The 72,089-nt window shown below is 41.7% G+C and overlaps 1 protein-coding gene across 1 annotated transcript; it reads right to left on the bottom strand.

The window, feature by feature from the left end:
- Window positions 1-24,122: 24,122 nt before the first annotated feature.
- UGT8 (UDP glycosyltransferase 8) lies at window positions 24,123-48,294 on the bottom strand (the record flags this gene model as incomplete). Its single annotated transcript, XM_082482377.1, has 5 exons — window positions 24,123-24,883; window positions 26,524-26,743; window positions 28,191-28,267; window positions 30,782-30,924; window positions 47,473-48,294. 5 exons carry the CDS (start codon window positions 48,292-48,294, stop codon window positions 24,520-24,522), a joined length of 1,626 nt encoding a protein of 541 aa, XP_082338503.1. The 3' UTR covers window positions 24,123-24,519.
- Between the last annotated feature and the right edge of the window lie 23,795 nt (window positions 48,295-72,089).

The raw sequence follows: 72,089 nt of genomic DNA, 5'->3' as shown, positions 1-72,089 counted from the left end.
GCTTTAAAGCCACTTGAAAATCACCAATCGGTAAGTGTCACTGGGGGAGAGGCTGAGCAGTGCCCATTCCCACGTGTTGCAGTTGATGACCAGGCTCTACTGCAGCAATTAATGGTCGTTAGCAGACACACCAGCAACAGGCTTACAAGGGGCTCGGGAGGGGAAGTCCCTGCAAGCCCGACAGCCACTGGCAGAGATGAAGGGCCCTTTCAGATGGCAGCTGATGTCAAATCAGCGTTACCCCCCCCCCCCAGCCTCTTGGCATCCTCGCCTGCAGCTCTGCTGACTTTGGCGTATGCTAATTGCATCCTATCAGGCCCCCGGATGATCATCATTCAACGTAATTTGCAGCTAGGCCAATTTTTAAATTATTTTGGGAACTATACTACTTTGTTCTGTAAATGTTTACCCGCTAAATATCAGATGCGTTAGTTTCCCAGCCTATCTGCATATGAATGAAGGGGAAATAGATACGGTCTCTGGTATACAGATGCACACAAAATTGCAGAAGCTTTGGATCCAGACACTTGGAAGACATTATGTCGTTTCTCTGATTTATCTTGTGTTGTTCTAGCTGCAGAAAATAAAACCTTTAAATAATTTCATCATTTTTGATGTCCAGCTTTTATGAATTCCAAGAAACATTTGTGTGAACATTTCCCACTCAGCTTCTAATTTGATGGAGGTTATTTGAAACATATTGAATATTTTTCCCTTTACAGATAAAACAGCCCCTCCAGGAGGACATGGAAATAAATAGCAAGTGAGGAAGCCAAACTTGAAAACTTCAGTTACCAGGTAAAGATGAAGATGGGATTTTTCCACGCTACATTTTTTTCTGTAGAACGAAGACTTCTGCAACAGATATAAGCATAAGAGAAATATGAAAACAGTTGTTATTTTATGTAAGGGGTTTTAGTGACCGCACTGATTAAATTACTCTCCCAATAGAACGCGGTCTTACACTGAGGCACATAATCTGTATCAGTGCAGGCTGGGTGATCAGATGAGACGCCCAATCTTTGTTTGAACTCCTCTGTTAATTTAAGATATATCTTGAACTTCTTTTTGAGGAGAAGTGCGCTGTCCTTTGCCTCCTTTGCTCCCATAGCTTTTGTTTTCCATCTTCGTTAGGATGATTCATAGCAAGGGATGAACTGGAACTAAACCGAAGCTATTTGCAGGATAACTGAGGGCTTTACAGAGCCATGAAACCCCAAGGGGAGCAGCACCAGGCGCTCAGAGTTACAGGCCGGCAGATTTAAAATGCTTTGCTCCATTGCTACGCTTATAGAGAAAATCCCAGCAGGTACAAAACCAGTGGCCTTGCCAGGTCTTAGTCATCCTGAGGATTGGATAAGCTTCAGCCGGAACAAAGCAGGAGAGTCACCCGAGCAGACAAAGCACTGCTCAGTTTTAGTCATTAGTACAGAGGTAATTTCAATCCTATTATCTCAAAAAGATAGGACTGCTCCTGTGTCTGTGGGAAAAGAAGTCCCGCTCTAAAGGAGAAAGACAGAGTTGGGATGGTCATGGGAGGGGAAGACAAGTCCGTGTTCCGAAGGGCCACACCAGCTGCACTGTTGTGAAACACGGGAAATAGCAGCTAGAAATATTATTGCTGCCAGGCTGAGGCACCAGGGCTGTCCCTCGTGAGAGCCCACATGCAGGGTCCCAGGGCTGGTGGGTTAGGCAGGGCAAGGAGCTCCAGCGGCGGGGTGACAACAGTCTCACGCAGGAGAGTAATTCTGAGGCACACCAGACAGGACTTGGCTGCTTTGATCTCAAAGGCCTGCTGAGGTCAAGAAATACCTATTCTTTTCATGAAAGAGCATCCTTGCAAACTGATGACTAGCCTGGACCTACCTGCTCCCCCAGGGCCACAGAGCAGTGCCCAAGTAACAGCCACACAGGGGACCTAAGTTGTCTCCTGCAAGAGGAGACAGTATTTACTGCTGCCCACAATCCTCTTTTCCCCAGCACTTTTGGACAAGGCAGTGGGGCTATGGCTCTGCCACCAAAGGCCTCTGTCATAAGAATGTGCTTCGGACAACAACTAAACAAGGTTATTTGTTCTTTCCACCACCAAAGTTAGACAACTTGTTCAAAACGTGTGGTTTCAAGCATATTTTCTCGGGTGCAGACCTAAGCCTACTCAGTATTACGCTCCTTTGGGATTGCATTCAAATGTAAAGATTGATTCTGATTTAGTCTTCGTGGCACACAGGCAAAGGGGAAAAAGAGTAACCTGGGTTAAGCTGTTACTATCACTAGATTTGAATATGTTCTTTATATATTTAGTCAGCAACGAAGGAACATTTTAACAGAAATTTTTGCATCTGCTACACTGGGAACCAACAGCAATTAATTTTGCAAATATTTATACATTTTATTTTGCAATGACTCTGTGTTTTGTAATTATTTGTAAACTAATAATTTCTGTAAATATTTATTTATAGAGATACTGATTTGACTATCCAATAGGGAAAAAAAAAAAAAGTTACTTTTCTCCATTTGTGCATCCACTCTTAAGAAAGATAATGGTATATCTCGTCAGAGCTGGAATAACAAAAGCAGCTGCTTCCCCTTTTTTGTCAGAAGTCTCAGCCCTGGGGCTGGTAAGGCCACGTCCCATGTGCTCAGTGTAAGTGAGCCAGCACCTCCTCCAGTTGGTAAATTCAGAGGCTCCCCACCCTGTTCCCTTCTCTCAGAAAGATGGAAGAGTTGAAAAGCCTAACATTTGCTTTTCGGAGTCATTTGTTCTCTTCTGGTAACTCCGAAGAAAGATGTCAAGAATTGAGATGGTGAGCTGGGGGCGAGTGTCCTCAGCTAGTTCAGATGGAAGAGTCCTGGTCAACGAGCATAACACATTTTGTAAGGAAAGGAATATTTGTTTCTTCTAAGCTATCGTCAAGGATTCACTCCAGGAGACAGGGTAGCTCTGTGGGTGCTTGGTGTTCACCGAGCTGCTCCGAGCACTTCCGCAGGTAGTAGGCAGGCTTTTGCCATGTGAAGGGATTTTGACAATTAGGGCAGTTTTGCTTCCACGTCCCCATTTTATTGCAGCAGAATAATTTGAAAGGGTTTCATTATACCACCTGTGGGGCTCGTGACAAGTAAACATACCATCAAGTGAAAACAGTAGGAAGTGTCCCGCAGACTCTATCTCTTGTTTGTTTTGCATTTTTCATTTTCCTGGCATGCTGCGTAGTGGTAGCCCTTTGCAATAACGAAGACTGTCGTCTTTCTGTCACTATTCTGTCAGCCGCCTCTGGGGAATCAGGAATCAGATGAGAAGTACAGCTTTCACTCACCAGTACTGGCATTGCCCTCCTTCTGTCTGACAGCAAATCCCCAGATCTTCCATACGGGTTTATTATCCATATCAAAAGTGTCTCCATTTTGCAGGCAATGATTCAGGGGAGCAGGACATATGCAGTGACACTCCAGAAGACGGTGGCAGGCTGGGGAATGAACCATGAAGCGCAGGCCAATGCACTTAGCGTGTTTGTCCTTGTTTATATAAAAGTTTTGACTCATGTTTTTGTACACCTGATTTATCAGCGAATAAAGCCATTGACTGAGCTCACTCACCAGATGTCCATCCCTACTGTCAATCAGCTACTCCACAGTACAAATCCCAGCAGTGACCAATGCTACAGGCTTCAGAGAAAAAGAAATTAAGAACGCACAGAAATCTTAGTCTGAAGCAAGCTTTCCCCTGCCCTGCCACGCTTAAGTTTACTCTTCACCACTACATTCAACTCCCTGCCTACTTCCATCCTACCTTCCCTCACCATTGGATCCCTAACAGGCTCACTGGCAGACATACCTTTTGAGCTTTCCTCACTTTTTCCTCCAAAACTAACTGATGATGGAATTATTAAGGAAGTACCACTGGAAGAGAGCAAAAAAAAAAGTGTTTCCATTAACTTTATGACAGACTGAAAGCAACAAACACGCAGTACATGCCATCCAACTGATCCCTTTCCAGAGTCTATCACCAAGAACTGGATTGACACCAACACAACTCTGGTGACTCTCACAAAGGAAAACATGCTGGGCATTTCCTCATTGCTGAACAGTTTAAATACACTAGGCTAGCTGCAGTGGCAGAGCTTCCTTAAACTGGGGCTTGATCCTATGAGAATGAGCATTTAGACCCTATTCTAGGAAGGAGAAATGCAAATGTGAGCTCCAGCATGTAAATATGCCCCATAAAGGCTGTGGGGCTGCAAGTGTGCTGGATCAATACTCCCTGCTTGGGGAGGTTGAACAACTTCTACTAAGGTTTTAAATGCCCAGAAACCTGCAGTAGAGTCAAGAACACATTTTCTAGACTCTTTTCTAAGTGGTCTTGACCCCTGTTGTCCTTCACGGGTGATGTCAAGATTTGAAGAAGGGGATAGCAGGGGAGAGGAATATGCACCTCCCTGTGTTTTTAATCTATCCCCACTAAAAACATCAGGCAAACTGCCCCAAAAACAGACTGTGAGGCCACCAGACCCCTGAAGCACACTCATGTTGCACAGATACTCAGGCAGCAGCTGTGGGATGTGCTAAAGCACGAAGAAAATAGCTGCAATATGTGAAATTCTGGTCATCTTGGGAGACCTGCCAAATTGCTTGGGCTCGGAGCTCCAGATTCATCCATCGTGAAGACCTTGTCTACAAGGTAGCTTCTGTGTCAGATAAAAATCTATTTGATGACATTTTATTTTAGAAAGCACCATCCATCCAGAGTAAATGAACCTTTTCTTTATAATCTATTTGGTCGATCTCCGGGATGTGGCAGAACACTTTGTAAATGGGGATGTTACCGAAAACATCTCCCATGTTGAAACTTTTGTATTGCCTTGTGTGCCCCGGCCGCGAATGCCGCAGGCTCCCATTTCACAAGCAACACAAAATCTCTGGTTTACGTTTGGATTTAGTTATATGTCAACTGTCTTTCTAAGTACTCCTTTTGTAGGAGAAGAGTGATTGAAATGATTTCTGTAATTGAGGAGTGCAGCCTATTCCACTTCTTTGTTATAATCAGGAATTTGACAAAATATTTTTCTCAAAGCCTTTGGCCAGTAAAATTATTTAAGCCGTCAAGATTTCAGTCAAGCAGTATAAGAAAGGCTATTTTCCTAGCTTAGAGTAATGACCAGAAAAGCCTCTATGCATCACTGTTTATTATACACCTCATTTACTTTGATATAGTGCTAATACGAAACCAAAGTTCAAAGCCCGTGAAAGTCACGTTTTCCTACACAAAGACAACAAATTTTGCTCGTCTGAGGCATCTGAGAAGGTGCAATATAACTCTGGCAGGAATAGACAGCGACCAGGACAGTTTCTGTCTTCCCACATCTGCTCAGGTGCCCCCCCGGCCCCACTTGTGTCTCCTTCTGAGCACCACCCAAACAGGCGGGGAGCAGAAAGTCCCCCAAAAAAAGGGCACAGAGAAGAAGAAAACAGAGACAAAAGGATAAAGAGTACCAGAAGCAGAGTTGAACGGTTTCCATTCAAAGAGAAACAAAGCAAAGCAGGACTCTTCGGCTTAGAACAAATCCCCAGGGTAATCTTTCAGTGGCCAAACAAGACTTCCACAGCCTGGAGAAGGGAGCAGATACCTGTTGATAACACAGGGACTGAGGGGAACTTGTTGAAAGAGCCGTTTGCCGGGTAGAAAGCACAGGGGGCATTTCTTCACAAACAATCCAATGGGATCAGTGGAAGCTATATTAGTCCAGAAAAACATATCAATAGCCACAAGCAGGAACCACCCAACTGTCGGGGGAGCCATCAGCTGGGGGTAGACAAGCTGAGGCACATGTGGCTTGACACTTAGGAAGATGGACGCCCGGATTGATGGACACGGCCTGAGCAGGATTGCCTGTAATAGCTTTGTTCCCTATTCTATTTCCCAAAACTTCAGCTACAGACTACTACTGTTCATCAGAAGTTTTGCCAGGCCTAGGTTTAGGTTTCTGCATACACCAAGAGCACAGAAAACACCACAATTACTTTAACATACGTGACTGACTTCTCCGAACTGCGATCTATCTTCTTTATCTCTAGCCAGCATCATTCTGCCCCAGCTACCCCCTTGTCTTCCTTCACTTAAAACTTTGGCTCCTGATTTATCTATTATGCAACCTATAGATCGAGAGCTCTGTGGAGCAAGATTGTTTTTCTTTGTTTGTGAAATAATCAGCAAAATGCACTAGATTGTTTTAACATCAACATAAGAAGATAATAATGAAAAGACTCGAAACTCAGGTGCGTGGAAGAAAGCTACAGACATGCAGCCCCTTGCAGACAAGAGACTCGGTGACATTACTTGATATTGGGATCAGCCTCTAGGAGAAAGCCTGGGAAAAGTCCCTCTCATTAAGGAAACGGAGAAAGAAATGGTCCATGAAAGGTCACTTAATCCAGCCAAACCAAGCTCAGATGCACCCATGGCATTGCAGAAAGGTGCCTGAACCATCTACCTCGAATAACCAAAGATGATTCCCAACACCAGGGCCCTCCCTGCAAGCTCTTGCAATGCCTCACTGGCCTTGACACGACACGGCTTCCCTCACGCCTCGCCAGAACCTTTCTCACTGCAAATTAAGCCCATTATTTCTGGTCTGATCCCCCACATTCTGTCCTTGAGGGTACACCCCTGAGCCCATCTCCGTGGAGGGGGGGTGCCTCCAGTGTCCCTGGGCAAAGCGGGGGGAGGGGGGGGGGGGCATGTGATGGGGAATGTTTTCTGCCTTGTATTGGAGAGCAGGATATTTCGTATATTTATCCTTGCTGAAGATGAAAAAGAGGCAATATCCTATATGTCATTTGGATAACATCTAAATTTCTCGAGGGCTCTTCTAAAGCCCTACCAGACTCCTGCACTCTTTAACCGCTTTCCTATAGCTTTTCCCTTTATTTGTTTGCTTTTGTCTTTGTCACGGGGGATTTCTTATCTCTTTTAGGTGTCTTCATAAATTGAATATGTCCACAGCAATGGAACTCCAAGAAATGAAAGGCAAAATAACAAGGTTGCAAAACCATGTGCTTAATTTCACAGTCCAGTTCCTCAATATGGAAGACCGACGTCTCTCTCCTGCATCCTCCAGCCTCACAGGCCTATATTGTTCAGCAATTTATACTCATCAACCACTTGACACATATTTTTACAGATTAAACTTTCAGCCCAGAGCCTAATAAAATGCCAACTGACAATGCAAAATTTATTAAAAGGTTTTTTTTTAAAAAACAACTGTATTACCAGTTACCTGGCCCTGTGCAGTTTCAATCCAGGTAACAAACATTTAGTAACCCGGGTTTAACACACACAGATAGTACCGGCACCTAAAAACTTTTGAAGTTTGAACTCACTTGGGAAAAGCAAGGATTTCACTTGTGTCATTCAGGAATACCTCCACCGAGGTCAGCCAAACAACGCTGTAGGAGGAGAATTAGGCCCTGGGTTGGTTTTTTTTTGTTGTTGTTGTTTGGTTTTGTTTTGTTTTCTAAACCTTTCTCTCCTCTCTCAAATGCAAAATATCAAAATTTCAAACCTTTCCATCCTCCCCCAAATCCCACATTTGCAGCTTTGGTCTTTGCCCTGCAGCTTTTCTAATAGCCTAAATGTTTTTGTGAATAGAAGCTAGCCCCTGGAACTGCAGGCTATACCTAGGAAGTGTTCTAATCTTCGCAATTATTTTTCCCTATATAAGCAGACAAATAGCACGGTCGGGTATGGGTAAATATGCCACTGCATTAATGAAACTTGAAGCAAAAAGCATTGCTAGAACAAAATGCCATATTTACAAACAAAATCAGGAAGAAATGTGTCCTGGGGGAATCCTATCTGCCACATGAATCGTCTCACAATAAACTGCACTGATATGGAAGAATGGTTTGTATATGGGTTAAATTGCAATAAGAAGTTGGAATTCAAACCCTTCACTTCTGTGATGGTCTGATTCGCCTCTGCTGATAAAAGACCCGAGGTGCCACTTAAGCTGTAAAACTCAGAGTACCTTCCTCCTGCTCGGTGGATTTAAATGCATCCATGGTTAATCATGGAAGATTTTCCCCATTCTGTCTTAAAAAGAGGATCTCACAAAAAAAATCCTGGCTGCTGAGATCCAGATCTGTAGCACAGGCTGCCATCCTGACCCGGCCTTTAGAGAAGGAGCAAACTCAGACCGTATATTACCAGCTTAATTTGGTTTAACAATAGATTGCCTAAACTATTGCAGCTTTTTTGTCTTGGTATAAAATAACAGTTCTTTAAGAGGGTAGCACTAAGAAACAAACCATTCCCAGGTACTTCATGATGAGGAAGGTCCAGCCAAGCACATTTCCTCTTGAGCCTTTAAAGTATTGACTCAATTTTTTCCCCCCCTTTTCTTTTTTAAACTATTGTAGAATCCATTTGGGTTGAAGATAAATGTCATAGAAAAGCAATTCAACAATGCCACCGACACTGTGAACAACCTTCAAAGTCACCTTGAGGAGGTTAGTGTGTTAATTTATCAGGAACAAAATATTATCTGCAATATTCAGTGACTTCCACTCTGTGACTCATTTGCATCTTTCCTGAGTAAGGGCAGAGGAAAAGAATACACTAAAGTCTTGAAATTGCAACTGTCCCTCTGTACGTAGTACCTGGTTATACAAATGACTCGATACAATCTATGCTATTTTTTGCATCCAACAGCAAAGGAAAATACATTGAGAAAAGGCACTCAGTTCTCACCCCAGAAGGTGAGAAATTCTTAAAAAAAAAAAAAGAAAAAAAGAAAAAAGGAGGTTGGCAATACTAATTAAAAACACGCGCACCTTTTTTAGAGGGAGGATGCAGCATAATTATGGGGTAGGAGACACAACCTCGCATACCTTAAAATCGACCCTACCAAAGGAGACAGCACCACATCTCACCTTTTTTTTCTTAAGGCTGACTTCCCTGGTAGATTAGAGAAACTGGTCACCTGGGTTCCTGCTTGCATGCATGGATGTGATTCCCCTGTCCAAAATAAATCTCTGTCTGCACATCCTGGCTATATTTTTATATCGTAGTTCTTTGCCATCAGTAACTGCTTTCACAGCTGCATTTACATCCAGATTTTCTTTTCTTCAGATTTAAAATTGAAAACACTGCAGAGCTGCAGTAGATTAGCAAAACAAGGCCCCATCCTCGGCACAATCCAGGGGCTGCAATTTCATCCCCGAGAGTCGGCTGCTCCCCTTGAATCATGCTTTTGTGTTTTACGGCATCAACAGAAACACCTCGCTGAATTGCCACCTTGTATTCAGTTACAGACAGCACTCAGTATTATCCAGCTTTTCGCAAAACGGCTTCTCTGGACACATCCCCAGCGCACAGGGAAGAAAAGCCTGGACAGGGCTGGAAGAGGGAGGAACGCCTTTCTTCTTTATTTCTGCAGAGCCAAAGGCAGTGTTATTTAGTCCCCCAAATTCCATTTCAGTAGCAGTAGCACTTGTTCCACACTCCAGTCGAGTACATTGCAGGACAACAGTGGCTGTCACAAGATGCCATAGGCTGATTATTTAGGCTGGAGCAGACTGGAAACAGGAGCAATCCTCTTAGTTTATGCTTCAGAAAGATGGTTGTGATTCACTCCTCTGTCCCAGAAGTTTACCCTGAGCAGTGATCACTCAGGAGCAAGGCTCTGCCAGGATTTCACACGAGGGGAAAGGCTCACTTACTCTTTGAAGATGTGGCACCACCCCAGAAACCAGCAAGACCCAGAAACTGCAGCTAGAATTTTTCAGGCAGATTTCTTGAGGGGAAAAAAGTCATTTCATAGCCTGCTAAGGAAGAAGAAATATTATCCTCATCTTTCACCAGCCTTCAATAATCTGAAAGGTCCCTTCCAACCTAGATGACTCTACAATTCTATTCAACTCCAAAGGCAGGGATATTAACGGCTAGGATTTTTGCCTCTGACAGAAAAGACCTAATACTGCTCTGAGAGACTTGCACAACCCAGTTGATGTAAATATGTGAAGTTAGCGAGGAAGCAAATCTCCTGAACCACGGTGATCCTTTAGCAGAAAGGTAACCCACAGACACAGAAGGCTCCACTTTATTGATTATAGGTATCATTCTTATCATCATCTAATTTTACATACATTTCACAAGCATATCAACTCTCTAGAACACACTACCAGCCCAAAGTAGGAGGACGAAGCACTGCCCCTTACACTGACCGCAGTTCGGAAGGGGCAGCGGAGCCGAAGGAACCACCACAAGGACCACAAGCCCGGACTCCCCTCTCCCCAAAGCCCTGCAGTGCCCGGCTCGGCGACGGCAGGTGGCAGCGCAGCCCCGGCCAAGGCAGCGGCACGGGGCGGGGGAAAGAAGGGGGGGGGAGAGGTGGAAATAAAATAAAAAAAAAAAAAATAAAAAAAAAAAAAAAGAAAAGCAACGGAGGGAAAGCAGCCCCGCTGCGGAGAAAGCCCCCGTGGGATGTGGGTGTTTCCAACCTCTCGGGAAAAAAAAAAAAAAAAAAAAAAAAAAAAAAAAAAAGGCGCTCCGCAAAGGGGACAGCCGCGGACACATTAGACGGGTGCACTGATTTGTTGTTCCTCTTCACTCTCCCCCTTCCAAAAAAGAAAGTGTTAGTTCTAATGAGGAACACAATTTTTTAAAAAAAAAAATGCTGTAAGCTGGGAGTTCAAAGAAAAACATCAGCTTTTGTTTAGGTTTAGACCTTTTAAGAAACTCTTTTTAAAGCAAAATAGCATGCCTTTCTGAGGAAAGCTACCCTTTTGAGACAGACGAGAGAGGAGCAAAGGTTCTGCTAGGTAATACAGGAAAAGACTGTTTCAGCACTGAAAACTTTTTGCCAACTTATTTTCAAACCCAGAAATGCCCAGAAATCAAGAGGCGGAAAGGGATTTTCAATCTGTGTGTGTGGCAGGAGGTGCAGATTGCAAGTTTATCAAGCTCCAGGTTGAAAGCAAGAAACGTTTTCCTCCCATAACTCCATTTAAAAGACTGTTCTGGTTCCATACGATAAAAATCACAAAATTAACCAACCTAAATATTCTCCTGGCCAACTTCTACCCATCCATTTTTGTCTCAACATCATTCTTTAGCTAAACACCTTCCCAAGTCCTTTTTGCCTGTTACGCTGCTGTCTAATCTTAGCTCCTCCTGACCTTTGTCTTTTGGCTATACTGAACAAGCCGGGAATTGGCCTCTCCTGACACTGAGAACTTCAATGTTAACAAATTCACTTTTTCCCCTTTCACAAAAGGCTCGGTTGCAAGTTCCCAACCAGCTCCTGCCTCAGGTGCTTCCGCGGCCAGGGATGGCCTAACTTCTCCTGCAGCTTGTCCTGACCCTGCCTGAGCTGCCCACACAGGCAGGAAGGACCCATGGTCGTCACCATCCCCAAATCAAGGGTCTTGGCAATGCTGAGTGCAAAGAGCAGCACTCAAACACCGTGTGGGCAACACGCAGCAGTTGCGTGAAACAAGGCAACCTTGACCCTGAATGGGCGGTCATAAAATGGTTAGAGTTGGAAGGGACTGTTAAAGGCCATCCAGTTCCAACCCCTCTGGACCAGGCGGCCCCCTCCATCTCTGTTCGCTGAGGATTTCGGGGCTCATTTCCCGACAGCTCCTTCCTCCTGTAATTCCAGCAAATCCAAAGATTTTTACCTTGTGCGTCTCTGTTAATAGCCCTTCTAGGGGAGCTGGGTATTCACCAAGCACCTTCTCAGCTACTGATCTGGTCCTACGTTTGTTAAGCAGAGCGCCAGGCGTACACAGTAGCAATCTAACCACAAAACCCACGCAGCAGAAAAGGCACGCTCAGTATTCCAACACCTCATTTCACAACCTAACAGGTAGATGGCAGCACCCCTTTTCCCACATGTGTAACCTCCCTGCGTGCTTTTTTCCGCATCGGCATTTCACGGCATTGGTGCTGGGGAGGTAAACTCCGGTTGAGCCCGGACTTTTCTGGGAGGTCCTTGTGCCTCCAGATTTCTTATGGAGTGAGGCCAAGCATGAAGAGGAAAACAAAGGCAGCGAGGAGAGGGCAGCAGTGCTTCAGTATTTGTAGGAATACTGGTATTCAGCTCAACTGAATTGAATAGGGCTGACGCACACACAAAAAATTGTAAATAAGAAGTGTACTGGTTCACTTTGCATGACTGGTATCTGGAAACAGATAATAATCTCTAACACAACACACAACATACCTGTTCATGGTCCTGTATTTGGCAGGGACTGGACACAGTGTTCTTGCAGATGTCCCACCCCGAGAACTAATTGTTCCGTATTGAGAAATTCCTGAACAACGGAGATAGGAGGCTTAAAGAACTCTTTCTTCACACCCACATCTCCAACGAACACTGAAGGTGGACCTACAATTTCACCTTCATTTTATGAAGATCACAGTGATTCAAGGTAACTTGGCCTAGAATATAGTTGAAATTGATAGTTTACAGTCAGAGGGCTAAAGGCTTAGGAAAAGAATCTTAAAAGAGTGGCAGAAATTATATATTGCTTAAATAAATAAGTACTCTCCCGAAGCCCTTCAGCCTCAATAATGATATTTTCCGTTTAACTTCACCTGAACATCTGGGCAGCCTCCAGCTGTGCTCACACGCCACCCACACTCTCAGCTCCTTTATTTCCCACTCCCATACTGGGATTTAGCCAGCAATCACAATCATCAATACAAAAGAAAAGGGGTGTCTCCTCCCAGCAGGCCTCTGCAGCATGGCTGTCCCAGCACCCCGTCCTCGAGGGCCGCTGCATCGCACAGGGCACCTGCCTTGTCCTGCGTCCCCCTCAACATGGGACCTGGATGCTGACAACAATGGAGGACAGACAGAGCAATGTGGCGGTTATCGTTAGCATATTTCTTTGTAACATAGGAAAGGAGTAAGCTGATAATTCCCAGAAACGACGCATCTGGCAAGGCACTGCACAGAAAGATCACATTTTAACAGAGGTGGGACAGCAAACTGGTAAGTTGTTGATACACATTAAAAAAAAAAAAAAAATGTTGCACAGAATGGCACGGCTCTAAAACTCATCAAGTAGCCCAAAAATGGCTGGCAGGAACATCTGTGGCAATATTTGATCACAGCCAAGAGCACAAGGGAGTGATGTGGGTAAGAGAGGGGAGGACATGAGGTGGATCCATGAGGACACCCTACACAGAACGTAACATCACCCAAGACCAATCACCGTAGGACGGAAACAGTCCCTTCTGTCCTGGAGCAGAATGGGAAAAATTCTGTGCACTGCTGAAGACTGCATCCTGAAATAGCTTGGGTAGAGGACGGCCACTGGGTGTACTTCTCTGGGAGGACAAGGATCTGAAAAATGGTTCAGGGACACAGGGGGACCATGAGGCAGAAGGAGTAGAAAGACACCCGGTTCCATGGTGGGACAGCCCTAGACTTGAAGTCCCATGAGCTTTCACAAACACGCTCCTCACACTGTATGGTGGAAAAACAGAGAAAGAAGGCGGCCAGGTGCTTGCTCTCTTTCCCTCACCCCTCAAAAATTATCTGTTTTTCTCTTACAGCAACAGCAGCATTGCACATAGATCCAAGTGTGCCCTCAACACAGGAAGCCACGCAGCTGGACATGTGTTGGCTTATATTACACAACTAGAAGCGTCGAACTTAACAGCGTAGTCCTTTCCTCCCACACCCAAAAAAGTACAACTGCCCAGAAGCTGTCCATACCAACAGGTCTGATGAAATTGTTTGGGTCTATACCCAAAGAAGAGAGACAGATTTCCCTCCAGAAGATCCAGCAGTACATCTCTGCTTTTCCTCTTACTCCTAAGAGGACATGTTTGCTAGGGAGCCTCAGCCGCCTCATGCCACCACCAGCCCCTGCGCCCCAGATCTCCCAGCTCTGACACCCCTTCAAAATAGCTTCCAGAACAGCAAGCTATACAGTCTACATCCACCCAAATAAGTTTCTGGATGGGCAAAAGTGAAGAGGGGGAACTATGATTGGGATCCAGGTAGATCATTCTCTCCCCTGGATTATAACCCTTAGGTCCATTTCCCACATGAGGGGCTTTTGGTCTCCAGGCTGAAAGAGCAGTATTTCTGAGGAGGGGCTGCTGGCCCCATGTGGTGAGCCTAGACAGTGTCCCTGGAACTACCTTCCAGCAGATGTTGCTGATGTTACCAACACAGGAACGGCCCTGGGTTGTCCATTCTTCCTCTTTCCCCCATAAAACAACAGGCAGAAGAAGCCAGGGAGAAGGCTGATCAACAGTTGAGAAAAACAAGTGCTCACTTGACCTACTTACTCGCAAAACATTGACATACGGCCATCCTGGCCTGACTGGACACTATGATGAAAGACAACCAGGAAAACAGCAGCCATGGCTAAATAGCCACTTCTCACCCCGGAGTCACCCAGAGGTCACCAACAGGCTGTCACATCTGCCAAAATACACCCACAAAAGCAGAAGGTATCACCCCAACTACTTTGGTGTGATCTGAGAAGACACTCACAGGAGGCCAGGGGATCCCAAGGGCTGCCGGCAGGAGATGCCTGTGGCCCTTCCCCATCCAAAGTACCACAGCATGTGGTGGAGTAAGAAGAGTCTTGGTCTCTCATCTGCACAGAGACTCTCCAAATTTTCTCAGGACCCTGTAAGCAAAGAATGGATACTTCCTGTGGATTAAGTAATGATCAAAGAAGCTCGTGGCAAGGAAGTTGGTCACAGGTCTGGGAACAAGCTGTCCTAAAGGAAATTGCATAATATCTCATCAGCGATGACAACTGGTTTATGACTTAAAAGTTGTCTTACCCATAATGTTGCTTTAACCTTCTTAACTGAAAGCTTTTTTCTTCTTCACACACTTAAAAACTTTCTCCAGCAATCCCATCAGTGGTCCCATGGATAGGCTAGAATGTTTCCTGCTGTTGGCTTGAGGTGAGCTTCCCTTTATGTCCGCTAAATACATACTTACAAAAATCAAAGAAAAAATTTAAGGAAGCTGATGAGTTTTTCAGGCGTCCCAAGTGTTACACAGAGGTGTGGATTTATTTGCCTTTTCAGCAAAAGCAGAGTGTCATACGGTCCCTACCCCTAATTACATGCCATTCCTTACCCATTGCTTTCTTCACTGCTCCATCTGCTTTTATAAGGCTGCTCTGAAATAAACAGAAAAAACCCAAGCAACGACCTAGGTTTTATTTCCACAGGGTTATTTTTAACCTGGATCTTCTCACTGTTTTTTGTTTGGGTGGGTTTTTTGGTTTTTTTTTTTGTTTGTTTTGTTTTTTTTTTTTTTTTTTAACCGTGCAGCTCCACACATTAAAAAAAAAAAAAAAAAAAAACAAAAAAAGGTGTGTCTGCACAAATGGGGAGGCAGCAAGCCGCAGTTCATGGCAGAATGACTGGCCAGCAGCAAGGAGTCCTTAAAAAAAGGAACATAAAAAGCTCCTGCACCTAAGCAACAAGAGATGGGATCCCGGAAAAAAAAAAAAAAAAAAAAAAAGGCAGTTGTCTGTGTTGTACCCTGCAATCACACTACAAATTCCATATGATTTTATCTAAAAAAACCCAACCCATAACATTTCTTTCTTTTTCCAGTAGAGTAATACAGATTTTTAATTCATGTGTCTTCTCCTTGTCATGCTTTATTTAGTGTCACCAAAAGACTCAACATTGCACCTTCTTCTGAACCATCAGAAGCTGCAGAGCCAAAAATAGAAAAAAGAAAAGCCAAATAAATGTTTCTCTCATCAGGAGGCTTACAGGTGAGGCTCATGGCATTGAAAGGTGCAATCTGCAATAAAACCAACTAACCAAACTTATGGTCTTAGTTCTGAGCTTGGAAACATTCCCTGGGGCAACAGTCCCTCTCCACCAGAAAGCCAAAAGAGCTCAGCCAGGACACAAGGGGTATGTAGGAGCTACCTAAGATTTCCATACAGGGATGGAGGAGCTATTAGAATGGAGCTATTGGGACAGCTTCTGGTGTAGTTATGGTACCACTAGGAGCGTTCTCCAGGAAAGCAGTACCAGGACGACGGGTAAGTGCCAAGGGGCTTCGGCAAAGTGGCAAATTAACACTTGATATACACAAAAACCGTACACAGTAAACCTCTAGTGAGAAAGGGTGCTGCACTAAAAAGGGACGATACAGAAACATATAGACAAAGAGGCATAAAGGTTAAGACTAGAAAATCAGGGTACAACAGAGCAGAACCTCTATAAATATAAGCAAGCACTTTAATTCCTTATAGAGCTCTATTTTTTCTACATATATTTGCTGTCTTTTTATAAAGAGTTTTCTCAGTGAGCATCTCCTGGAGCTGAAAAATCTTTTCCTTGCTCTGAAGCTCAGAGAAGTCAAAGAAGGGAATTTATTCAAAGCCTGTATCTGAGATTATCACGTATCTGCTGCTAAATTTCCAAAAGTAAACAAGCTGTTTGTGTTTTGAATGAGAACATTTCATTCCTATGAAGCTGCCAGAGGAATTTGGTGCATCTTTCCACAATGAACTTTGAAAATACCTGTATAATATTTAGCCACCCTACGAGAAGTACAAATAATAGAAAAAATTACAGAAGCTTCCAAAGTGGAGATCTAGCACCTCTTCCCTCACTTTATGAGGGTTTAATATTTAGTCCAAACTTGCCATGAGAAATCTGACTAAAGATCTTTACAGCCCAACACAATACTACTGCAGATTCAATCCATAACTGAAACTTAAAAACCACGGCTAGCAACTTGTCTCCAGGCAAGCAGTACTGGAGATACCAGGGAAAAGGACAAAGCTTTGCAGTAACTAAGGGGAAAACTTGCTTCCCGGTTAGCTATTTCTTTTCCTCACATCTTGAGCAGATAATGAAGCTCTGCAACCTTTTAACCTTGGCCAGAATATAATCTTGCATGTTCATCACGTATCTGCAATGTTCAGGCATCTACAACAAAGGGTTGTCCCTTCCAACCCACGGCATTCTGTAAGCGCTCAAGGCCAGGCTGGGGCGCTGAAGCCCCAGGATGCTCTGAGCAACCTGATCTAGTGGAAGACCATCACCTTTGCCCCTTCTGGTTTTGAACTGATGTAATTCCACATTTTCTTGTAACACCAGCACAGATATACGTAAAATGCTGGTTGGGTCTCTCCCAAGTTAATTATTATACTGCACGCCCGGTCATTGCAAAGCTGCATCAGGCAAAGTGGGGCAAGGAATTCTTCCCAATTTCAAAGAAACATTTCATTCTCACCCCCGCCCCTCTACGGTTTCCTAATTTCAGCTTCACTGATTTGTTTTCCATAGTAAAAGATTTTTCTATAAAGAAAGAAACTATCTGTACTTATGTATTTAGCTACATTACCTCACAGTCATAGAATCCTAGACTGGTTTGGGTTGGAAGGGGCCTTAAAGATCACCCAGTTCCACCCTCCCTGCCATGGGCAGGGACACCTCCCACCAGCCCAGGTTGCTCCAAGCCCCATCCAACCTGGCCTTGAACACCTCCAGGGATGGGGCAGCCACAGCTTCTCTGGGCAACCTGGGCCAGTGCCTCACCACCCTCACAGTTAAGAATTTCTTCCTAATACCTAGTCTAAATTTCCTCTCTTTCAGTTTAAAACCATTCCTCCTCATCCTATGGCTCCACTCCCTGATCCAGAGTCCCTCCCCAGCTCTCCTCTAGCCCCTTCAGGTACTGGAAGGGGCTCTAAGGTCTCCCTGGAGTCTTCTCTTCTCCAGTCTGAACACCCCCAACTTTTTCAGCCTGTCCTCCCAGCAGAGGGGCTCCAGCCCTCTGATCATCTTCATGTCCTTCTTATGTTGGGTGGTCCAGACAGTCCCTATAAGTAACCTCACAGCTTTATGAGATCTGGCAAGATTTTATTTTTTCAGAACAAAGACTAGAAACATAGATAATAAATTAAAATTCTGACCTTTAGCTTGTCCTAGGTGATTCTTAAATATGCAGGAATGTAGCAAAATGTTTATTTCCCTGGAACTCAGATAATGAATTACATAAAACTCTGGTAAAATTCAGTTGTCACGCAGTAATCAATCACAAGCAAAACAAGATGACGCACACCAGAGTAACTCCCTCTCCAGTGTCATCACTACTGGTACAGAGATGTACCAATTTGAGATGTATTTCAGCCTTTTAGTTTGGAATAAAAATATCTATTATGCAGATTTAATTTGCGATCATCTTAATGTATAATGAATTTTGACAAAGTTCTCTCTCCCCATCCAGAAAAGTAAAAGGAAGAAGGCCACAGGAATCCCACACCTGCAACTACAACTGCAGTGTGGCTGGGACATTCACTCCCGAGGGTTTGCCTGGATAGGTATCTTGGCTTTTAAAACTGTTTTAATAACATTCATGGAAAACTACAAGCAGCAACATCATAAAGCCAGTTTAAACTGTGTATCTGCAAGAGAATCTAAGCTTGCCAAAGCAAACGATCACACATCTGCAGATGTTAATTGATGTCAGTACCCTCATGCAAAAACCATCTGGTAGACCAGCATCCAAAATTAGTTCTTCTCTATCAACCACTGTATCAGTGAAAGGTCTCCAAATCTGCAGTAGAAAAATGCCCTGAAGAAGGCAGAACTTTGATAAAAGGTGGTTTTTTTTAGTTGTTTCTGCGACATGGTGAGACAGCATAGTACTGGGAAGAAGGACTGAGGGATTACTTAATGCTTGGGACTGCTGAATGTTGACCATATCCTGTATAAATAAGATATTCAATGCAGAGTTTGAGGCGAATCATAAAATTTAAGGTGACATTTATGCAGCAGACTCAATATACAGCAGGACACCTTCAATGAAAGAATCAGACAAATCTTAAGAGTGGGGTGAAGACGCTACATGAACGCTCATTTTACAAGTTGACTATGGCATCATAAACCCAGTATTATGAAGAGGGCCCCAAGCACCTGGGCAGATGCGTGAAAAACATCTGGTTTAGAAATACCACTGGGTGTGCATTAGACTACTTGACTGCCAAAAATCTTCATGCCTGTCTGCAAAAAGTTACTGTCGATATTGTTTCTTGCTTTAGCAATCACTCCTCACCAGCCTCAGATCTTACATCTAGACATACAATTATTTCATTAACATATAATCATACTAACATTAAGCCAATTAATGCTCCACGCAGTGCAATTACAGTTTGTAAGCTGATTCTTTTGTCTGTATTTTTCAGACCAGCACTCCTAGTCTCACTGAAGGCTGCTGTTTGTAGTTCAAACACCGATTTGACACACTTTCATCAAGACATCCTTCAATCCATGTTTCCCCAATTCATGCTGAAATGCAAAGCAGTTCATACAGAAGAATTCCTGAATTGGCTCACAATGACATCCCAAGGAAGTTTCGGTATTCCTCATCTCTCTATTTTTCTAACTCCTATATAATACCTAAATAATATAAACCTAATGTATCCTCTTACCCACAATGAACATATGAAGACCTCCAGCAAATACTTTGACATTCCCCTAACTATTGGTCAAGCTTCCATCCCCTCAACATCTGTGAAATATAATCTTTTCTAACCAATTTTTTGTTACATTACAGAGTCACTGAGAAGACCAAGACAATAGGAGCATTACCTGCTCCTATTTTTGCTATTTTATAATGAAGTAAAATTTAGCATTGGTTGGTTTTTGTTTAAAAGAGCAAACACACCCCCAGCTCAAGATAAATCGGTTTTATACCACTGAAAGGCATCATTTTCATTAGGATAAATAAGTTTCAACTGGCCTGCGGTATTTACCAAACAATAGCAGAAGGCTGACTCAGAAGATTAATTCAGTTTCTTTTAAAACTGTCTTCTCTCTTCAATGCATAATAAACAGTATTGATCAAACAGGCGAGTAAAACCTCAGAATTGGTATCGTGATTCAGTACGCAGCCTGGAGCTACACATGTATTTTTAAATATGTCTTTTTAACATCCCTTCAACAATCTGGCCGACTTCAATGTTGGCTTAGCACCAACACCAATCACTGCTACATTCTTCATCTTGAAACACAGGAACATTTGCTTGCCATGGCAAAGAGGGAAGTTTTCCTGTTGTTATCCACAGTGCAGATTTAGAACATGTACCAAAATATACCCGGGGGAGTGTTGGGGGGCTTGTTGGTGGTGGTGGTTTTGGTTGGGGTTTTTCTGCACTTCCCGAGTAAAATGTTATAGTAATCTAAATGAAAGAAACAAGTTATGGTCTTCCCGACTATAGCTACCTCTCTCCTACTTGTGCCGCTAGACCAGAATAAAAGAATAAATATATTATTATCCAGCTGTAAAGAAAACCAAATAAAACAATTCACAGAAGGTAAGCATGAAATCTCTCTGAGAAAAAGTCCTCCTCCTCCCTTCCCCGCAGCAAGATCTTTCATCCTACTTATGAACTGTTAAAAATACAACCTGAACACCATTCTTCAAAACCCATGCAAAAATGCAATAGGTAGCTTTCACCTTTGTTCTGTAACACACCTCGACCTTTATGTTAAAGAGCAGCAACACAACTTCAGAGCCTCTTCTCTCATATCTACATAATTGAACCTTCGCATTAGAGGTGTTGCCTTCTTTCTTGGAAATCAGAGAATATTACCATTTGAGGGAATCACAAATGAAAGTATTTGATAGTACTACAGCCCACTTCATGCAAGCATGTGCGCCGTTTATCCCAATACACAAGCTAAAACACCACAGGCAAGTTCTTGTGTAATATCGGATTTGTTATATCCGTCTTTAAACACACATTTCCCCCAGCCCCCAAAACAGAAACACTATCTCAAAGAAAAAAAAAAAGTTATGTGACCTCATTGCAAATAAATTACAATATCTTTATGTCGAAAATTATGTCACTTGAAAGAAGAATCACACCCCTCATTTGCTGGCCACCAGCCATTTCTAGTGCTGTACAGCAAGGAAGAATGGAATCATTTGTCAAGACACCCAAAAAACCCCAAAAGCTTATTAAAAGCGCCGATGTCTTCTAAAAAAAAAAAAAAAAAAAAAAAAAAAAATCAGCAAAGCAAATGAAGCATGACTCAGCTTCAGAAGGAACCAAATGGCCTCCTTCTGTTTCTTACTAATACAGACGCACACATTAGATTTCACATACAAATAAACCCACTTATAGGCACCCATACAAATTAAGGGGGGAAACGTAGCACCCTGGAAAGAACAGGGCTAAAACTTGGCTTAAATGTATGCATGCACACACCAGTATTTTAATTGTCTCGCTTGCTTACAGTTGTGCAGCTCAAACTGCAGCGAATAGTGCATACTTACCATGCCACAGAATAAAATCAGACCACAAGCAACTTCATGCAAAGTGGTATCTTTCAAGAACATCACAGAGAGATTAGCACAAAACAGTACTAAAAACCTGACTTTGCAAGTGATGGGGGGAGTAAGAAAAAACTGCTAGCCCATTCATTGATTTCCTTAAAATCTGAATACTTGATAACCACCTCCAGAACCTATTTCCGTAGGTGATAATGAAACTGTCTTGTTCTTATGGCTGCTTTCTTCTTGAATCATTTTGCTGTTCAAAGGAAACCAGAACACCAAAACCTATGGCGAGTGCCCAAGTATCTCAAGCTTCTTTGAAAGTCTTCATTCAAGCGGCACATGTCCTCTACACAACTTATTGTGGTTATTTCTTGTCTGATAAACTATTCTGTGGGCAAAACTATCTAGCTTGCTCCAATTACCTTTTTTTTTTATACACGTATTTGGGAGAGCAGTGAAGCCCGTTTAAAGCTGCACAAGTGCTGCAGGTTACACAGCTATGCTGCCTCAGGACTTCTGCACACCTGGCCCAGGAACAGCTAAGAAGTGACTAATTCTACACCAATTTTACTCTCCTCCTGTCAGGTATATTTTGTGGAAATAGTCCCCCCTCACCCTATTATCCAACCGCTTCCTCTAAGACAGGTTCCTCTATCACTGCAGGGTGCTGAAATGAAAAACAACTACAGTATCAGATCACATTTGAACTTACAAGAAAGTAACTCTCAACACACAAGTTATTTCTATAGATCAGGCGGGTCAGACCCATCTAGAAGTTTGGTAACACAATAAATAATGCAGCAACTTCGTCTTTTTGCAACTGAATCGCAGCATGTTTATGTCTGCAGAGACTATTCAGAGATCAATCATCTCCTCTAATACCACTGTGAAAAAACTTTTAGCTTTGCTTGCTTTCTAAGAAATGGGTATAACAACACATACAGGAAAAATACAGGAACCCTCACATAAACTTTAAAAAATTTAAACTGCCCTAAACCAAGAAATCTGGTTAAGCATTCCACCTTTCAATTGATTCAATGCTCCTACCGGAAAGAGATCTACATTCACAAAATACAGTAGCTTTTCATTTCAAATACGTATCATGCATCATGGTACATACGGAAAAAAAAGAATTTGTGTATCCTAATAAGCATCCACATTAATATACACTCAGAGACACTGCGTACTTTAAAATAAGCAGCATTCATTTGAACGAAAATATACTTCCAACAACAGAATTTCTCTATTAAATCCATGTTTATTGCTTAAGTTTTATCACAGTGGAGATTAAATTATGCTTAATCATCCGGTCAGTGCTTTTGTACCTTCTTCAATGCCAAAAAAAACACATTTAAACCAAGTCATTCATACACTCGAAGTCTTATTACCATCCCACCATTCATCGCCTCTGTGTGCTCCTTTAGTCGCCACAAACTGCAAGATTGTAAAAAGATATAGCTAATAGGCTTATTTATAATACCATTTTCTTCAAGTATTCAGAAAGCAGTACAAGTAGCTGTACTGTATATTAGAAACATATCTGTACTGTTATTTATTGCTATAGGATAGAGGCTCCTGATGGAATGATAGTGAAATATTGCATCACTGTGTATGAAGATGATCTCAGCATCCTGCAACCGTTACAACTCTTCCCATGTTAGTGAACAACACCAGGTAAATGGGTTTCTTTCCTTTCTCTTTCCGGCATGGGATTTCAAACTACAAATAAATAAAGCATACACTCACAACATGTGTAGTGCAAATTCCAAGTAAACAGAATGACATGGAAATAAAGTCATAGTTGCCAACTCTGGTTCCGCAGGGCAGTTATGATTTTATGCCCAGTGCCCTGCATCCCCGCCCTCGGTGCACGCCACCGCCAGCGTCCCATGTCGGCGACAATGATTGAAAGAGATTGTTGCAGGGAGGGCCCGTAGCAAGGGAAGGAAGGTGGGGGAAGAGACGACCAGCTCTGCAAACCTCCCAGCTCGGGTGGCCAGGCTTCACCCCACACCTCCCGTTGCACCTCGGGAGGAAGGCTGGGCACCCACCCGGGGAGCAGCCTGCCATCCCACATCCAAGAATTCGTTATTGGCAACTATGCGAAACATGGATTGCGTGGCCCAGACTAATAGAAGGTAATTTTTTTTTCCAGATACAACCATTGAAAGAGAACATCTACAACATTGCGATTTAGAAAGAACTTAATGAGAATTAATAGGAAAGACATTCAACTTTGGGGTGGGGGGGTGGGGGCACTTGCTGTTTGGTTTTTAAACAACCCCCAAGTAGCAGTTTGATTCTACACAGCTCTGGGCCATTACAAAACCTGCATTAAGCACAGGGCTAAATGTTCTTTTGTTGTTGTTGTTGTTGGTTGTTTCATTTATTTTTCTTAATTATGCAAATCTACTTCCCACACAGCCATATTTTAAACTGAAACAGAAGTCCCTAATATTTTCATGGTATAAATTATATATGCAGAGAAAAGCAACAAATAAAATTTTGTATAAATTAAAAAGTTAAGACATATTGTAGACTTGCTCAAGACCCTTTTCTCCAAAGTACTGGTAGTGAGCAGAAGAGTCATGCAGCTTACCGGTAAAACGAGTATATATTTTTGCCATTTTTCCTTCAGTGCTTATTTTAAGATATAATTTTTTTTTTTTTATGTCTGTGTTCTCAGTCCACAACTTGCTATTTCTTGTGCAATGACTGGGAAAAAAAAAATTTTTTTTAACACCATTTTTACACAACATGTTGAACCTTCAACAAAAGAAACACAGAACTAGCACTAAAGTTCTCTCAGCTAAAAGATGGATATATTAAAATAATAAAAAAATAAAAGGAAAAAACCCTCTGCAAATAAAAAGAAACCTCTCCTCATTTGGGACACACATATTTAGCTTTTGAAAACTGAAAATTCATAAATACGGTCATTGAAAAACTTTAGAGAATTAAGGCTTCTAAAAACTTCCGTGCCAAAATAATCTCTCTGCATCAGTATTAAGAATAAAATATTTTCCATTTTAGGTTGTGCTTGCTTTTTTTTTTTTTAAAGACTTTTCTTAGTTCTGTATAATTTTGTCACATAATATTACATACTGAAGGGGAGTGTTAGAACTGCTTATTGAGGTTTTAAGTAGTTGTTAGACTAAGTTACAGCGATAAAATTCGATTACTGATCTGATTCATTACTACTTTACATGGGGCGGTTGGCTCATTTCACCTTTTTTTCATGCTTAATGTGACCATTTCTTCTATACTTGCCATTTGGTATCCCATTCTGGTAATGTCCATTAACAGCGCTATGTTCATCATTTGACCAAAGATGTTTGCTTTGTTTGCGAATAAATTTTGTTATCCTGGCCAAAACATAATAAAGTAAGGCAGCACCCACTAGTACAACAAAGGCAATATCCAGTAAGAAATACTGATATAAAGAGATGCTGTAAACAGCGGCACGTAGATGTTGGGCTCCGTTGTGACGGAGGATGTAATTAATCCAGTATACAGTCCGGTTAACAGGGTGACCAGGTTGGTCTTTGTGAATCTCAGACAGCCTCTGGGCCCGCTGCCGGTAGCTGCGGGGAAGAAAAAGAAAGACAAGGGAAGAAAGGAAAAATCATCGTCAACGCTCTGAGCAAGGCAAGCCTGCAAACACGTAAATATATTTCAGCCTCTTCGGATCAAAGAACATATTACCGCAGGATTCTTGCGACCACCAGCATGCAGAGGGCTAGACACAGCAGTTAATCTGTCTTTATGTCAGTCCTTACAGCTCATTGATGAAGAATGACCAGAAAAGCAGACCTGCATGTGAGGAAAGGCAGAAATCCACCCTCCAGCAAAGCGATGAAGAGTCAAGCCGACCTGCTGCTAGAGGCGAATCTTGTCTAATCCAAAACGAATCCTATTGATTGAGATGCATTTTCCCTTCCCGCTGTAAAGCGGCAATATACCCTGTCTAACACACCACTCATTTATGTTATTGTGCAACTGAATTACTAGAGAAACACAGAACAAAGCGAGAAACTCATTTTTGATTATTGCGCAACAGATTATTTCTGCTTGGGTCCAGAGATCAGCCTAAAACTTTTTATTTTTCTCAATGGGCCATCGCTCCAGCAGCCAATCCTGTCGAATCCCTTCTCTCCCCCCTCACCGCAGCTGCAGAGTCAACAGGTTATTTCTGCAGGACTTGCCTTTCTACTAAGGCTAACTGCACAAGGGAAAGGTGATGCAACTGATGTTATCAAGATCTCTTTAGTGACATTCTCAAATGCTGTGGTTTTGCTGCTCACTCCTTGCAGGTTTCTCCTTTCCCAAGGCAAGTGTCACTTAAAGACTTTGTTCCCATGAAAGCAAGAAGCATCGTCAGCACCATGCTCCAAAACTACAGTTAACCCAATACAATAAACCGCCAGCTAACGCGTCGTTATTTTTCATCTGGAGATGATCTGAACATCAATGTTTAAAATGGATTCGGAACAAACTTGTAAAGTGACTCTCCTTGCACTTTAACATCCCTGAGCAAATTTGTTCGCTGGAATTAGAGAGAGTTATGAAACCCAGTTCATGGGCTTCTACTTATTCCACCTGAGTAACAAAAAAAAGTTTACAAAGAACAGACTGGAGTCCTCATACTCATAATTTTTTAGAATATTGTCATTGCAAGAAACACAAATGACCTTCCTGGCCCTAAGAGAGGTATTACTGGCCAGAACAGGAAAAACATTATTTTTATTTTTTAAATCAAATCATGGGACTTCAGAAAAAAGAGTCACTCTTTCTGAATACATCCATACTTTTAGCTACAATCCAAACATGCCGCCCTGCAGTCCGATAGGTAGATTTTGCTTCAGGCCCCGTAGGCAGCACAACAGGCAGACTGCTAAATACGGAGCAATCAAGATACACCAGAAGAGACTTTGGTCTGCAGCAGGGAATAAGTCAGGACAGGTTTGTTTCTATAACCTTTCTGCCCTTCACATGGCAACTGTCACAAAATTTTGGTACGCCGAGCAACGAGCTTTGCACCTACACAGAAACCTGATTGAGTAATCTTGTGAAATGGGACAACCATCCAAAGACTTGCCCCAACTGTACACACAAATAAACCCCAACATGTGTTTTCTTCCCTTGCACTAAGGTTCTGTGTACACCTATTTATCCCATAACAATAGCTTAAAATAAAAGCAAGAAACAACCGCTCATTCCATACCTGGGATCATTAATAACTTTTACTAGGGCTTCATACAGTTCGCTCTCAGTGACGGTCTTCCAGTTCAACAATATTCCCATGCCTTTGGCCTGCACACGAGTCATAGTATCATAATGGTCTCCAAACAGGGGAATCCCCACCACCGGGACCCCATGGTACATGGTTTCAAAAATGCTGTTCAAGCCCCCATGACTAAGGAAAGCTTTAATGTTAGAGTGACCTGAAAACAGAAGAGGCATGACAATTAAAAAAATGCATTTACATCTCCTCAATGTAAAATTATTGAAGCAACAGGGTACAACACATTTGTCACCATGTTTCTATGGCTGCAATTCAGGAAGGCAAAAATGAACGCAATTTCTTCTGAAGTTCTCTTCCTTAAACCCACTCTGCTGAAATTTCACGTGCATTAGGCCGATGCAAAGAAAATTCTCACGTATACAAGTTGTGCAAAATTATTAATGGAGTAATTAATGTACATTGTTTACTCCTGAGTAGCTGCAGGTGGTGACTAACCAGTTTAGCAGTACAAATGAGCCAGGGAGAGAGCGTTTTTCCTCATTATTCATATGAAATACAAGCTAATTAACAAGAGGACAACTGAGGTTACATTCTCTCTAAAGCTTCACATGCCTTACTTCAGGCTAGCAAAATCTGACAATAATGATAACAACCTTATGTAATGGAAAAATGAGACTGCCTCAGAGCAATTTAGTAACCAAAACAAATCTACCTGCTTTAAAAGTCATTTGCCTAATCACCACATTATAATAAATACTCCAGCCGACATGCACACACTGAAGCACACGCATGCTTAACGCGTTCATCAGCACCCATTGTAGCTGTTTTGCAAACACAAATGCTTAAGTATCCCAGAGACAACCATAAATATTCTGTGGCCCCTCAGATCTGCAATGTATTCGGCCACCCTTTGACAGGAAATGAAGGGAAAAAAATAAAATACATTGACTCTAACATAGTCTTTACCAAAAGATGGAAGAATACCCAGTTTCACCTCTGCACCTGAGAACCCAGAGAACCTCAGGTTAGTTAAACAAAGTTTATTGTCAGCTTGTAACACATGCCCAAGCTCTCTTAGAGCTTTATTTGGAGAAAATAATTGTGTGTATGTATACAGCTGTATGTACAGACCCCTAAGATTTGTTTTGATGCAATGTGAACAAGTTTTGTATTCTCAGTTTTATGACTTTTCCATAGAGAGACCAGTGAACACCATATCATGCTTTTTCGTAACAGAGAAATTAACAGTTACAGTCATTGGTTCCCTAAAATAGCAGATTCAAGAAAATTCCTACTTATTTATCTTTTATTATTTTTTTCCTCAAACCATATAATTCCCATAAGACACTTGCCAAAAAAATTTCCCCACTTATTAGGCCAAACAGTCTTTGGAACAACTATGTCCTTCTCCACACAATTAACTTAAGGAAAAAAATGGACTTAGTACTAGGGAAAGATAATTAACATCAGAAAAGTGTTTGATTTCATCATCGTGAAATTCTGTTGAATTCTATATTCTTGTTCTACAACTTCATTGCAGAAGTCATCCTAGATTTATAATGACTGCTAATTCAGTAGAATATTGTTGGAAGAGCAACCTGAACCCGAGTGAGAATAAGTGATATATGATCAACATAGATACTCACCAAGGAGGTCGTTTTGTGGTAACCATTCTATAAGCTTTGTATTATTGCCTAAATTCCTTGGTTTGTTTCCTGAAAACCTAAAACAATAAAATCAAATTTAAGCCAAATTATCAAGACATTCAAAATCAATAAAGCAGAGAATCAACCCGAATGACCCGTGAGCCCTAAGCAGATCTCCAGTTACATGGGGATCCTGTTTATTCACTATTGCAAGAAAACAAAACAGGCTCAACCAAAATGCTCTAAATAGCCAATAACTTCCAACTTCGTTTTTTAATCACTCAGTTTCCTTGCAACGTGGCTTGAAGTGCAATGTTTTTTATTAACAGAATGGCAACACAGTCCTTTCTCAAACCACATATAACTCTTACCACTGTGAATGGCAGGAGATTTTATACCCTCTCTACAGGTCCGAGTCCACTGCTTTACTGAAAACTCTGGCTGGTTCTAGACAAAATAACTCCACCAAGAACATCCCATCAGCACACAAATAATAATCCCTACCATCAACACAAGGCATTCCCTTTCAGTTGGCCAGTTTCCTGTAGCTCTTGATAATCAACACTGTCTTATTTTAAAAGGAGTTACTAATACCAGGAAGGGAAAGGCTGACAGCTCAGCTTATAAGGCAAAAAGCTATTGATGAAAAGTTTGGGATCAGACTGTGATACAAGGGTTTTGGGTTTTTCCTTAATTGCTCAACTGCCTGAAACCCAATAGCAACAGCTTGCCTACCTGAGGTCTGGAAAAGTTCAGCCCATAAAATACGGGCTCAAAGTACAAACTGATTTACATATTAATGTTATATGCAGTTAATATAGAAAGTTAAATATATGCTAAACAGAAAAGAAAGAGGGGAAAAGTTACCAGTGACTACTAGAGGATAGAACTGTTTTGTGATAGCTCCACACAACTTAAAAATATTCTGGTTAGAGAGAATTATAACCGTAACTTCATAAAGAATTACCTACATATTCCCAATTAAGCAAGCCATACAGCTTTACAACTGACTTCTTTATGTTGAAAAAAAGCCTACGTTATTTATGCTAACTTATAAAAAAAGCAAATAAACTATGTTACAGGTTTGGGCTCTAACTAGTACTCTATAATCAAAAGTGTATAAAGACCTACAAAGTTTTTCTTGATTTAGCATTGTGACATAAGACTGCCAAGCAGTACTACCTTTCCCATTTTCAGAAATATCTAGTATAACCACCACCTGTGTCCAACACAGACCATAGGTCAATGATATGAAGAACAATATAATTTATATTTAGGTATTTAACTACGGATCTTAAGTTCCCACTGAGGTGACTGAAAGCCACTTGCTCAGCTCTCACAAAGACCACGTCTTACACCTAGTCTCAGGGACATCTTCCCATTCCACAAACCATAATGGAAAGAAACAGCAGGTGATCTCCCTTATCCAAAAAGTCATTCAGCAGATAGATTGCACATAACAAAACTAGAATAAAACAACAAACATAAAAATGCATTGGTAACAAAATACTAGCGTGGAAGGTTAATCTTGAAAAAAGGCTTCAACTGAAAATCTTGCTTTTGCGTTAAAAACATTATCCCCAAGAAAAATCCATTAAAATTTATTTATTTTGTGGATACTTCAACATTCTAGGGAGAACATGATAAAAGGATAAACCAAAAGAAAAGCAGTAGCTCAACTGGGACTAATAATTAATTACAAGCCAAGCAGTGGGGCAGGCTTCATTAGAAACAAACGTATAGCAGCTCTTCTCAAACAAACTGACAAGATATTTACTACAACTACCAAAGGTTCTGTGCCATGGCCTGAAGAGTTTCCATTTTCCTGTTCATTAGTAGGGGTCACTATTCCAATTACACACAGCAACAAAAACAGTCCCTAAGAGATAGCGGGGAACGGGACACTACACAGATTGTTGATACAGCTCCGAAAGCGCAGCAGGGACAGCAGTCAAATTGTGACACTGATTATTTGGAAACCAATGGTTCACATGAACTCCTCTGAATTATATTCCAGAGTGACGCTCCATGTGAAGCAGAGCTGACTAAATAGTTCTTGGATTTTTACACAGTAAGTTGAGAGCACCACTCAAGACTGTTTTAGAGCCGAGAAAGCTTATTACTGGTTCTGATTTTTATTCCTGCAGATTTTTTTTTCCTCTGATTTCTCATAGAAACAGACAAGTGAGAAGAACGATTATGAAAGCCCAAAATAACGAGGAAAAGGAAAGATAAAGAAGAAAGAAAACCTAGGATTAAATCAGCAGGATGTCATTCTTGCTCCCCAGGGTGGCTTCTTTATCAGAAACGATGACTCTGTGTCACAAGTGTTGTAACCTCAAGACTCTTTTCACTGTCCCCAGTCCTTCTAGGATATAAACTCAGCATAGGAGTACAACCTATGCCTTATTCTGCCACAAAATTATTGCTCCTCTGTATTACCAGGGGACTGCAAGATTTCCACAAAAAACATCTTTCAAGAGAGTCAGGTCCCCCGTGTCATCCAGACTCTCTCAACTTCAGCTTCTGCAACTCTACATCAAGATGGCACAACAGGAATCAACCCCGAGTACCTCTGTCATTGCACTTACCTCCAAATAACTCTCTGAGGCAGCCTCGCCAGAGCATGGGCTAACTTATTTGCTATATCTTCGGACAGGTATTTCACTCCAGCTCCAAACGAGACGAGGACAAAGCCATTTTCGTTAGCACCATTCACCCATGTTTGGAGATCCTGTTAAAGTGAAAATTTTACATTGGTCACTGCAGAAGCATAGGTAAACAACAGAAATAGATTAAATAAACATTGCTTAGGAAGAACAGTTGTCAGTCCCTCTGTTACTTCACAAGCCGAGTTTCCAAAGTCAAACATTTTAGAAATCACTAAGTACAATGACTCAATGATTCAGAATTCACAGTACAGGCTACAAACAGCAAAATTCTTCTGGCTTTAACTTCTGTATTAACAACCATTTTCATAAAATAGTTTGTGTCCTTTCTTAACTAATCCGTTGACACACATTCACAAGTTAACACATTTTAACTCAGCAAAATACAGAGATCTGTCTCATAGTATCAGCCTGGAAGTACAGCACAGGAAATACATGAATGAAGTCTGGGACTTAAGTGTGCGGTTTCTAGCCTTAAAGAAAGTGAGAGTACTTCAAAAGGGTTGGTTTTCTTTCATTTCTATAAAGAAATAAACACAACTTGAAAGAAGCCAGAGCTTCAAAAAACACATGCAGTTTCCACTGCTCCAGTATTTCACAGAGCAAGGAACAACACTGCACCTGTAGGCTGGATGTCCCTCTTTCTTGGACCTATATACTTTATCTTAGACCTAACTGTGTGCCTCTTCCACAGCAAGTTAGCGGTATTACACAAATATAACAAAGGCCAAAGCCCTTTGCATCCTTAAGCTCATTCCCCTCCTGCAATTACTCTGATATTACTATAATTATTTCCAATACAACTGTTGGCAGCAGAAACTCAAAAGTTATAACACCAACATATAGCATATGTCAGTGCCAAGGAAAAACTACTATTTCCCAGGATATGGTTTAATTCTGGTCTCACCAAATTCAAGCATAAGCCTGCTCAACACCAGCACAGCAACAGGAAACAAGCAAAAGAAAAATTAAAGAGCCTTGTTCACAATGTGCCTCTTGTCCTGGTAATAAATAGCAGGCCAGACAGGAACAGAATAATGCTGTGCTATCATATCTGAGCACAAAACCACAAAAGCTACCACAAAAACCAGCAGGCACAATAAAGACATGCACGTTACACTGGGGTTTGTACACTACTGTCCACCATGCAGTGAAAAAGGAATTTCCATCTTCACTAAAATCCACACTTTCATTTGTCTTCATCCTTCCTTTTCCAGTGTACTTTTCCGTTTTTTTCCCACATCTGTGGAAGGAGGGGGAAGAAGGGAAAGAAGGCGAAGGGTCTGCGACCTGCCTCGAAGCCGAATTTTTATTATGGGCTGAACTTCTGACATGAGAGTTTCCAAGTGGTTTTGTGATTTATTTAGAGTTTGTCCTTGAATTTTACTTAAGGACCTAAGGCACACCGCAAATGTAATCGTATTATAGTCACTCTTACTTAGTGCTTCAACTAGTTACATCTTGAACCATTTCCTGTCTGTTGTTTAAAGCTAAATAGAAAATAACCTTTTCTGGGCTCTAGGACAAACCATTCTGAAAAGCAATCAAGTACTGTGCTGTAAAAGACAGCTCTCTGCCCATTTGTGACATTCAATCAAGTTGTATTGTGAGAGCTGAAGTCGCCTGTTACAAGGTAGTTTTCCTCCCACAGCTGGAAGAAGCCCAACATTCACAGGCCCTCATCTTCCTAGGACACTCACCCACCCTGATACCTGCTGGATGGGCAGAGAACTGGAGGTTTCTGGAGTGCCTTCTTGATGACATCTCCATGACACTGGTGCTCAAGAAGCCAACAAGTGGAGACACTCTGCTGGACTTCATACATGCAAACAAGGAAGACTTTGTCTGGGATGCAAAGCTCAGGGGCAGCCTTGGCTGCAGCAACCATGAGATGGAAGAGTTCAGGATACTGAGGACGAGGAAGACAACAGCAGCATCTCCTAAACTTGAACTAACTTGGACCTCTCCAAAGACCTGCTTCAAAAAACTCCCATGGGATACAGCCCTGGAGAGGAGAGGGGTTCAGGAGAGCTGACTGATATTCAAGCATCACAGCCTCCAAGCTCAAGCATGGTCCATGCTGATGAGGAGGGAATTAAGGCAGGAGAATAAAAAAAGGACTCCTGGCAAGACTCAGATGCAAAAAGGAAGCATACCGGAGGTAGTAAAAGGGATATGTGAGCTGAGGGGAATATACAGGCACTGCCGAAGCTTGCAGGGATGGGGTTTGGAAAGCCAAAGCCCATTTGCAGCTGAATCTGGTAAGGGACATGAAGGGCAGCAAGGTACACGAGCAGTAAAAGGAAGACCAGGGGAAGCATGAGCCCACTGCTGAATGGGACAGAGGACCTGGTGAAAAAGAAAAAAAAATACGATAAAGGCTGAGGTGCTTAATGGTTTCTTCATCTCAGCCTTTACTGGTAAGGCTGGCCTTTAGCAATCCCAGGTACCTCAGACCAGAGGCAAAGTCTGGAGCAAGGAAGACCTACCCTCAGTAGAAGATCAGGCTAGGCTGCTTTTAAATGAACTGGACACGCACAAGTTTATGGGACCTGATAGGAAGCACCCAGAAGTGCCAGTAGGCCACCAGGAGCTGGCCAATGTCACTGCAAGGCCGTTCTTGTTCAGGGCAATTAAAGAGATTCCTGTGGACTTGGGAAAAAAAAAAAAAAATACAAAAAACAAGCATCAATTGCATTTTGATGAAGAATGATCCAGGGAATGGGCTGCTCAGCCTCACCTTGATCCCTGGAAGGTGATGGAGCAAATAATCCCGGAGGTCATTGCCACACGTATTAAGGAAAACATGAATGAAGCAGTCAGCATGAATTTATGTAGGAAAAAGTCAGCATGATCAACCTGATAGCCTTCCACAGTGAGAAAACTGGCTCAATGAATGAGGTGAGAGCAGTAGGTGTTATTTACCTCAACCTAAGGGTTTCAGCACTGCCTCCCAGACAAACCAGTGAGGTCCTGGCTACACAAATGGACAGTGAGGTGGGACTGGAAACTGGCTAAACTGCAGGGCTTTAATGGTTGTGACCAGCGGCACAAAGTCTAACTGGAGGGATGTTTGCTTTTTAATAAGGACAAAACCAGGATAACTGGCACTACTGCTCAAATATTTCTCATTCAGCATTTGGAAGTCCTACCTGTGATTACTTATTCTTGGTCAGACGCGTGGTTTCTGCTGCTAGAGCTCAGTCTGTTCTAGCTGAGGAATGGCTCCCAAGGCTACTGCTCCTCTGTGCTTAATTAGAAATTCTGTGAGACTTCACAACTCCAATGTATTCACATAATAAGAATTAAACATCATCATGTATACACAGAGAAGGTATAAAATATTTCTTTACAGTAGAATTTCTAAAATAGCGTTAAAAAAAATCCCCATGTATAACAACAAATAGCTATTAAGTACTTAGAATTTCATGTAGGGGGCGAAGGAAAGGAAATTTACCATGTACCATGGAATTAGTCACTCTACAAACAGGCTTTTGCATTTCATTGTTGTGCAATAGCAGAGCAACCTGCTTCGTGTTATTATGGCTGATTTCATAGCCAAACCTTTGTAACCCTTCCCTTTGAAGGTAATTCCACTGCTTCAGTGGAACATAACATGAACTTAAAATCTTGGCAGGTAAGACATGATGCTGCAATCAGACTCAAAAGATGAAACTTGTTTGCTATATCAAATGGGATTACATAAAAAAATAAAAATCAACAGAATACAGACTGCTTCATTTTGTATAAACTGAAGCTTATTATCTGAGTGCTCCCTCTCCCGACCCACTTCCTAAGTGCAGAAATACAACAAATGCACACTCATAAGCTTTCAAGCTGGGATCCAAGCAACAGAAGTTCGCACAGAAAGATTTTAATTAACTTCAGAAAGCAAGCATGTTTCCCCTACAGACAGGTCCACGCAAGGAAGAGACAAGTGAAATGAGGTTTGCCAGGCCACAAGTTGCTCAGGTGCCAATCAACTCTGATCCAACATGTACATAATGATTAACACATGTGCAAGAGGCAGGGACTTGGCTCAGACAGAACAGCCGCCTACATGGCTACCATGGGCTTCCAGACTAGAGCTGGATGATGCCTGGCCAACCCACATCAGAAGCAAAGGAACATGAAGCTGTCCTCTAGGTTTCTTTTAGGATGCTAAGTTAGAAAGAATATGACTCTGATTCCTCCCACAATCAGGGTTAAAATTGTCCTGTGCCAACCTTGAGAAGATCCGAAAGATCCACTCAGCTTGTTGTATTTTGACATCAACTGAAAGGTTCTTCACACACACACACACACTCAAATTAGTCCTAATTTTACTTAAGATTTACCTCATGCTGGCAGTAAGAGGAATCACTTGCCTGGCTTCTGATCTGCAGCCCCTTTCTAATCTGCTCTCACAGAGGGGTGCTGGAGATCAGTACTGTGCATGGGCTGCAGAAAATGAACTACAGGCTTCTCAGGACAAGGGTTGTCCTTGCATACACCTGTGTAATGCCTGGCATAACACAGCCTTAATTAAATGGGATCACTAAGCATTGCTAAAAATGCAAGAGTTAGATAAAAATCAGGAAATGAAGAAGGTGGGACTTACACTGCCTCCTTGTAATGCTCCATAAGTTCATGACCTGGAGGAGTCTGTTGTTCTCAGGTTCCTTTAACTTATTATTTCTCCTGATTTTAGTACAGACTTTCTAAACCAAAGATGTAGTGAAACCAAATCCAAGTGAGTGGCATTCACAGGTCTTTGGTTGCAAGATAGACCTGAACGTCCTGGTACAATTAGCTGGGCCACAACACAAAGGCTCGGTATTTTCTTGTACTTTCTCTGTTCTTTACATGGCACACAAGGTATAGAAGTGATACTCACAGTAGAGAAAAAGCAGGCTATGATCTTGGCACATGAAATAGACTAAATACTTCTTCAGCATTATTATTATGGCTCTCTACATCACTTAATTTGTGCATATACATTCCTGATGTATACTTTAGGAAGGGCACTGCAGTGACTGTGATGCACGACGCACAGTGCAAAATACAAGCTTTGAGCGATTCTCACAAAATCTGAATGGTGGAAGAGAACACACTGATGCTGCAAGACGATTTTGTTTGCCTACAATTTCAGCATATCTAGCCAGTATAGCCTTTAGTCACCTTCCTTCCTTTCCATTCATTAAGGCCCTACTAGCCCTAACACCCCAAGTACCAGTTCTCAATGAAACCAGCACTCCAACACTGTACAGTACAAAGTTTCACAGTCACCTAGGCTCATCCCCTATGAATTCACCCCTTTCTTTTTCTTAAATCCACTTACACTTTTGACCTCCGGCACATTCTGTCTTCCTGATCTAATTACACACCATATGAAAACACTGAGTCAGGATGAGTCATTAGAGCTGCCTTCATTAAAAGCAGTGTTCCCTGTTTGGGCAGCATTTTACACCTCCTTACTCACAGCAGGAAAGCAATCTCCTTTTGCCCAGTTTAATGACGTTCAGGTTCACTGTAAATTCAGCACGATTTTTTTTTTTAATGTAAGGAAAGGATACTTAATATTTGAAGTAACAACTTTTGAGGTCTAAACCTACAGTAAAGGTCTGGGGAAGGGGGTTATTACATGACGAGCGGCATTACTGAGCCTTCTTCAAATTCTTGAAACTTCAACGGAACACAGAAGTGAGAAGGAAATAACTTTGACTTTTGCAGTTATTTCAAACTTTATACATGCATCATAAAGACAAGCACTTCTTTAAATGGTTCTCTTTCAGTGGCTGTAACAGCACCTGATCACTTTTTTTTCCCCCAAATAAAAGCATTTTCAGTTTTTGTTGTGTAGAAAGAAAAACTCTTGCCTCAATGCCTTGAAGTCCTAGCATAGCCAGCAGACAACACTCCTTTAGTGAGGCTACCCTGCAAACTTGACAAACTGAACAGCAGCTTAGAAACAGAGACCTGGCTTTCCCCTTCTAAGCGAGGAAGCAAACCTCAATTGTAACACCCAAACCTTGATGAACATGCAAGTAAAATTTTCAACAGAATTTCTGAAAAAATGTAGATGAGGCACTCTCATTGCTTGTAGTTAAAGCATTAAAAAAGTAATTATTCTTCTTTGTAAGTTTACACTGAAAACAAGCTGACATTAACGAAAGACTGGACACTTAGGCACATACCGTGATTTTCCAGAAATTTTAAGACACTTAAACATAGCTGAAAAGTCTGGGATTGGTGAGGTATTCGCAAAACTGACTTGAGTGAGAGAGGCTGTTTTCTCCAGGCTCTCTCAACAGTCAGTGGAGAGGCTCATCCAGAGGATAAATTTGAGCACCTAACAGCTAGATATATCACTGCCTTCTTGCCCACCCTATCTCCTCATCAGGCACAGTACGATCGCAGATGAGGTTAGCCCATGTGAAAGACAACCTGTCAAGTCTACTATAGCGCATGTTCAGTTTCTGAACTGAATTGTGAACTACGTTTTCTACCTGAAGTTTGGTTTTCATCCAGTTATAGCTTTATATACATTCCCAACAATACATCATCTAATACATACATTAATTACCATTTCCATTTAAGTGATTTAAAAAAAAAAATAAAAATCAATGCATGCTAAGGGATGAAATGCTTAAGGGAGCCCCAATTACAATACCGTGCCAAACTGTCAGGCCTCTGCCCGTTTTCACGTTACATTCCGTGCAAATGCATATTCCTTGGGCAAATTAGTAGAAGAGTATAAGATTGAAATGATAAACTTTCTTTTGAAGCTCCCTACCTGTTCATTCATATATCTAGTTTCACTTATGTTGACTGACTGATCCTGGCACACTGAGTCCCTGTGGAGGTACCAGTTCATCTTCAACCGTATTCCACATCAGATGTGTTTCTAAACCCTTTTAGTGAGTGATAATTAAACACACTTACAGGTCTCAGAGATCCAGCACTTGCACAGACCAGGCAAAGATTGTCAGACAGCTGCTATTCCCTCCCTTCCTTCCTTCCCTAGGCAGGGAGCTTTCACATGGATGCGCACTGGCCTCGTGGCCATTTCACCCCTCTCAGAAATCACACACTTGTTTTTAGAATGCTGCCCCGAGTTTGTCATACACACTGTTCACAGGCTGCCTAAACTGGATTCTCCTTTGTCAATGTGGGTGATAGTCACTGCACTCAGAGCTCAGCACAGGAGCAGACATTACAACCTTGCCTTGTTCTCTTTTCCAAGTTTGGTTGCCTATGAATAATGATTTCTGTGTGACACTATGTTACTAAGAGTGAAGGTTTTTGAGTATCTCCTGGTCTTTTACCGAGGTTCTCCCTGGGCTTGCATAGGGAGAATAAGCACTTATTGCTTGATGCTGTACTATAGGCGCGAGGGGGGGGGGGAGAAGGAAGAATAAAAAAATAAATCTTTTTACCATTCTTAGACAGGAATGCTATTGTGCCGACCCTACTATGTGAGCTTTGTTCTGTTTGATTTTCTAATTAGCTATTCTTAGCAGGCTTAGATGCTAAATGCACAGCTGTGACTATACAGTGAGGACCCAGCTGGCAGTAACCAGTGGTGCCTAATACTGAGCTTTGTTTCAGATAAACAAAGTACACAAATACAAACATAACCGGGTTTAATATCCGAAGCTTTCCCTGTTCAGCTGCTCGATTCAAATGTGTAATAGCACAAATGTCTGTTCTTTGAATATGGTTGCAAACCACCATTCCCCAATGGAGAGCACAGGCATACTATGCAACTTCTACTACAAAATGCTGCTCAGAGTAGACAAAACCAGATCTATTTCAAAATAAATAAATAAGAAGCCACATGAAGTGATCTTTAGAAAGGAGATATTCACTGATAAATAAACAGAAAGGTACACAGACCATTTTTATTAGTATCCTTATCTTTTCTGGCATCTTCTAAATAGTACTTCTCCCATGTGAAGTATTTAAATCCTGTATTAATACATTTTAAATCTCATTTCAAATTTTACCAAAAAACAGCGCTTCGCATAGGCAGTTAAAGGTCATATAGATGCCACTATACATCCTTTACCATCACTGAACAAACACGGTCCTATCATATAATCTGAAAGTTATTTTATAACATGTCAGTCTACAGCAACCCCAGAGAAACCCCATCGCTTTAGGCAAAGTATGCTGTTCGCATTTACTTGCCACAAATTTGTAAGTCAGTTTAAAAAAACAGCATGGGTTTGTTGTTTTGTTTGTTTGTTTGTTTGTTTTTTTACTTGCTCCAACAAGCAAAAAACACAGGACACCACCCGACCGCACAAAGCAGAGGATGGCTTGCACCTCCCTGACTCAACACATCCAGCTGCCTTCTGCTGACTCAGCCGAACATCTCTGCATCCGTAGCGTGTATGTCACACTCTGAAGGTTATTTTTCCACTAACTAAATTCCTGCCTTGTAAAAGCAATGGCCATGAGGCAAACACGCTCATCCCATTTTATCAGGGTTTGCTCCTTTTCATATCATCAGGCTCAGTCAGTTCAATTAACAGCAGCCACGCTACTCCCCGCCAGGACAAGATCCTTCCCCACCCCACCATTTCCCTCCGGATTAACTGCATGTTAATTGTTCTCTTTCCTCGAGTACAAGGTGCTGTCACCAACCTCCTCTCTGTTGCAAACTCATAACTAAATTTATTTTTGCTGGTCCTTCCCCCTCTCCTCTCCATTTATTCTGCTGTCTGAACTCAAATTGAAACTTCTAAAAATGAAGCAGAAAAGACACAGTATTTGTAAAGTCTCCGTAAGTTTATGTCTTGTCTTCCTAGATATACTGATGTTGGCTGACCTAAGCCATGCAGTATTAAGGTGCTGATAAATCTCATTCTATTAATGAGATCTACTATACACAAAATCCATACAGTTAACATTCACATTATTTTTTCCTATTTTGTAGTTCATATTAGCATAGAGTAAGATAATTCCAAAACCAATACGTTGTAGGCATTAAAAAAACATATTTAGATTACGGTATTAGACTAAATTCCTTTATTTTCTTGCCGGTTAAAGTCATACTAACACTCTCAGTTGGGAAACAAACTGATCTGAACTGTTTTTTATTGGGACCCCAAGCGCTAGTAAGTGCACTGTCGTCACATATCAATCTAACAACGCTGTCGATAAAGTGCTGCTTCAATATTAGACAGAGATTCAGTCCTGTTGAAACACAGGCTTTTTCCTCATGTTTCTCACTAATTACTTGGTAGACATACTGTGTATTTGGCTTATCAAAAAGCACTGGGGGAGCGATTGTCTTTAAAGCCTTACCATGTTTTCCCATGTCTAAAATGCTGCATTTTCTTGTCCCTGACCTCTACTGCCTTTTCCCATTTAACATCCAACACTGAAAGAATGTTTAAGTCCATTTAACTTTAAAGAGTAATGAAATTCAGACTCAAAAACGCAGGCAAGAAATATGGTACCGCAAGCCTTTGTCTCTTCTCCTCTATCTCAGCCCTCTCTAGAGTTACAGGCATATCCAATGAAGCCTCCGAGAATATGGTCTACCTAGAGGTCAACCAGAAAACTGCCGCGCAAGTACTTCCCTGATGCAACACACTCTGTCAAAAATCCATTACTCACCGGACCTTTGGCAAGCACCCTGGGAAAGCAACCTTGCCTTTCAAATGAATGGGAGGTAATTGAAAATAAGCAGCTTGCCCTTCAACAGAGGTTATTAAAATCTCTGCATAGAATAGCAGGTGCAACAGAGGTGGCCTCAAATCCAGGATTCAAATTAAAAAACCTTGTTGATGTTACCCCAGAGCCAATATTCTGTTAAAAAGACAGCAAAAACAACATTCACTTTCCTAAGCATGCAACCCCATCATGTAACTTGCAAGCATACACAGAAAAGTTTGATTGTTAAATGTAAATATAAACCAAGGTTTTGCCAATCCTCCTACATTTTCAGTAGCTGCATATGTAGCAGAAAAGCCGAACATGTAACAGTTAAGAAAAGACAGTTTTAAGTACAGAGACTGTTTTTACTTACTCCATCAATAGAACATCAGGTCAAATTAAATTGCAACAAATACAGAAAAAGAAAATTGAAAACAAGCTGAATTTTAAATCCAGACCTCTGCATTACAGATACTGACATATAGCCCCATCCATAAATCCACATTATAAACTAATTTAAGTGGGAAATTTTGTCGTTCATTGTTCCAGTATGACACCTGTGCTCTATGGATGGTAGGAGATAGAATTCTAACCCACAGCTTTGATTTAATAACGGTAAGTTCTTCATTTCCTTTTCAGATAAAATGGCTTTTCTTTCTCCCTAGAGCCTACCTCCTCCCTTCTCTCTTTTTTTAACGTTTATAAATATATACATATACACATACATATGCATCTATTGTGTGTATACACATGTAGATATATACGCATACATAATATACATATATTTTTATATATATTTTAAACAGGCCATCAGTTATCACCCCTTCGTTAATACACTTAAGATCAGCTGTTTTCTGAGCCTGTGTTTTAGTGATCAGATCTCACATCCGTCAGTAAGACCTCACTAATCTCTTCTGCTTCAAATGACAGATGCTTTTTTAGGCAGAGAAGCTGAAGATACATTACTGATTTTCCCAGCACTTTTCAGAAGGTCAGATAACAGGTGCTTGAAGCCACACCACTGCCTCCTGAAATGAGCCCTGCATCTTTTGCGGTGTCTTACACTATACAGGTAGATGCTGAATCACATATTAATTTAAATTGCAGCAGTATAGCAGGAATAAACATGGTTCTTCAGCCTAGCCATACCAGAGCATCTGAGCGCAAAGACGATGGCAGTTTTATGACTGTGGGTACCTGAAGAGCTCAGGCAAGGATTACTTATGTAGCAAAAGAGCAGTTGTTGGGGGGGAAGTCGCTTTATGTGGAAATATATTTCAGAGCCAAAATACACAATCATGTGGGTCCGCACAGAATTTACACAGTGCCCCATAATCTCTATCATCCTTAAACGACTTTTTGCCTCCCCAGCTGACAATCACATGCATTTTAAAACAGCTTTAGAATTGCTTATCACCAGAAATTTACTGTCAAAAGTAGCTCTATAAGAACTATTCCCCAGACTTCAAAAAAAAAAAATCATATAATGATAGTGCTAAACCATGTGCAAAAGTCAACTGCTACAGTCTGGAAGAGCTTATAAACACTGTCCTTGAATTTGAATGAAGGAGAAAAATCTGATCTAAGGAATAAAATGTCCCTTTATTCTTAATCCACCTAATTTTAAAGATAATAAAGATCAGCTAACACACACCTAGTAAACATAAAGTTGTCAGCAAGACTCAAAAAACCCCAACAACTTTTTAGTGAAGATATATCAAAGCCACCGATTTGTTATCTAGATCTATATAACAACAAGATTAGATAAGAGATCTACAGGGAGGAGCAAGTAAGTTACTGCAATTATTATTTGTTGACAGCTAGGGCTGAAAGGACAGCTTCTACTTCTGAAACATGTACACCCTCCTTTGTAGCATAAATTTAGTTTACTCAGGTACAGAGAATAATAAAAAAAATTGTCATTTGTTTCTCTTTTCCTATTGAGGACAAACAGACTTCAGTCCAAAGTACCACCTCAAGATCAGCTTTAAAAAAAAAAAGCACTGTGTTACACAGAGGTAGCTATGAAGCTTTAAAAACTGTGCAGATAAGAAAAAGAAGCAGCTCAACTTACAATCTACGGTGTTGCATTGTTTTGGTTTGTGATTTTTTATTTTTGTAAACACTGCCACACATTCAAGGACAACTGTATCCAAACTGCAGGATCCAACCCATGTCCAAATGCACCTTATGTCATGGAGTAGTTGATGGAAAGGAATCCTTTTGAAATGCTGTTCAGCTGCTTTTCTTGAAGGGAAGCCACTGATTCTTTCCAGTGCCCTCTGCCCCCTCCTCACCAGGGACTGGGTATTTCCCAAGGCAGCTGCTTGTGGCATCCATCACATTTCTACCCTGATTCAAGGACTTATCTTATCAGGCTGATTAACACCTACCTACGTATCAACCTAGTCACAAGCTCTAAGTGCCACAGCAGAGGTTTCCCCATTATTCCTTAAAACGTGTGTTACTTCAAAAAGCCAGCTTCATTCAGCTTTGCAGGATCCCTCTGGCGAAGAGTAACACGACAGAGGCAGAGAAGCCTTTTACTTTCTAACAGCCGCTGCCAGTTATCTGGAAAATACTACCAGCTAACACCATACACTTAATAGTTTAAGTCAGTGATGAGCTTAAAGACATGATATTTAGTTTGTCACTAACTTTTGATCTTTTAAGGCTAATCCTGCTTGCACTGTCCTCTACGCAATTCAAAATACACTTTTTGGAGTTAACAGGACTCTTTCCCACGCGCATGTAAGATTTTATTCACTTACAGGTAATGGGTGCAGCTACATTAACCATCTCCTTGTCTTTTACAGAACACTATGCAAGAAGCACTTTCTAAATCCATGCATTTTAACCACTGAGAATAGCACATTAGGTACCACAGAAGACAACTCCTAACTGTGCGGTGTCCATCGCCGACGCTGAGCTTTGTGAAGCAATGACCACCAGCACAAAACACAGTGACAAAAGCTATGCTCAGCTTCATTCACCAGCAGCAGGGATCAGAAGAGCCATCCTCAAGAATTTGAGTCACTGACTGACATATTGCTTCTCCGTAAAGGAGAAGACTAACCCCTCTACGCTGAGGAGAAAGCTCCCACCTGCCTGTGCCATGCCGCAAGGTGCTGCAGGGAGCCAGGCAGAGCTGTGACCTCCAAAGGACCCGCTGCTCTCCTCGCTGGCTCTTGGCTCCCGCTCCTCAGCACGCTGATCACTGCAACCGCACCGAGGGACACTGCGCCAAGCACAGACCAACATCAGGGCACTGCCTTAGAGGAACAGGAAAAAAAAAAAAAAAAAAAAGAGAGGATTGAAGCCTGGCAAGGGCTTCCCAAGGCATCTGGGCAGGCTGCATCCCGAAGGCACATTTGCAGTTTGTGTACCACAGCCCGGTGCAGCACATTGCAGCCATAATTACTATAGAGCTCAGCAGCAGCTAAAAATCACGCCCACCACATGAGCTACCTGCAAGATCAGCCATGCCATTTTCTGATCATACTTGGATACAGCCTGGTACGGCCAGTTGCCTTCACGGGTGACACATGAAACGTACAGCTAACATACAGTCCCTGCAGGGACTGCAGCCTGCCTATACCTGAGCACCCTGTCAGCACAGCAGAGGCTCTGCATTTACACTGTGCAGCCTCCAGCAGCTTGAATTTGGCTATATCCACTGTGGTCCCCAAGCTGAGCGCTCCCCCATGGAGCACATCACTTAAAGGCCAAATGCTGCTAGAGACCCTTATGCCTCTTACCAGACACCAGCAAGCATTTGATTGGCAGGTAAAATAAAGCTTCCAGCTTAACATCCTCCAAAATAAAATTAGTTTACCTGCAGTAAAAATACTCTACCTGAATGCAGTAAGCAGGGATGACTGGGGTATTTACAAAACCCTTCATTGCCCTGAACCAAAATATTAACATAGATGGGACAGGGACAGAGCAAGAGCAAGGTTTGTTTCCCCACACACCTACACTGATATGACACAGATATTCAGCACTCCCTGCTATGTGCTACCTTTAAAGCTGTGTTTTTCTAGCTTTTCTTTGAAGAAAGTTTAAGGCTAACACAGGCGCAGACTCCAAGCAACCACAAAACAGAGCTACCACATATCCTCAAATTAAACAACAGCCATCCTGAAACAGTTTAAAAGGATTTGACCTTCGTCTCCTCTTCAATTGTTTAATTATTACTCTCTGCCTTTTCTTTTTTGAAGACAGTACTTATTAGCAGAAAACCACAGCTTTTCAGTTATATGTAGGAATTCTGATTTGGTTAAATAAACTACTTTTTCCTTTTTTCACACCCCCACCTTCCACACACACACCACCCCCAAAATAACAAGCTATCTGCCAACAAGACAGTGGTGCCACTGCTGAGGTGCCTGGGTATTTTATGTCCCGCAGTTATTTTGGAGTTGAAAAAACAATACGGATTTTTTTCCTAATACTTTTCTACCTAAAAAAGTGAACTAGCCTGCTTATAAGAAGTTTTAGAGAATGTAAGAGACCTGAATGGTTTGTAATAGTCGCTTAAATTCACCTGCTAAAGCTGTTCTCTCCAGCCACATGCCCCTCTCTGATGATCATCTTTAGGCAGGAACATCACTTTCGTTTACGAGACATCTCCTGAAGCATCACCATTTCCCACCCAGCACAGAAACATGAACCAGCTCTGTTTCTGGCTTACCTTAACACACCAGGCTAAAAGCTGCAGAAAATAAATTAGCAAAGGCTCCTGCCTTAGAGATGCTGTAATAGATGAAAGCAGTCACAGCATCAGCTATCCAATTTTAATCTGCCAGAATAAAGCAACAGTTATTAATTTTATGTAACTGTTCATTAAAAACAAACTGATTGCCCAATAATTTAGCTAAAATACATACTACAGTTGACCATTTTTAACAGTTCAGGCATGGACAAACTATATATGAGATGAACTCACTTTGTCTCTCCTGCTTTCTGTCAAGTCCCACACTTAGAACACTGTAAGAATGAATTGCCCAATAAAACTGAAGAGAAGGTAAATAACGTCTCATTTCACAAATAATTAAGGGGGGTTTCCCCCCACTGTAATAAGTAATTGCCAAGCATGTACTCTACCTACAGGTCTATTTCAAGGTCAGTGTCAGTCTGGTTATATTAAACATTTTCCTCATTGTTCCACCTTCTTGCATCGTAAAATATTGTAACAGGTTAAAAATCTGTGGTTCCAGAGTAAATTTACAAAGTACACAGAAATATATTCTCAAAAGGCTCTGTCCAAGTATATACTTATGTATTTGTGTACAAATACCTATATCTATACACACATACATCCCTGTAGCAAAACACTGAAAGAAAAATGCTCCTTTCATTTTCTTCCACTATTTTATAGCAAAGAAAGTATCTGCTTTTGAGGACAGTTAATTTTTTACTCTAAAGACCAATCTACAGAGGTAAAAAAAAATAGACAATGTTGACGTAGTGCCTAAATCTATCAAAGACATTTTTCTTCTTACAGAATGAGAAAATACTGGTTTGGAAAATGAAGAAACTCAATCCAGCCAGCAAGTTCTTCCTGGAGAGAATAGGGCTGGAATTTGTTTAGAGAGCACAGGGCTACTTTCTGTCTGCTTTCTCAGGATATCTGTGCAGCCTGATGCTTTCTAAACACAAACACATAAATGTACACACGGGAAGAACCAGACAGAAGCAGCGCTATTATGGTCATCTCTGATGACACCTTGAAGAACAGACAACAGTATCCACTGCAATATAATCACTACCGTTTTCACACTGCAATGCAAATGCCTGCTCTCATTCAGCTTAGACCACTTAACATTGGACAAGGGAAATAAAAAAAAAAAAAAAAAAAAAAAGAGGGAATTGGTTAATTGGTTCAGCACTCCACATCCTGCAGCCCAAATCAGATAACTGGCTGATGTTTTCCGAGTTGGTGAAAGAAGGTACTGCAAAGTCAAGACACTACCAACAGTGCAAAGAATAAAACAAAACAAAAGACCCTGCCTTCCACAACCAGTTTTCAAGCTAAAACAGATGAAAAGTGGGCCTGGCAGTTTTCGTGCAAAAAACAAAGGCTGAATGAGGCACTTTTAGAAGCAAACTGTTGAGCGCTGCAGGTCTACCTAGTTATCACCCGGTCAGAAGTGTCCATTAATCATCCTCTCCAAGATCTATTTGTTTACATATAAATAAATAGAAGTGCAAAAGTCATGGTTTTCTGTGACATTTTGTTCTGTCTGTCACTCACCATTGTGTTGCTGAACAGAGGTATTCTTGGATATCAAGTATCAAAGATCACATGGTACACTGAAGTAATCAAACTTAATTATTAATCTGTGCAGCCAGGATTTCTGGAATCAATCCAGTTACTCTCGCTATTTCAGTCTGACATTCGGTACGTGATGGCCAATAAGCGTACAGTAAAAATTCATATCCGAGTGCAGTAGTGGTGCCACTTATGTCAACTCACATCTCCATTTCTTGGCCCACACACAATCTCTTCATTCTTGTATCCACCCAGTTTTAAAGACATTTTTACCCACCAAATCAAGAGAAGCAAACTCTCCATAAAAACACTAATACCGTGAAATTAGGTAGTATAACCTATCAGCAGACTTCTTTAAGTATTAATAGTATTCATCCTTTCTCCCTTCTTTTCATTTTAACCTATACTCGGTTAAGAGTTACAGATGTAATTTCCAAGACAGCATGCACTGTTTTTTCCTCTACGTTAAGCACCTGACTCAAAAGCAACATACATCCTGCAACCATAAAAGGCTCATTTTGATGAGTTTGTCTGCTAGTTCCCCTCACCACCACCCCAAGCTGCTTCCAGTGACATCAAGGGTGTATTTCACCAAGCAGCAACAATAGACAAAGATCCCACTGGGAATTCACTCATGATACGAGGTCAACCAGATACCACAGAAATTACTGTAAAGCTCAGCAAACCTTACTTCTGGCAGAGGGCTGGCCGGTTTGGTTAGGATTCCTCCCACATAAACAACGTTGGGAAGAGTGGGTCTTGGAAACTCCAGTGCTACATCAGTACAAAGCATCCACAGGCTGGATCCGTGAACTAAGTCGTACATAGACCGTTCTGGCAGAACCTTGTGTTTCTGCATTATCCTTTCATATTTTGGCAGAACCAAAAAACTGACTCCAAATCTTGAAATAAGATAAACAACAGTATTTTTAATCCTCTCAAATAGGTTCATGTGATCTGTGAGCAACGAGTTAAATTCTGGAACGTAAGACAGAGGAGCTGGAGCACCCACTTCTGCTGGATACCAGAGGCCAGTGGAAAAGACGGCGTATTTAACCCCTAAAAGATGAGCTATAACAAATCCACACATCTCATTGGGATCTACCAGGAGCAGGTCAAATTTTTCCTGTTTCAGGGCACGCATGAGGTTTCGGTTGCCAACAATCATGTCGCAGTTCTTGGAATAGTGGTCCAGGATATCGAACAGTTCGAGGGCCGTCAGTCTCCCAGAGAAGATACTCCTCATCTTGGACTGGAGAAAATCATCAGAAGTGCTGCTGTTAAAGATCCCTGGGTAGCGCTGAAGTCTATAGTGATTAGATGGAGGAATCTCTCTGCCCTCAGAGAGGAGAAACACTGTCTGGTGACCTTGGTCATGCAAGGCTGAGGCCAGAGTCTTGAAAATATAAAGATGGCTTTCAAACATAATTGGCGGCACAACAACGATTTTGGCAGCCCTCGCTATCCCGACAGCGCTCCACAGGAGAATGAAAGCTGGAGTGTACGGCTTCATAGCTGAAATGAGAAATAAAAGCATTACATCAACAGCAAACAGGTTGGTATTCTACCTGGGAATTTAAAAAAAAAATTATTATATGGTTGTCCCATGAAAGCTAATCACATCTCCCTGTTTCAAAGAGGTCTTTGCAGTAGTCACAGGGAAAGAAGATAGCTACTTGGCTTCAGAGTGCATTTGGTAGCGCTCGGTTTCCAGCGAGATCTGCCTTTTCCCCTTCCATCTGGCATTAAGGGTAGACAAGAGACTTCTTCCAACTCAGATACCACTACAGCACCTGCACTAAGTGGCAGGAAAGCCAACTGAGACAATGAGGTTGGTACCCTCCATGGAGATACTGCATGTGCCACTTCAGAATTACATATGCCATCCAACAGTTGTAAGATCTTGAAGTCAGCTGTAAGAGCTAGACACTGCTATGTTTGGGACTATATTTAAAAGCACAACCGCATTGCTGTCATTATAATACATTAAGTGAATAAGAAAGACGCTAAATTCAAAGACCCAAAGGCTAAAATCCTGCACTTATTCACATGAGACTCAAAGGATGTACTAGTGATTTTCAGTGCATAGGATATCAGATTACTCTTACAAATACAATTCAGTCTTGCCCTCTCAACTGGAATTTCTAATACGTCCATTTAAATTGTGTAGTTTGAGAGCACCACACTTCACTACTGTTCACATGTTTAGGAGCATTTCTACCACCAGGTCCTGTCTGCTAGTTGCCCACAGCTTTCAAGCTGTCATCCAAGTTGCAACTCTCGATTCTAATTTAAGGATAACATTTTCTGCCATTTTGTTTTCATATCAGCCAATGGGAATAGAGAAGATTTTTTTTTTTTCTCCGAAGAGAACATGCAAATTCATGCAATGTTTTTCTTTAGTATCAACACCGATCAGACACATGGAGGAAGAAAGTAAAAATCTGACAGGAAGATGCTATCAGCAAATAAGAACCAACTTCATTACTTTGAGCTTGCAAAAATGATATTTTGCATATGAGAATAAGTGAAATAAGAGGAGTTAATACTACACACATGAAGATCGCAACTTCCAATGAAGCACTTTCAGAAGTATTTGATTCTGAACCTACTTAAATCAGCACTTGAGCACGCTCTTGAGAACAAACCCTAACATATTCTGAAAACCCCACTGCCCTCCTAAACACACAGTTGCTGACAGGCTGCCAGGAAAAGGGAAAATACTTTCCCCCCTGCCATGTTTTCATGAGTAAAGCCTATAAAACGTTTTAAGCACCAGATGAAAGCAAAGTGCATTAGAAGCACAGAGAGGGCATGTCAGAAAGCTCCTCAGCCACTTTAACCCTCCTAGGACAGAGAAACAAGTGCAAGCCAAACCAAACAATCCGCTCTTTTCTCGTGCCAGACCAATCCACGTGGAAACCTAAGTCTGTTGCCACGTCCTTTATAAATAAGCACAACAGAAACAGATAACGCTGCTACTCAGTCCTTGTTATCTCCTTAGAGCATAGTCCTATAACCCTCCTACAACAGATTGCTTACAACTTTTTTTTTAGATTTTTTTTTTTTAAGTGTTATGTGGGTTACTAGCTCACCAACAGAGCATCTCATATTTGTATTGCTACAATATAATTGTACTTTATAATTGAGCTTTCTGAAAGATGCCCCAAATTTTCTCCTACTCCAACTTCTCCACGTGGTTTGACTTCGAAACATTTTTAAGTGTCCACCAACCCCAAGTAAATTTGGAAAATCACAAGGTACACCAGCTATTTAAATCAAGTTTCTCATGAAAAGTTTTCTTACTGGATTTGCAGCCTGATCCACACTTGCCTAGGAGATTACTGATCATCACTTAGAGAACTATCAATTTTAAATTGATTATCACCAGCAGTAGTATGTGCATAAAAAATTTCATTCAGGCAGAGACTTGTTTTTTGTCGGTTTTGTTTTTTTCTTTCCCAAGACAGAGCCCACAGCATGAAGATGTGCAGCAAAACCTTATGGTATCCATGGGCAAGTAGTGAGGAACTGGAATACGGAGAATTTATTGAGATCTCCACACCACCACCACCTTCACAGGCTGACAAAGTGTTATGGGAAGTATTTGGAAGCTTCACCGTTTCTAGGCACAAAGCTCAGTTTTACAGAGATAATTTCCTGCCGCTTCCCCTGAAGTGTTACTTGCTGCAAATATTACCAGTAGCATATGAAATCTTCACTATACTGCACTATTGTCTGACATCAGGGGGATCAATTGTTTTTTTAAGCTGCCTCATTTAGAGTGTTGGAGATTACCCTCAAACATCTCCTCCTTGGCAAATAGTAGTTACATTGAACTCAACAGCAATCCCATTCACTCACCAGTAAAGTTGGAAAAAGCATTCTTACTACATAAGAAACAGCTTACCTCCCAGCACGAAGGCCTGATCTACCAGAGACTTTAAAGGATTAAATTGCCTTTTTTGGTTTAGGCTTTTTCTTTCACTGAAGGCTTTCTAGAAAATTGCAGCACCCCACAGAGCTCAGCTGCCCTCCCAGGAGCTCCCGTGCAAAGGATTTGCCACCACTGAGCCCCGCTCACCATCCCACTGTGCTCCTGTCCATAAAACTCCCGGGTTTCATGCTGCAGCAGAGGGTCGTACAAGTGTGGAAGTACCCAGGCTTGGCATAGCGTTAAATATTGGCACCAACAAGCCATGCTATCTTCAACAGGGCCCCACTGGAGGATAACACTTGTTAGGTGAGTGTGGTTTCAAAAACATCAGTAAATAACCGTTCAATGAAATACCAAAAATTATTGACCAAACTTGGAAGAAACCCTTTATCGATGATATCGCCACATACTATAAAGCATTCCCATGGTATCTAGTTACTGCTCCTATCAACAAAAGCAATATTACAAAACCATGAATGGAGGCGTAGGATTGGGAAACTCAGAAACCGTTAATGTTTCTATCAGCAGTATAAATCAAAGGTTCCAGGAGCCTGAGGACTAGTCATGATCCAACAGGTTGCCAGATGCAGGCATGCTGGCGGTACTTTGATCTCCTGACCCGATAGAAGCCCAGAGCACAGTGCAGGAAGATACAACCCTTAGCCCTAAGGCGTATTTTCCACAGCTGGGGTTATGCACATGCCACCAAAAGCCATGGAAGTTACAGCTGTACTTTCCTGGGATAGGGCAGTACCTCCCCACCACTTCCTATCCCCACCCTCACCCAGCAGCAACGTTTGAAGTGGGAATCGCATTGGACATTTTATGAAGGTACTATAAAGCACTATCTACTTAACATGAAAATCTGTCAATGTAACTACAAGCAGTTTACTAAACATTAGTTTTTCTCCTTTGAGGTGTATCAGTGTCAAGAGATGACACAACATGCTTCCCCCGGAGTCTGTAACTTACAGAATCTTCAGAACTGATAAAAAACCAATCACTTCTCAAAAGTGTATTATGCAACTCCCCTTTTCAATGCAAGCATCTTCGACGGGGACAGGAAAATACATGTACCAGACCTGCCAAGCTATAGAGATATTAAACACATGATGCTACTAGAGAAACATCAATTAAGTGACATTTCTACTGAGAAAAATGGCATTGACCTGATACTGAACTTCTGGCAGGAACCTGCAGAATGAAACCTCGTAATTTCATCCCCTGGCCAGACAGAAGCAGGGAGCTTGGGAGGTTTATATTTAGCAAGATCAAGGGCGATACGTAACTGTACTTTGTAATCACGAGCATAATTCCCATTTGGCAGACTGGGGTGGGCGGGGAAGAGGTAGGTGCCCGGTGCCATCAGCAGGGCAACAACACGCGACTACGCAAGCGCAGCTCCAGGCTCAGTCCCAGATGTCCCTTCACTCCAACCGTCCTCAGCAATGAGCCCCTCCAGCACATCAGGTATAGTCCACCAAACAGGGAGAGCTGCGGAGGCTTGGGAATTTCTGATTCCGCTCAGCTCCAAAAGCGGCGAGCAGCACCTAAGCAGAGGGGGCTTTACAGGGTTCAGGAAAACTATGTGGTGGTGCTTAGTTGGAAGCCAGCTAATCCACAGGGACTCTTCCCACTAATATGCAGTAAACTCCCAGAATAAATCGTTTGCCAAAATAAATAAAAAGGATCAACATCCAACACAACTGCTTTCTGTTTCTGAATACTAGGAGCGTGAAACCAAATTGTCAAGTGTCCTGATAGAAAAGAAGAAAGAAAACCCAAAGCCATCAGATGATGTGTTTCTCCAAGATAGGTAGCAACATAAGACCATTTTCTACCTCTATCCTAAGCCCTTCTGCTTTGGATTTGCCTCCATTATATAAGATGGTTTTGGTGTCTGAGCTGGTATATAACATCCTTTTATAACAGAGGGTAGAAAGATAAATAAAAAAATTCTGAAATTAAAAAAAGCCAAACACACACAAACAACTGAACAAAAGAAAACCTCACAAAATTATCACTGAATTGAAGCCATTACTACTTTCAGCCAAAAAGCCCTAAAAACAAGAACATGCGTGGAAGACAAAAGACATGCAGAGTGGCTTTATATGAGTGAAACCAACTGCCATCTGTAAAGAGTTCGCCTATCGGAGTGCAGTGAGAAAAAGTTAAAGATTAAAGAAATACCAAGAGGTTAAACATTAAACCTATTCCAATGGCTTCTTGTAAAGTTAATGACCTACACGTGGTTTTTTCAAATGAAAGAGAAAGTATGAGTTTTGAGGTGTTACAGAAAACCAAGCACATCCACAGAAGACTGCTGGAGGGATGTTTTCAGCTGACTAAAACAGTTCTAAATCTTTTTTTTTTTTTTTAAACAAGTATTTTTCCATTCACCCAGAAAGATCAAGCAAGATCTAGAAGTGTGACTATACAGAAATTGGTGACTTTCAGGAGAAAAAGATAAGGGGGCGGATGGATCCTTCTCCATTGTTCACAAAGGCCCAATACGTGAAAGCTGGGCAACATGGAAACAAACTGAATGACATTTCTGTTTATGTAGATTATATTAAAAAGTCTTAATGTTTAAATTAATACTATAAAACTGAACTAATACTACAGTTATATTTCAATCTTAAAAATGGTTTAAAAATAATTACAATTAATAATTTAAGACTACTCTAGTACTGGAATACACACCAAAGATTAGATTTACTGCCAATCCTTAATAATCTGCTAATCACACTGTAATTAAAACTTACAGGCATGTTTGGGGTTTTTTTTCTGCTTTATACCACTGGCTGCCTACCTACTATTTCTGAATCTCACAGAAATAACCATTTTCACGCCAGCATTACCACAGTCAGTGTTTTTCCCCACTGTAGTGAGACCTAGACCTGAAAGAGACTCTCAATCACCTCCGTATGCAGCACAGCTCGAATCCAAACTGCATGAATACTTAACACCACTCAAAAAAGTGAGCAGTTCTTACGCACTTACACATACTGTAACAATATAAAGAGACTTCTTTTTATTCACTAGTAACACGTAACACTCCTGACTTCTAAAGCAGAAAGTGAGGTTTCACAGAGGTTGAGTTCATTGACGCTGTCAGCTTTTTCAAGTTCTTCCCTTCCTTTCAGCCTTTCTTTAGATTTGCTACAATTTCTTGAGTTTACTGGGTAGTTTGGTCAGAAGACCGGGACTTCTGCCTAGAAAGGTGCCCTTCATGCTAAAGAGCAGCAACAGTACTGACAGCAAAGGAGCAATCTTTCTAGCTGCTGATCACTCTCACCTTACCCAAAGAGCTCAAATTACTCATTACAGTTTAACAGATACCAGTACACATTAAAGAGAGCAGGCTTACCAACTAGATTGATTAGCACCAAAACGACTATGCCCAAACAGAAAGCTAATGATGTGCATCACAGGAGCATAATTATAAGAGAGGGGAAATTTGAGATTTGTACGTATTTCGGCAAACGGTGCATATTGCAAACTGCCATCAGAGTTCTGATAACGTGCAGATTTATTGCTTAATCTTGCCCACAGTATTGTCCTCTCTCTTTACTATCAGTTCATTACATGAAACTCAGTATTCTAGAAGGGAGAATACAAACTCCGCTTTTAGAGCTGTAACTCGCCAAAATTTCACATCTGTCATCCGAGCCAATTGGAACAAAAGGCAGAAAAACAGAAAGCTTTTTTGGACAAAAAAAAGAGGTATATTTAATCAGCAACTAAACCTTTTAATAAAGTTCCAAATCTGATGCAGTTTCTGCATAGGGAGAGTCGATCTTGACCAGTTATCGGTTACGTACAGCAACTGCCTGCTGCAGGCTCCAGGCCAGGCTGCTGCTGAGCTGGTTGCTTTTCTCACCAAATCAAACTCGACATCAGTTATCTCATCTGCTCCTATCTCCATCTGAGGTCAAAAACCAGAACCATCAGCAGCACAGTGTCACCTCAGGAGCCAACCCCACATTACCATGCCCAACAGCACCATTTACCATGGGTAAGCATATACAGCGTATTTATTTCTTTTAAGATAGTATGTATTGCAGCTGTAAGAGACATGGTCAAAAATATGCTGAGCTAGGTTGTGACTGAAACACAATCTGGTACTGAGAATACTACAAACTCCCTCTGAAAAGCACATAAGCAGCTACTGGCTAAGGTTTACTACCGCTCTTAATAAAAACGGAAGCACTAAAGAGGAGAAAGAAATGAGCGTGGATCTCGGATTGCTACCTGATTTACTGAAGCACCAGTTCTGCCCTGCCTACTCAAAATCCCATTGACATTAACTTATTTTATGTGCAAATCTGTTTGCTTTAGCTGTTATTAAACACAGTTTTACAGATAAAGCATGGTATCCAACCTTCACAGGCTTGTAAACATTTCAGTTAAACAGATACAGAACCAAGCCCTACAATGCTAGTTGCATGACCAAAGGCCCTGTAAACAAAGCATTTTATCAAGCCTAAGATAGCAAGAAATGGCTAACAAAAAGCACTTACAGTTAAGTATAAAGCTGAAAGAGGGAGGAAATATTCCAAGACAAATAAAAGGTTCTCTAACAATGGTTACAGGATGATTCAGCGATAAAAATACATACACCCAACCCAAATCTTAGCTGTATCAGCCACATGCAAGCAGCCTATATTAAAGACAAAAATATATACACACACAAGCATGAATGCAGTGCGTTGATTTAAAATTGGAGAAGAGCAAACAGAGAAGAGGTTGCTCTTTCTATTTGTGAAATCCTCCACAACACCTCTTGAAACAACAGAAATAATTTTTCAAGTCTCCCTCAAAACATTTTCTTTATGATTTAATACCAGTCCACATCAGGTTTGTTGGTTTTTTTTTTTTTTGCCAAGCACCAGAGTAAAGAAACATGAGGAAATGCACTGACCAAATTATGTCTAACAACAAACCTCAGAAAATTATCAAATTTTCACAGACATGGGAAGATTTTAATTAGTGGCATAACAGACAACAGTAAGAAAGTACAACTGGACTCCTAAACCCTTTAAACTGGCAATTGTAAAATACGTTCTTAACCTATAATACTGCTTGCCGTACTGTACATATTCTGTAAGTAATAGGAAATACTACTCCATAATCCCTTCAGGAGCAATAAAGTAAATCAGGCCCGTAAGATGACTTCAGGCAGCAAATTCTACCTTAAGATTAGGAAACGGTTGCTAACAAGCACGTGCTGTAAAACAGACTAAAGGATCAGAAACATGTGAATGCACAGAGCCTTGGAGCAGCAAACCATCGTATTATCTAGGAAAAGAGTCTGATAACAGGTACTGCTCGACCTTTGGAATTATATTCTGAAGTTCTTTCTATCACACATCTTGTTATTAATTGTTGAGGTAGCACATGCTATGATTGCTATTGTGTGTTGCAACGTTTAGGTAAGTGGTAAGATCTAGCTTGTAACTACAGGTTCCTATTTCAACCAAATTAATAAATTAAGAAATCAGTGGAAATGATTAGTAAGAAATTATGTGCACATAAACAAGGGCAGGCTTTTGCATTTACTTTGTACAGCCTCTCAAACTACATCCTTCTGTCCAGTGACTGAAGCATTGCAATGAGTCCAAGAATGTCACATCTACAGATAAGAGAGGAAGATTTATAGGCATTGCTATGTTGCTGTAATAATCTGTTAGAGACTGTCAGTTATGCAAACAGCAAAGGAGTTACTAAGAGGGAGTCAAAAGGATGTTACTAAAAGAGATTTCATAAATTGCACAACTTATTTGTATAACAGGTTTTAGCAAACACTGAAGAATTTTACCTAAGCTCTTGTACTCAAGAGTTGTGGAAAAAATGGTTTTAAAAATCCTTGCTCCAAAGCTAGCAAGGTAGAAGAGACAAGGTACTTCTCTTTCAAAATAAAGGGTTTACAGTTAGTACATAAAATATTTTCAACACACATGCTAGCAGATAGAAATTTAAGAAGTTACATGGGAATAGAACTCTTATGCAAGGCATAATGTCCTATAAAGATGAATTTATAGGAAGTGACAGAGGTGTAACACTCTTGGTAGCACTTCGCCACTGGCCTTCTGGAAGAACAGCTTTAAATGAGTCTTCATGGTTAAGGTAAACAACCCTAAATTTCTGGAAAGATCGATCATATCTGAAAAGATTAAAGGTTCACAAAGAATATCTTTATTCTATGAAGAGATTCTAAGCCTACACAAGATTTCTAACGTTACTAGCAGTAATACATTTAATCTTTTAAACAAAGTCACTTATAAACCACAGCAAGGCCTGCATACTTTGGGATTATAATACTGCAGCATTGACAGCATCAGTCAAGAAGAGATTTACCCGAGAGTAAAGGATTAAACTCTAATTAAACATTTCCATAACGTGAAGTATATTACAACAGGACAAAGGCTCATCCCCTTTCACACAACTGACATTTCTTAACACTCTCTGCACTACAACTGAGAACACAGTATTCGGTTAAAAATACATACCTTATTGAATGTCACTATTGTACCAGTATCCGTTTTCAAGATTCAGTCCAACTAACTACGTGAACGTGAGTTTGACAAAGATTTTACACCCTATTGAAAGAAACACTAATGTCTGTAGACCTACAAGATAGGCTAGTTAAAACAATTCAACGTACCTCAAGAATGTATTTTAATAACCCAAACAAAAGTAAAAAGAGCAAAAAGACCAAGTCATCTTTTGTCCTGCAGCGCAATTCAAATGGGGTATTTTAAGATCCTGTCACTCACCTTATGCAGTGGTGATATGTATTTGCAAATACTAGTCTACCTGTCAGTGTTTTGGTAAACCTGAGCTGTAAATTCTCCTGTAAGGCTTAGGCAGGCCTAGAAGCACTGCATGAAAAAAAAAAAACCACCACCATCCTTTCTGCTGCTGGCCAAGGTCCAAAGCAGTATGACAAGACCAGAAGAGGCTCCTGGTCCCAGCATCCCAGCAGCTGCACTGTATCCCCCAAACTGGGAGCAGGGGAGAAGCCAGCGCAGAGACACACCAGTAGTACAGCTCAGGTCAGGCTGTGCTTATCACATCAGGCTCTGCGCCAGAGCAAAGCTGACCACCTCCGCAGGTGTTGTTGCAATGGAGCTGATGTGCCGTCCTGGACCTCAGGACAGAAAGGAAGCACAGTGCAGAAACCTGAGAAATGAAAAGCCTGCTCCAAAACCTACACACCTTCAACAGAATGCAACCTGGCTCAGTGGGCAAGCGACTCAGATTTCTCCGCATTGGCGCTCTCTGTAATGCAGGTCTTCTCCTTGATGCCCATGGTTACTCCACCCCCAGCACCTTGGAAAGAGAAATGCTGACTACATATAGTGAAAAAGGCATCTATTTGAAAGTGAGACACGTGTATTCCTTGTGGAGAGATTTGTCTAGTTCATCCAAAACATGAGAAATATACATCTTCCTCACAGCTACTGTGAATTCACGGAAGACGCAGTATTTTGGCACCAACATACAAGTCCCTTGACAGAGTCCCCTCAATGTCTGGAGATGTTTCCTCCAAGTACTGAGATCTGAAAGCAACATTTCTCAACCCGCTGCAGCCTTTTTGCACCAGAAAGCAAGCAACCAGAAATAACGTTGTGACATCGAGGGGTGGGGGTATTAACACAGAGTAGTCAACAGGTTACTCCACATTTCCTAGAGATACCAGTGCTGTTTAAAGTGTTACTTACTGTCTTGAACTCCAGCTGTGTGACACCGCACTGCCCAGAAGAGCCCAGGAACAGAATAACTTCTCGCAATGTTTCGTGCTGCACAGTCAAGAGCTACAGGAGCGAGTGCAGAAATAAAAAGAAGAAAACCTTCTACCTGCAAAGAGCAGGGGGCACAAGTGGCACAGCAGCTGATGGAGACAAAGATACCTCCGCTGAGGGGTCCAAGCTGCCCAGGAAGCCTTCTCTTTCACACTGGCATAAAAATACTGGCTGAATGAAGTATCAAAAAAAAAAAAAAAAAAAAAAAAAGGAAAAAAGAAAAACTCTGCCTCTCTGCCTGATTTTAAACCAAACCTCTCCAAAGAAGGGGTTGAAGAAATTGCAGAGCACAACTTTGTAGTAAGCTTAATTTGCTGGTGCAACAATTGCAGCCTATAGTTATATGCTACCATCACACAAGCATGAATTTTGCCTCATGAACAAGCCTCAGGATCTGAAACAACATTCATTTAAAACAGATTTTGCTGAGATATTATTTTAACTTTAATAATTATTTGGAGTGATGCTTCATTTTTCACTACAGCTAGCTTCAGCTTGGTACAAGCTCTCCCTGGTCACGCCATCACATGACACCTAGAAGCACTGAATGAATTTCTTTGTTTGGTTTCTGACTTCATCCTATAGCAAATAACTACACTTTAACAAGCCACACAAACAGAATCACAATGGAAACTATAGCAGGTTTGTTTCTGCAATGGAAAATACAACTTCAAATAAAGTTAAAATACTTGATTTAAGAATGTTTTGCACTTGTTCAGCTCAATTAAAATAATTAAATTGCTCAAGAGCGTATGCAGAAACACACACTCCAACAACGTTCAGCTTGTTCGGTCCATTCATCATTAATGTCTGTTTTGAAATTTACAGGTAGGGTTTTTTTAAAGCACATTATTGTCTTTTGCTTTCAGATTTGTGGTTTGTAGTGTCTGCTTTGAACTACCCCATAGCAGAATTTGGTTATTAGAATAAGGATAGGAATACTGTATGTAATGGTTTTTCCCTCTGTTAATCCTTGGATTCTGATTTTAAGAGCAAGACAGCATCACTCACCAGAGTAAGAGGGGACAGAAATCAACTCAGGAACCTTCTAAAAGGTGCAGACTACACTCCAGTAAGGTGTAAGAAGAGATTCAGGTTTTTTTGCAGTAGCTTTATAAAGGTTTTCAAATACACAGAAACTTCCTGCCAATTCCCAGGATCGGTAGTTGGCTAAGACTCGATTACAACTTCAGAAAGGGTCTAAAGATACAGTTTGTGGATTTTCAAAGACAATCTGAGACTTAAGTATAATCTGTTAATTTGCAAATATTAAGAAAAAAAAAGAGACAGATATAGATCCAAAGGTTGCAGATGGTCAAGATAAAGGTGATTCACAGTTTTAAGACTATGATTCACAGGGGATGAACTGGGTGTAAAACCAAAACTAATCAACAACACGCCACCCAGATGCACATCGAGTACTTCTACGTGCACACATGTATCTGTTCCTACCCACTGCAACTGCACCTTCTGGGAGACGAGAAGATCCTCCTCCACTTCTGAAAAGTAACTACACTTTCTGAACTCTATCACTATATAATAACAAATACCTCATGGGGATTTATGACAGAAATGTGTTCCCTTAGCTACAGCCCTGCTATAGGCTGTCAAGTTATTTCGCTGATAAACAGCTTAATGCAAGATCGATTGTTCAATAAAAAGGTAGTCTGAAATGAAATTATGTGGAATACTGCAGCCTTCTTGAGTGTACTTTCACAAAAATAAACCTAATTGATAAATAAGCAAAACAATTGCTAAAGTATCCCAAAGCAGAGTAATTAAAGATTGATTACTACAAATGGTTAAAGAAATATGGCAGCTTTAGGTTACACTCTTAAACTTGACACACTGCACACCAGACTTGGATCTATTTTACAAGATGCTCAACTCAAAATTCTGATAGTCACCAACTGTCCTTGGTCAAGTTTCCACACAAGCCCTCACAAGATTTACACCAGCAGCTCACCTTTACAGACTTTCAGTCCCCACAAGCAATGGATGCCCCAAACACCAGGCTGGCCTATTCACGTTACTAAAAAAAACCCAAGAAATTTTCCACTTCAGAGTGCTGGGAAGAGAAATATGTGTAAACAAAACTTCTCACAAGCATTTTATGCTCGATTTCTTATGACAGACTTCCATGCCCAGGGACCAAACACCATACATACCACCACAAGCCTCTTGAAGTTCAGTTTCTTTGAACCCAGGGACAGGAAACAACGTTCTTCCAAGGACCAGCAAGGGTTCAATTCTCCAAAAGATCTTTCTCAATATTTACAGTACAACAGTATACAAGTTTTAGACTACCATGACAGTCTCTTCCAAGTTCACTCGGGCCTAAGAAGCCTAGTGGAAGAGAACCCTAGAGGAAAGCAGAAGAGATCGATATCTTTTTTTGCCAGCAAGGTATGGAGCAGCACCAAGATTCCCACAGCCTGTAGCTCACTTCATGGAGTACCAGCACAGCACACTTCCTCTCAGAAAATCTGACCCACCTCTTACACCACAAGAACATTTGCAGCCGGCACTACCTATGGCCTACAAGTTATAAACACAATTTCAGCTGGTGCCCTGAGGACCATCAGGAACAGACACAAGCCTGACTTGATAACCAGGGAGCAACCTGATAGAAACAACGGTTTTCAAACAAATGGGAGCAATCAGAGTATGGCTAAGCCGGAAACAAGTGCAATGCACCTTGTCAGATCTTCCCATTTAGCTTCACAGCCAAATTCCTCGGCTATCAGTTTGGGATTACTGGAGGGAACAGTAATGGCAGCTTAAAAAGTTCAGACTGGCACTAGAAAAATCCCTTTCATTGAAGAGTGGTGCGGCACTGGAAGAGGTTACCAGAGAGGATGTGGAACCTCCATCCTCGCAGGTATTCAAGACTTGGATAAAAAAGCCACAGCTTACCCAACTGCACCAGAGTTGGTCAACCCTTTCATTCCCCCAAAGGTAATTCCTGGAGAGACAGTGCTGCCAATGCCAAACCTCATCTGCAAGCTCTTCACCAGCAGCAACCGTGTAGTCAGAAATGCTCTTGAGAAAGATACTGCTACCAAGGTCCAGTCTAACATCTCAGCACACCCATACTACCAAAAAAAAACAAAACAACCCCTTTTCAGCACCTGTTTCTATTATGCTAAGTTGACAGAACTGGCTTCCCAAGCACACTTACAGAATAAACATTTAACTACTTGCACGCAGCATCTACATTCTCTAACAACTACCCCATTAAAAAAAAAAAAAAAAGCACTAAAGCTTATTGATCTGAAACATTCCGACACAGACTACTACCACTTCTCAGTAACAGCTGTTAAAGTAAGAAGGAAGAAACTACATGAAGTGCTCACTTGAAAGAATATTTCATTATAAACACTTCATACTGCTGAAGTTCTATGTATTTGGCACAATATCTCCTATGTTTGCATTGTTATTCCTGGGTCTATTTCCCATATTTCGTTTTAGAAAAAAATACTTAATCAACTGTCGTGGGAGGAGGGGAGAAAATTATTTTCCATGAAACAAAACAGATTCAAATTAATAACTAAATCTGCATTCTCGGTCGGTTCAAGGACAAGGCATAGCCAAGAGGAGAGACGCACAACTGCATTCAGAAGAGCAGGTTCCCTCTCCAGGCACTGCAGGTTGCAGAAGGCCCATCCCACCAGCTGGGATGACAGCAGAGTTTGACAGTTGCAGGGGGCTCCTCAGCCACACTGCCCGCTTCACCTCAAAAGAGAGCTGTGCATCTACATGCTGTTTAAATTATTTTAACATTTACAGCAGTATTCTGGCCCAAATTCCTGTTCCTAACCCAGATTTCATTCGGTGAGATGTGCTTCTTTGATCCTATTCATAGTGTAAGCTAGGAAACACCTGACTTGTCTCTGAAATTGAAAATTTCTCATTTTTTAAATTACAATGGGAAGACAACAATGATGTCCTGAAAAGAAATTTAAGTGCAAGTAAGTAACAACACATGAGTACCAGCCATGGTTTGGTTTTTTTTAATGCTAATACTTTACTTCTGTTGAAAGATTTTACAATTTTCTTTTAAATACCTTTATTTTATGAATTGGTGTTCTTGGGATTAAATTACAAAGCCTTATTTGTTTGTCAAATAACATCCAAGTGGGAGGCATGGATCAAATTCAGCATATGTAGCTGCATTTTAATCAATATACTCACAACTGAGGCCTTGAATTTCAGAATTTGATGCCTGAACATTGTGCTACAGCTATGCACTCAATCCTCATGTATAACAAATGTATGAAATAACTTTTAAAGACTGGTGTTGATGTATGGGTGAAAACAATTTCTCTAATGGAATGTGGTATCTCTAATTTAAGCAACTCAGGTGGTCTGCCACCTTTTATGTTCACACTGCCAGCTCCCCTTGAATATATTGAGAGAAAACGTCGTAATTTTTTGGTTTGGTTTTTAAAAAGCACATTCTTTCACCTGCACATTGTTTCACTCATTTCCAACTCAGTTCAGAATCTGAAGTTGACCCAAGATGTCCTGTTAAGCCTCCCTTCCTTTATTCAGTAGGAAGGGAAAAATAGTCTCAAGTTAATTTTCTCATGAAGCTGAACCATCCATTCATTGGAGGAAACAACAGCATAGAGTGAAGAAAGCCATACTTGTTGCCCTATAAAGTTATGAGCCTGACAACAGTGCTACTTAAGAGAAACTGTCATAACAAATCAGGTTATAACTACTTTTTTTGCATCTCTGAACTGTGTAACTTAGAAAAAAAGTTATCTACGTTATCTTTCAACCCCCTTAAGTCATAACTGTTCAAATGCAAAGTTTGGTGGTATTTTTTCCATTTACCATCACTTCATCCCATATAAAAAACACCTTTTTGAACTGGGCCAGTAGCTATTATTTTTCTAAAAAAAAAAATTTACTGATCAAAGAATTCAAGACCTAACAAAGATCTAAATGTCCCACTTAATTAGGCATACTGTTTCTAACAGCTAAACAGTGAAGTCCTTCCGTAAAACCACAGATAATGTCATCAACTCTTCCCATATTTAGGAATTAAGAACACGCATAAAATTCTATGTTAAAACCTAAAAATTGCAAAAGCTAACAAAAGAAAGGACTCACTACTACTCCAACACACTGGCTCCAAGTCAAGAACTGTAGCACAAAATCTTTCATGTAATTAGCAAAATAAAAAATAATTCAAGAACAGCATGGTGTGATCGTGTAACAGCAAAAAGGAAACCTGAAAATTCTCCACCTACTAGGCCATTAAACATTATGAAGAAAAATATTTTAATGGACTTGCAATGAAAAATGGTGGCGATCAATTCTGAAGAGTTTTTCTTTACACAGCTACAGAAAATTTAGACTTCTTCCTTACAAGGAGTATTAACAAGGCCTCACACACTAAGCATTTAAGATACATACATCTCAAGTGTCATAAAACACTAGAAATATTTTGTCAAAATGGTTCAAGAAACCTTATGTCACAAGTCCTGGAAATTTACTCCAAGCATAGTTGTCCTGGGCGAAAAAAATGGAAAAACCGCCACACATTTCGTGACATCGAATTATATTAAATGGTTCTAGTGTATTTTACTTCCTGGAAAACAGGAAGAGCCCTTTACAATGCCTATTCACAAACACTTTGAGCTGTACCAGAATGTCACTTTTCAGCCCAAAGATACTTTCTAAAACAACAACAAAAGATAAATGCATGCTGAAATTTTTTTGAAGAATAAAAATCCCAACAAAAGCAGGTGAGTTACTGCAATTGCTTCTAATGTATCAGCACTTCTCAAACACAATCCTATTCTCTTCTTAAATATCACTCTATAATACTGAAACAGAAATAAAAGCATTTCTGTTAAGAATTAGAATAATTTAGTAAGCATCTCTTGAATATGACCAGACAACAGACATCTCAATAGCTTTTAACACTGTAGTATGATTTTTCTATTAAGGAACCGACAAAGGACTCACTTAACATGGAGTAAACCAAGATGAATTCTTGGTACTATTCTAAAGGAAGCAAGTTCATAAAAGAGTGATATGGAAAGAAGTGCTTGGAAGAACCCAAAGTGGAAAACACAAAGGAAAGCAGGTGTGGGCAATAAAATACTCAGCAGTTAAAAGTCAGAAATAATGTAGTTCATGCTCAGGAAAGGCAATTAGAAAATAACCAAGTCAGTATAGGCACTGTTGTTACAGTTATTAGTATAATTAATTGCAGAACACTTTTGAAGTGGTAGGAGGAGTGTTGCAGCAAAACACATCCTTTGTACAAGTCTCAACAGGTACAGAAAAGGCCATACACAAAGCTACACTCAGTGGCATTGTTCCATGGATGATGAGGCTTACCACAGTGTCTGCGCATGTAGTAACACACCTACCGCACAGAGGCGACTAATAAATTTCATTTTTTTTTTCCCCATTCCTGGAAATAAAGCATATCACTAGAAATCAACCAAGTCCATCTGTAGTGAATTATATACAGTTGAGAATTATGGCGGGTTCTTTTACTTCGTCTTTACAAACTAACTGACCTTGTTGTCATGATCCACAGCAGCCCTGGCATTCATTTACTAACCCAATACAGTGCCTCCAAGTGAACCAATTAACACAGTTATCATTCCAAAGGGTTGATTTGGGTAACACCCCTAAAGTGTTTTAGATATGATAAATATGGCATTAGAATTTAATTAACATGGCAGTTCCGAGTACCTTCAATCTCTCTAAACAACAACTAAACCAGGTAAATTAATCATAGGATACCAATCTGAAGTCACGACCGAGTCCTGCCTCAATCACAGGCCAAGCCCATGCTGCAGCTGCAATGACTGCCAATGAACTACAACAGCTAGTAGCCATACACTAAGCTGAAGTTGCCACCAGTACATAAAAACAATCCACTGCTTAGTTACCACTTCCTCAAGCGCTTAAGTCAGCTGCCCTCCACTCGCACAGGCAAGGAGGGGACTCTTCCAGAGCTCAGGTGACACCACCCCACACAGAATAAGGATGCAGGGATTGTCTCAGATGCACTTTCCTCAAGCCCTGGTTAATCCCACAGGTTTCTCTATCCAGATCCTGCTTCAGAACAACCCAACTGCTTACAGCATTCTAAGAATATAAAATGCAAGGGGCGTTTACAAAGTACTCTAACATGATTCTCACTTTAAGAGTCTATATACTTAATAGACACTTATGACAAAAAGTTATTTTATTTTCTTGCTTCCTACAATGAGCTTTTGCCGGTGGCAAATGCTGTGCAAAAGTCAAAAATAAAAGGCCAAGTACACATTTCCTTGTATTTCAACAAATATCTTCACAATAGCACTAAAGTTGCCCGAAAGAACGTAAGACTGCAGCACAAGCTAGTTAGTAGTTTTGAAAAAAACAAAAACAAAAACAAAACCAACACACACACCACTGCAGTATCCAGTGTTCAGCCTGGATCAATGACCAAAACAAAAGAACAAAAACAAGGAAATGTGAAGTAAAGGTTAATTGCATACCATGTTGTGTTGGTGCTCTAAAACGAGCTCAGCTAAAATATATATGTGACCTTGTGTGACAATTGCTTGGAAAACCAGGCAGGCAGCTTCAGACAGGAAATGTTACCAGGACAATTTTTAGAATAAACATCTAGAAACAAGTGATATTATGTGAATTATTCCCAAAACCAAGTCATCTAATCATAACACGAAAACCAAAACCACTACTTTCAAGGTGTCTGGGTTGGGAGGAAGGTAAGACCTTCAAGGATTTCCACTACTAAAGTGCTGTTCATCCCCAGGCAACTCTGATGAGCATGCAAAACCAGCTGCGCATTTTTTAATGATTTCCTATTGTTCCATAGTCAGTCCTAAAACAAGTCTGTAAACAGGTCATAAAAGAGAAGATACCACTTAATACGCTTAAATACCGCGACTTTATTGGCATATTCCCTCAGAACTCTGCGCTTAACCGTTCTCCTCCTTTTTAAACCCACAGGGGCGGCACAGCAGCAAATTATGCCGTGTTCTTCCTCCAGGGGCAAAGCAGCTTCCATCGAAACTCAGTTATCACTCAGGGAAAGCACAGCGCGCGTCCCAGGCCGAGCACTCACAGACAGGTCCCTCACACTGCGGCTTCGAGTTTGCAGCCGGGTAATAAAATAAATATATAGGTTTACTAGGCAAGCCAGCGTGGCTGCCCGACTTCGGGACGGCTGTGGGCGACAGCCCCCTCACGGCGATACCAAGGGCCGAGTATATTAGTGCATGTGGAAGGGGCAAAGCGAAACTCAAGGCTGAACTAAGCCAAAACCGGTGGCCGAAAGCCAGCGCACCCCCCCCCCCCCCCCCCCCCGCCTTTTCCCCCCGGGGAGGGAGGGCTGCCCCGGCACCCCGCTCCCGGCACGGCTCTCTTCATCCGTCCCCCGAACTTCTCCTCCCCAAGCGCCTCCGCTGAGGAACAGGGCGAGTTCGCCTCAGCACCGCGGCCCCCGTCCTCCTTCCTCCCCCTCCTCGCACGGCCGCAAAACCTCCCCAGGGCGCCGGGCGGGCACCTGCCGGGGCGCGGCCGCCACCGGGGCCCTCCGGAGCTGACGCGGGGCGACCCGGCGCCGCTCCCCCGCTGCGGCGCCTGAGGCGGCCGGCCAAGAGAGACCGCCCCGGCCTGCCGCCACACACCACACAGGTGCGGTGCCACGGCCGCGTCGCGCTCCCTGCCGCCCCCAAAGCCGTCCTCTCCCCCAAGCTCACCTCAGGGAGAAGAGGGCGGGAAAAGGGGTGTCCTTCTCCTCGCCCCCTCAGCACACCCCGCAAGGACGCGGCGCTCCCCCCCCCCCCCCCAACACACACACTCTCTCCCAGGTCACACCGTCCCCTTGGCTCAGGGACACCGCATCGCCACGGCCTCCCCCTCCCCTGCGGCTTCTCTCTGGTCAGCCCAGGGCCCGCCCCGCCATGGCTCTCCCTCCTGCCGCCTCACCGCACCTTCTCCTCCCGACCCTCCGCCGCCGCCGGGTGATGCAAGGTGCCCCGGGCTTCCTCTTGCGTTACGGGAGGGAGGGAGGGAAGGAGGAAGGAAAGCCAGCAAGAGGAGAGAGGGGGGAAACTGGTTAAAAAAAAAAAAAAGGCAGCAAGGTGAAAGGAGAGAGTCCTTCCTCCTCGCCCGGGCAGGGACCCGCCGCCTCAGGGACGGGGGGCTGTGTGGGGGGTGCTCCCCAGCTCCCTCACCGCTCTCCCTTCAGGGCCGTTTCTCCGCGGTCGCTGCCTCTGGTAAAGAGCCGAAGACCGGAGCGAGCCGCTTCGCCGCTGCTCGGAGCTCCCTCTCTCCCGCTTGCCGCTCTTTTTCCTCTCAAGTCGAACGGGGGTTGCGCCGCTCCGTCCGGCCGCGGCTTGAGGCCCTGCTGCTCCCGCCGGAGCCCCTCCGCTGCAGCGCCGGGCCCGCCTGTCCCCTCCGCCCGGGCTCTGCTGCACCTACTGCGGGGCTGGGCTGCCCCTGCGGCGCCGGCCGAGGAGAGGAGAGGAGTGGGCACTCTCGCTCCGTCCTCCCTCAACTTCTCATCACTTCCCTCTGCCCCCGCTCCGCTGCCCTGCCGCCCCGGCACCTCACCGCCCGCCGGACGCATACACCGGCGCCGCCGTCGGACCCCCGCCGAGATGCCGCCCCCGCCACCGGCTCCTTCGGCTAAACGAGGAAAGCTGCCGTGCGGGTCGCCGGGTTCCCTCCCGCCCCATGCACTGCCCCGGCTCCCAGAACAGCGGGGCAGGTCCCCTGTGCCCGCCTCTGGCGGGTGGGACCGGGGCCGCCCTGCGCCAATCGGTCCCGGCGCGGCGGGAGGCACCGGCGGGACCGCCCGCGGCGGCGGGGCGGGGGGGGGGGGGGGGGGAGCGGGGTTGCTCTGAGTTTCCTCATGTTCCATTTTGTGCCCATCGCCCCTTGTCCTGTCGCTGGGCACCACTGAGGAGGACCTGGGCCCATCCTTGCTACACCCGCCCTTTAGATGTCGATAAACGTTGATGAGATCTCCAGGTCTCTCAGCCTCGCCTCAGGGGCGCTCCAGTCCCTCAGTCATCTTTGTAGCCCTCCACTGGACTCTCTCCAGGAGTTCCTTGACTTTCTCGAAGTGGGGAGCCCAGAACTGGACACAGTGCTCCAGATGTGGGCTCACCAGGGCAAAGTAGAGGGAGAGGATGACCTCCCTCAACGTGGTGGCCACACTCCTTTTAATGCACCCCAGGGTACCATGGACCTTCGGGCCCACAAGGGCACATTGCTGGGTCATGGTCAACTGTGGGGGACATCTCAGTAGAACCATGCCCTAACACCCATCCTCCTTCACTGCTAGCTGGCTTTGGTTAAAACCAAAACATACAAACACCGAAGAACTCCTAAGCCTTTTTTCTCCATCCCTTCATTAGGACTAAATGTGGTTGCCCCATGTTAGGCACCAAACTTGCCCAGCTAGCTCTGTCTGTAGATCATGTCATTCGTTTTAGCGGCTAGTCTGGCCCAAACCACAACATTGATCCTGCCTTATCAAATGATATGTAGTCCTTTATCATCTCTTTCTGCAGGAAAGGTCCCTCAGCTCCCTGCTGCTTTGGTCCCTGGTTGGGGAACACCGGCTAAAAGGGACGTAACCCTCCATCAACTTGGGAAAAGACCTATCAGCAGTCTTCCAACCTATCACCTGACAAAGTTTAAATACTAATGGTAATTCTCCAATTGCTTTTGTGTGTGTGTGTGTGTGCTTTGGGGGTGTGTGGGTTTGGGTTGTTTTTTCTTCTGTTATTCACTTATTATATAACAAAAGTGTAATTTCACACCTGAAAGACAACAACATTCTTTGAAAGAACAAGATTTGCCCCCTGCCCACCACACACTTTTTAAAATCCAAACTTTTCCCCTGCTTGCTTTAAGTTACAAGCTCAAAAGTGTTTTATGGACCCACCAAGGTAAATGCTTCTTTCATGGAAGTTTTGTAATGAACTTTAGAGGAAAAGTAGTTTAAGACAGTCTTTCTGATTTGACAGGTCAAGGTGCTCCTTTAATAGAAGTGAAGGTTTCAGAAAAAAAAAAAAAAAAAAAACCAAGATAAAAAACCAGAAGAAAAAAACCAAGAAAGTTAATGAAATTTGAATAAGTTAATGAAACACATGATAAGAAAACTGAACATAAGCTTTGAATTGATGTCCATTCTAGTAAAGATGGCTTGCAAAAGAAAATGAAACCTTACTTTCATTCAAATTAATCCAATTTATTTGGGACATAGACCTTCTCATGATATTCATTATAGAGCCTTTTAAAAGCTCTTCTGTTTCTCACATATAAAAGAGATCTTTAAAGTTTCTCAAATCTCATGCCTCATTTAATATCTAGTTAATATTAAATTAGGTGTTATTGTGTTTAAAGTTTTAGTTACTTCCTGGCAAAATAAATTTCAAACTGTAATGCCAGTTGAAGACAATAGGTAATAGTTGAATAGATTCATCTCCTCTGCATGGCTAAACTACCTTCTTAGTCCAGTGGTAACTGATTTAGTGAAATACAAAATAGAGCAGAACAATTCTTAGGTTAACAGTGGGCTTAAGTCCAGATTTGAACCAAGTGTAAATTTTATTTATTCTTTCTGTTTCTTGGGTAGCAGCTTTAATAAAGCTGTTCCTGCTGTGGGAGTAGCAATGCTGAAAAGTAGCAATTGGTGCGATTACCTGGGGAATTTTATTAAAATTACTTATCAGACCTTGGTAAAAAATTGATTTAAAAGTCTTGGCCTGGGATGTTGTACTGAAAATGTCTCACAGTGACAGTAGTATTTTTAATTTAATTACTGTATACTAATACTAACTCAGTAGAGAATGTTAATTTTACAAACTTTTTTATTCATCCCCACACCTTTTACCTTTCCTGTCAGCACATCAGAGTGACTTGATTTTATCAGTGTTCTGCCTTCCCAGTTTCCGATCTTCAGCAGACTGGCATAGGTCAGATAAAACCTTTTATTGAAAATTTATGTGTTTGGAGTCAATGATTTACTTATAACATTGTACATTTATTGTAATGGCATGTAGGGATCTTTCTTTGGTGCAAATATTTCATCTCAAAGTATGTGGTATTGTTCCATCTTTGTCCCTGTGTGGTAACATGCTATCGCAAAATTGGTTTTATTTCAAACTCCAGATAAGCGTATAATTTTGTGTTTAACGATTTTGTATTTCTTTCAAAGATTATCTGTTTTCATTAGAGTGAAGTACTGAAACATATGGTACCTACCATTACAATATTACCTGCTCTCAGAGAGGCTGACTTTTGGATTGGATCTTCAAACTTGAGCACTCAGTATAATCTCAGTTTACTGTTGTCTAGGCAGTTAGTCCTGTAATGATTTTTTTTTTCTTTGACTAGTCCAGGAAAAGTAACTTCAAATAGCAACTGTAGTTGGATTTCTTTTCAATGGTTTCCTGGTATAGAAGACTCCAGGTGCACTACATGTTGATTGTCTTGCCTTCAATGTAGGTTTTCAGTACCGAGATACAGTGCAGTTTGGGGTGAAACCTTCTAAAGTTCTATGACATAATAATTTTCTAAAGCAATTGAAACCAGAATTATTAATTTGTGTGATAAAATTATTAATATATAATACCAAGTTTCATCTTGTCACAATTTAATATCTCTTGGAAACACTGGGCACTCCCAGAGACTCAAATTATGGGGTCTTGGCAGATAAAGTAGTATTTTACTCTGGAATACCTATGTCTTGTACATGACAGCTCCAGTCTTTTATTGTCTGACCTGTTATTTTGATAAACAATATATTGATGTTCATATATTCCTTTTATCATTAAAGAGAGGTAAGTGAACAGCAGATTGTTTTCAGAATAAAAAGTGTGCATAATGCCAAGTAGTTGTTTTTTTTCTGTGTTTAACTGTTTTTTGTATTTGTTACTTGCTGCGTACTCCCAGCTGTGGAGGCAGTAAATATAAGGTATTAATTATCAATTATGCTATTATTATGAATCAAAGGTATATGAGGTATAAAGCCCAATACTGAAACAAGGAATTTTTGTTCTCCAGTAAACTCCAGAATGTAATGCAGAAATTCTGTGTTGCAAAACTTTTGGAATCTTGGAATTCCAAATTGTGATAAAGAAATCAGATTCAAATAAAATAATGAAAAGTCACAAAATGCTATAGATGTGAAGCATTTTTAATTTTCACTAAATTTTTACAGGGCTAATAAACACTTCAGAACTGTTTCTGAACAACCTTCCATTGTTGTCCAAAGGGACACCTTCATATTATTTTTCAAAAGATAAATTTATTTAATTTGCTTTTAAGTTGGACACCCATGTCATCGAAGTTATTTTTACTAACTGTGAAACACGAAATGCCTCTTGTTTCTCTGAGGTATTTAGAACTGGATTCTGCTGGATGAAGGTGAGAGCACAGCAGCTGCAGAGCGCTGTTTCCTGTTGCGTTTTCTTCCCATGGGAGTTTTTATCGTACTTATAAGAATATAGAAATATTACACTGTTAATTCCAGATTTGGGTTTCGTCTAATCTGGTTGA

Source organism: Vanellus vanellus (genome assembly GCF_965231255.1).
Source record: "Vanellus vanellus genome assembly, chromosome: 4".
Lineage (NCBI taxonomy): Eukaryota > Metazoa > Chordata > Aves > Charadriiformes > Charadriidae > Vanellus > Vanellus vanellus.
The sequence above is the reverse complement of the archived record's forward strand: the minus strand, read 5'-3'. Positions and strand labels throughout refer to the sequence as shown.